The following is a 72,089-nucleotide window of genomic DNA, read 5'->3' as shown; positions in this document are numbered from 1 at the left end:
AGCCAGAATTAGAACTGCTCAAAATGATATTAACTCAAGATCATCATGAAGACACGATCTAAGGATAATAGATATAGGTGGCCCTCGATCGGGGTGAGAAGGAGAAAAGGTAAGGTTAGCAGGACAGCTCATGAGAGCGACAGGTCAGAGAGACCACCTTTTGCCCGTAGCACTGCCCAAAATACCACAGTAGAGTACTGCATGTCAGCACGAGTTTTGAGAAAATGGAGTGGAACGAGTGGGATGAGAGAGAAGTGTAGAATTGGCAGCGGTAGTGGGATGGGAAGTGGGACAGGTGGGCTGTATTATTTGAGGGTGGTGAAGTGGAGAAGGAAAATTAAACCGCGTCGAGAGGAAGAGGAGTAAGACGCAGCGCAAACGGTGGGAGCCTTGATGGGAAACAACAATTTCGGTTATGTCTTCTCTGGCCTTCCTTTTGATTTTCTCTCTGTTTTGCATGGCATGATGGAAGCAAGAGGGTTTTTGGCTACCTCGAGGGAGGAAGGGAGTATGACCAGGGTAGCCTTTTACTCTACCATGCACAGTATAGAAGAAGTGGGGGTTAAGCAGGGTGCTGCACAGGAAGCGTGGAGGATGCGTGGTCCAGAAGACAGTCTGGGGAGAAATACTAAGGAGCAGACTGCTTATCCTGTGACGAATGGTAAGAGGGGGGTAGAGAGTCAAGATATGAAAACTATGCACCTAGCTTAGGCGTTGGTTAGTATGATAGAGAATTTACTTACCTTCCTACATTCGAGAGAAGAAAATCAATGGAAATCTCAGACAAATGAAGTTGACTAGAGTAGGGGAGGTGGGATTAAAGATAAGGAAGTAAAGGAGGATGGCAAGGCTGTAAATCCTCAAAAACTAACTTCTATTGATGAAAATTGCAAACAGGCGACAATAAAAGGGAAGATGGCACGCCTGGGCAGAGGAAGGGCACATGGAGGCATAGGAAGACCAAGCCAGTAAAACATAGCTGACCCGTCAATCGCAACACCTGCTAGCCAACGGGGGGGGAGGAGATTCATGATGACTGCAGTCCCGGAAGCCGCGAGAGCCTACAGAGAGGGTACGGATGAAGACATCTGCCAACTAATACAGGAAATGGAGGAGAATGTGATGGAAGAGCAGTTAGACCCTGGGATTGAGGAATGGATAGACATAATCCAAGACCCTGGCAACACCTGAGGACGGATGATGCTCTATAGATAAGCACTTCATGTATACTAGGTTTTAAGACAGCTTCTTGCGAAGGCGTTGGAGCAGGTGGCAGGAAAAGTGGCCGAAATTGCCCAAGGAATGCCAAACCTCAAAAAGGAAATGAAGAATTTGCAGGTGATCGTGATAATGCAAGATAACAAGTTGGATGAGATCCAATAGAGACTAGCTCAGATGACCCAAGCTCCCAAAGAACCCATGGCAGCTCCTGCCAACGCTGCTCTAATTGCTGATGATTGGAAGGAATAATCCTTCACTGTTTCTTCTGTGTTTTTGCGGATACCTCTTTTTTTCAGATTTTTATGTGGTAGCTCTTGGTTTGTTAAGTGTTTTTAATTGCTTAGTGCATATACCCTAGATGGAGAGACTGGTTAAATTTTATTTTTGCACTACTTATAGCAAACTCAGGTGGTCAAGAGACTTGTTTTCCCTTCTGGGCAGGTTGAGGCCACCAAAAAGCTGTATTTGGTTACATGAGATATTATAAATAGAAAAGTAAGGTACTACCCATGCTTACAAAAAAAAAATAGTGGAAGTCGATTTAGACCAATTAAAAACGCTTCCACACTCAAAATCTTTAAACTTAATAGCTATAACTATACTTTAGAAAATTCCTTATGAAAATTCCTTATCAAAATTGTGACAGAATTTCCATAAATTTTAAAGCAAATTTAAACCCTCGTTTGAGATCCAACATTCTTACGTTTGTTTTTCTAATCTCTACAATATATTAGAGGTGCATGGCGAGAGTAACATTCCGAATAAAGTATAATCGGGCAGACATCCAATCTATTTAAGCGACTCAAATTTGGATCGTACGACTAGAAGAGAATGTTTCCATTAATGATCGTAGTGTCGGATCTTTTAATTACTTCCCATCATGGTTTGTTAAATGAAATTTCGACTTTCTATTTTCTACATAATGTCTAATTCTATCGATCTAACTAGTGTTTACATTTACTTTTCGCTGCAGACGTTGAATCATGTTCATGATCAGCGTTTGAGTTTTCTGGTCACGAATAAGTTTTGAACAATGTCATCAATCGTTATTGCTGTGCCCTACTCCCCCACTCGGACCTGATGGAAGTTTGTTGAAAGGCATCATAGTAATTAACTTCTGCGATGGTACTACTGATGGCTTCGTGAACACTTCGGCATTGATGTATTTGTGACCTACTCCTCCACTTGGACCAGAAGGAAGTTTGTTAATCTTCAATGTATTGGCCGCATCACTTGTCTTCATCTTCGCAGGGCCAAAGTTATTGGCGTATTTGTGACCTACTCCTCCACTTGGACCAGAAGGAAGTTTGTTAATCTTCAATGTATTGGCCGCATCACTTGTCTTCATCTTCGCAGGGCCAAAGTTATTGGCGTATTTGTGACCTACTCCTCCACTTGGACCAGAAGAAAGTTTATTCATCAATATATCTCTCACATCATAATCTCCATTAGGAACAATGTGATAATCACATGGGATTTTATCAGCTTGGGCTGCTACAACACTCCTCCTTTTCAGGACTCTACCTGCGTCTACAGGAAGTTCATTCAATAGTACTGCTGCGACCGAAACCAAAAAGAAGAAGAGAACCCAGCTGCCTGTTTTCATGGCCCGTCTTCTATAATAAAACTTCAAGTATTGATGATGTTACTCCTGGTTTCTCTCACCACATCAATCAATCAAAACGTAATGTAATGAAAAGAGTAGTATATTGATCTTCTATTCAAGACAAAACAAGAAACCTCTAGATCCCACCAAGAATACAACTGCTCTTAGAAGTGGCTATTATTGATCAGAACTAATCCTAACCGTTATCACCTGAAGTTGAGAGAAATCAGGAGGAAGATATATTACAACGGGAAGGACAACGTAGTTATATAGAGAATGGCAAGGCCAAGGACAGGGAAAAGAGAGGTATAAAATGGTGAATTAACATATTCAAGTTGAATAGCGGACCAGACAAAGAGCTGTTGAGAAATCAAAGCGCGTAAAAGCCTAGAAACTTTCATCCCAAGTTTCGCTAGGCCTGACCGATTCCTTAAATCCATCACTTACTCAGTCTAAACCCTTAAATTCAGCACATAATCGACGATTTGTTTGAGGTTGAGGAGGATTACTGTTACTTGTCAACTTTGAGTAATCTCGTGCGAATGACATCTTGTGCTTTGAATTGTTCCAATGTGTCATTCGTCATCCGATTTTAGGTTCGGGTCATCACAGGGACCCGAAGTAAATTTATAGGATGACCCGAAGCTGCAACAAACTTATTCAAACACGACGACACGAATCTACAATACGATAAACATGACACTCAAACAGAATGACAGTACTTTTAAATATTGACTTTCAAACGGAGCAACAATGTCTAGGCAACGTAATTGGCTCACCAACTTTGAATCGCAGTAGCAATATTTTGACACTCGCAATGGTTGCAATGGCTTGAGTTGCACGAAACGTCCATATGACCATGAGTGGAAGCGTGGAGCGTATTCTTCAGTTGGGTTGGACATTTTCTTCCGCATATGATAACGTGATATGGATTTTCTCTTTTCTGCAATATTTAAATTGGCATGATCAATTTAAAGGTAATTAAAACAAAAATATATTAGTAAATATGTTTGATATAATTATGATTATTTATATTATAATTATTATTATTTTTAACCTTAATTAAATTTAATAGTATTATTATTAATAATTAATTATTTTTTTTTAACTTATTGTTATTATTATTATCATTTATTATTTATTAATATTATAAATCATGAGACATTGGAATATGGTTGATTTTCATATTGACACAATCTTTGTCACAATGTGATATATGTTGGATTTTATATTGAGAGATTTTTTGTCACAATGTGATGTGGGATCATGCCTCACCATGATTATTAATCTAATGGATTTATATTAAACCCAAATATTAATATTAATATTATTATTATCCAATTGTAAGCTTACAACCAAGTAAGTTACTACATTGGTATATGAGATCCCCTTGTTTGTGGGACTATGGACCCACCTCCGTGTGGTGACTTGATTGCTAAGTCTATTACGACATACATACTCTAACCCCCTCTTATTTTGAACCTGTGACCTCTTAGGAGGAAACACAAGCTTTTAACCGTTAAGCTCACTCAAGTTGTATTATAAGCACTATGAAAAATATTATACCCTAGGAATATGAACCTTAAGATTAATAAACCCAAGGGATTAATGATAAAAACCCAAGGAACTATAAACCAAAGAAAATTAAATTAAACCCAAGGGATACATATTATGAACCTAAGGTATAAAAACCTTAAGATAAATATTATAAACCCTAAAATAAACATTGTTAACCCTGGTTTACCATCTTTGAATGCAATGTTGGACCATGGATCATTAAATGGAATGTTGGACCATGGTTGACCATGATTGATTTTCAAACTGAGATAATATTTGGCACAATATAACATTGGACCATCATTGACTTTTACAAGACTTTTATATATAAATAGAGTATCACATTGTGTGCTTATCGATTTTTTAGTAAATGCTGTAGAAAAGATAAGTAGTTCTAACATTTGCTATAATATCTTAGTTTAATTTTCAAGAAAAAGTTTGAGGAGTGGTTGTTTATATCCAACTTTATTACGATTGGAGAGGCTCAAAAACATCACAAATTACAATATCACACTATAATTGTGAGTATAATGCATCTTAGCATGTACTAAAGGGGAGTTTGATCAGAGAACTCAATATGTGCCTTGGGGGAGCATGATTAGTGTTAATATTCAGTATTTCAGATATGCAAGTCCTCATTTAACATTGGTCAGCTCTTTCCCCTTGATGTCAAAGGAGGAGAGTAGCCTGGTGTTTGGAGACTAGCTTGGTGTTTGGAGAGTAGCTTGATGCTTAGAACATTTTGGTGCGTCCTGATGTTATTTATAGGTTGTGGTGACCAAACACCAAAGTGGTAGCCATCAAGTCCAAAGGCAGGGATTTTTGGCATTATCATGCATGTGTTGTGCTTTATGGAAACTCACTTGTAGCAAAAAAAATATATGGTAACTGGATGAATCTACAGGACAAATCAGAGGTGACAGAATGATGGAACATAGAAATATCATATGTGACAGAATGATGTTTGATACAAGAAGATTGTGTTAGTGTTGTCCTTGATAAAAAAACCTATTTGATGAATGGACTACTTGATAAAGATATAAACAGGATGTGAAAAAATGCATGGAAGTTGTGTTTACAGATGTGACAAAATGCAGGGTTGTTCAGAGGAATCAGTTCATAAATGATAAAGTAATGACAACTCACTTTGTAACAAGTATATTCAAAGGTAACAGTGTGATGTCATAGAAGAACATGATGATGGGGTAAAGGATATCAGATCAGAATCAAGCAATTGAAGAAAAAGAATGTTTTAAGTGTTATTAAGTTGTATACGATGTTTCATCTAGTCAAAGTAGTGTATACAAGTGCGTACACAAAACAAAAGGAGCATATATGTATGCACACAATTTCACAAGAGGAAAAGAACGTATGGGACGGAAAATTAAGGTTAAAGAAAACCAAGGGTCCATACCATGTTATTAGCCCACAATATTGAGCAGAATAATGGTTACTTGATCCCGTATAAGAATACCATAGGTTCTAAGTGTTGTTTTGGTCTGAGGTATTGAAAAAGGCTATAAGTGTATAAGGAGGAGAAGATGAAAGGGCTAAGAGTGCCAGTAATGAGAATCTTATGAAGAGTTAGATCAAAATAAAATATGCATGTTATGGGTTATTGATGCTTTGCTTTATCTCCACTAAGTATGCACCTGGGTGTTTGATGATGGATGATATCTAATGACAGATACAGATCTTAAGACCTGAAATGACTTATCATTATGTGATCTGCCAATGGGTAAGATAGATCTAAGTGCTAACAAATGTTTTGTCCTTTAAATGATATGCTATGCGTATATGAGAAGTCTAGAATGGTTGTGAAGTTATAAGTTATTATTTGCAGATCTATACATTGGTTCACCTTGGTGTAGGCACATATACACATTGTTTAGGCAGTTCCAAGTAGCATATGCAGGAAAAAATATTTTAGTCCAGAGATGACTGATCTATCTAGACAATGATGTTTTTTTTTTTTTCACTTACTGGTTCACGGATACCCGGGTCAGTGGGTAGCCGCTATGTCCAGGGTTTTTTAACACTGAGTGGACGCCACCCGAAGGGCATCAACACCCCTCGGCCTATTTACTGACCTAACCCCAAGAGCTTTCGGGATTCGACCCTGTGACCTCCCATTGGTGAGGCACTTGATTTGACCGATTGAGCTAACTCTTGGGGCTAGACAATGATGTTGTTTTACTATTGTTTGTCAATGATTTCTTCATTAGATTTGAAGGTAAAACTGATTGTATAAGGAGATTGAGTCTGGTTGATTGATTGATTGAGTAAGAAGGGTGATATCTGCTACTATTTGTTTAGAACTCTGTAATATGACAGTAGATCTTCATAATGTCATTGGTTGGTACATTTTTTGGTTCAAAGATTTTATGATTCAATATCTTTAAAGGTATACACAAGTTTGGTTATAGAAAGTAACATATACATGCAGGTTGGCTTCATTGAAGTAGCGTATACATTCTGAAATATGATTTTTGTGGTTGCAGTTGGTTCTAGTTATTGATGTAGTGTTTTGGGTTCAGATATGTGTACTGGTCACAGTAATCTATCTGCTCTAGTTGACTGGTTGAATTTTTATTAAGTGTCAGTTGATTGAGTTTTTAATAAATTGATTGATTCAGTTCTGGTTGATTCAAAAACTGAGTGAATTGTTGATTCAGTTGTATCAGAAATTGATGATTAGGTGATTCAATTGTGTCAAAGGTTTTAGTGATTGTTTGATTAAGTTGCGTCAGAAGTTTCAATGATTGGTTGATTCCAAAAGTAATGATTGGGTTTTAGTTATATCAGAGATTGATGATTGGGTTTCAGTGATTGCTTGATGCAATAGTATTTGATGGATGTATTGCAGTGATGATTGAATTTGAGCTTCAATGTTACTAATGGGTCCAGTATGAAAATGTGATGAAACATGGCCTACATATTGTGTTGTTGTGTACCAGGAGTATCCAGTCTGAAAATTTATGAAACGTGGTACCTGGAGAAAGAGCGAAGGTGGTAGCCTTCTCTAGGTCAGTGCCTACGTACTGGTAAACATATCAGCGAGTACAAGATCCAGGGGGTTGGAGCTCCCTTCCAGTAGAAGATGGAGAATGGGAGAAGGTTGTAGCCTTCTACAGGTAGATGCCTGCGTACTGGTATGAGTATGCACCAGTACAAGATTGTAAAGAACTTACTATTTATATTAAAAGGAAGACAGAGAGAAGAACAACAGGTGATTTTCTCCCGCATTGGTTTTCCACCTTAAATCTTCGTGTTCATGTGTGTTTCTTATGTGTGATTGTTTATTTATTATAGCACATGGTTAAATTTTATCTAATGCTTAATAAATTACTAATGCACTAGCTGAAGACAAATGTATGATGGATTAACTGAATTGTAAGTTCACTAGATATACGCTCATTCTCTTAAGAACAATCACGTGCATGACTAGGTTCGATTCAGTAAAGTCGCGTATACAAATCTGAATATGAAATGTAAATTTTTTTGACTTGTAAGTACTGATTCACCCCCCACTCCCAATATTTTTCACAAAAATTACAAGCCAATTTCAAAGGAATGGATGAAACAAGTGGACCATCCCATCCTCTTAGAAGACTTCAGGATATTAAAGACACACCCATCTACACTAAGATTATTAGGGATCTTTGTATAAATAAACCAGTAAGGAAGGAAAAAAATAACCAAAGCACTAAGGTAGTCAACCAAGCTTCAACAATGACATTAAGATTGCCGCCAAAATATGTATATCTAGGGAATCTAGTAGTAACTATAGGATTTAATGTTACTTTCCTGCCTAACACTCTAGTGGATTTATGGGCAGCAATTAATGCAATGATCATTTATACTATGACCCTAGTGCAACTAAATCAGGTAAGACACACACCTGTTGTGCTATAACTGACATACAAACCTATTATTAAACCTATTGGAGTCCTTAAAATTGTGATAGTAGTTGTGGTTTCCTAGGAATACCCAATAGATTTTGTAGTAATTTTTCCTAAGAAAACTAAACGAGGACACCCAATAGTTTTAGGAAGACCATGGCTAGCTACTGTTGATGCCTTTATTTCCTTTAGGAGTGGAGAAATGACAATTTCGAATGGAGTTCAGCTTCAAAAGTTGGTTATTTTTCCACCTGCTCAATTTGAAAATGAAATTACTTCTTGGATACAAATACCGTATGGAGAAGAAGAATGCATGCTACCTTTATTAACTTTAGAATAGTCAAGAGGACTTCAAGAGAAGAAAAAAAGAACATGTCCTTCAACAATTCTTATCAAAAGAACGATGTATTGAGTACCTTGATTCTTTTAGTGGCTATTAATGGGCCGCTAAATTAGACATAGATTAAGGCCTATCTGACCATCCTTCAACACATAAAACCTCTCTTTTTTCATAAGATAATGTATTTTTTACTTTAATATGTTCATTAGGAAGTTTTATGGATAATTCAATATTTGTGCCTAATATTATTTATTTTTGTGGAATCTTGGGTAGATTATGAATATTTGGAGGAAGAGATAATTTAGGGACTTTCTCCCTACTATAGGAGGATCAATATTAAATAATAAATCAAGAATATATTCTGAAATAATTGTACAGATTCTGGAGGTCCAATGATTGAGAAAATCTAGGAATGTGTTCCTTCTCTTTTAATGCAGATTCCTAGTATTGGGAACCAGATCCACTAATTAAGGGATTTTGGTGGAGAAAGCTTCCTCCTTTCATGGGGAATGATTCTTAATCATATTTGATAAGTACCGAGTCGAATTAGCCTCTAGGGGTGGACTTTTGTTAGTCTTCTTGTGGAGAAAACTTGTATTTTTGCAGCTCCACTTTCATTTCTTACAGTGATGTAATTGTATTGATGGAAATAATGAAGATTAGTGCACTGTTCAGCTTCTAAATATTTGTCTCCTTCATAGGACTTTGAGTTTCCTTGGGCTTGGCCATCCCAGCAGCCTCAAAGCCCTTTTGTATCATTTACTTTTCTTCCTTTCACTTCTTATTTACATGCATCTCGTGTTCTTGTTTTTTCTATTTCTGCATTTAGTATTAATGATTTCTTGTTGTAGGATTGCGTTAAATGATTCAAGTAAGTTATTTTGCAGGATCAAAAGGGTCATGTCATCACTGGAACAACTTTGGAAGTTCATAAATCATTGATCTACTTGGATTACTTTCCTTATTTCCAAATCTAGATTTCTGGAAGTCCCTTGTGGCAAATAAAAGTAAATTTCTGCTATTTTTTTTAACATGCTAACGAGATACAATCAAGTTGATCCCACTTGCACTAGATCAAAAAAACATTATATTTAATAAAAAAAATTACGTCTTTGCATTTTCACTTGATTAGGTTATGCATTTGACAAATTTACTAGCTCACTAGTTCTCGAATTTCTAGATTTTAGACTAGTAATTTTCTACTATTTTTTAGCATGGGTTAACAAAGGTATTTTTGAGTGATTCCACTTGGAATGGAGACCTAATACATCCTATTCAATAATAAAACATGTCCCATTGAATTTGGATTTTATTTTCTTGGACATTTGATGAATTATGTCTTCCTTTAGTAAATTTGTAACATTTTGTAGTTTCCTATAGTACTCTTCCAACATGTATATACTTGCCCATATTTGCTCCAAAAGATTGGTTTTGGTCCCTTAGGTTTGAATGATTACCCCTAGGCTCTAAATCAATGGTTGAGTTAGAATAAAAACCAATTAGGACATGCCTTTTTACAATGTAGATTAGGCCTATTTAGTTCAACTCGTGTTCTTAGGATTTCAATTGCAGCTTCTTGTTGTTTCTTAGCATTAATTTCTTTTCCAAAGTACAATTTCCATTTATGAAATCAGTTTAGGATTTTATTTCCTTACATTCACTCCAATATATCATGACATCAAAGGAAGGACACATTGTATGATGCACATATAGTTTTGATGCCTCTTAAGTTTGTACGAACCCCCGATTGATAATTAGAGTTGGTAGCCTTGGGAGTTGCAACATTCTTATTGCAATAGTGAGGCTCATAACTTTTTGGTTCCATTTCTAGGGAGGTGTCAAAGTATGCATTGTCTTCTTCCCTATTTTATTCATTTCTTTTACTTTCTGCATAAACAAAAAATTTTCATTAGGCATATTTCATTTCAAAAATGGGAAATTGCATTGCGTTAGTATTCTTATAAAAAAAAAAAATACCTCTCCAGCACCACCCCCCCAACCTTCGCCCAACCCCCCCCCCCTAACAATTTGATCCCTTGGTGCAGTAAGAGCCACATCACCATCACCTTTTGCAGGTAGAAGAAGTAGATATGGCAAAGAATGTAGAAGAAATGGATGGAGATGATGGCAATGAGGAAGATCCTCTTGGATTTCACATTCAAGATACTGATGGTAATGTGCACATGAAGAATATTCCTTCATCCTTTTTCCAAAATTTCATGGTCTAAGCTCAGAGGATCTGGAAACCTTTCTCTTTGAATTTGAAATCCTTTATAGAACTTATGGTTACTCACTAAGCACTCAAAAATTGAGATTGTTTCTGACAACAATGAAGGATAGAGTTGTTAAATGGTTCATAAGTTTAGGTACTATTTCAATAGGATCATGGAGTGAGATGCAAAATATATTTCTAGAAAAAGTTAAAGATCATGATATTAAAGAATAAATATTTAGAATGAATCAAAAAGAAGATGAGAGTCTATAGGATCTAATAGAGAGGTTCATGTATAACGTTAAGAGGGAAAACTACATCATTTAGGATCTCATGCACTAAAAACCCTGTTACTTAGAACAATTAGGGATGAGTGGATTGATCTCCTTGATGTCATGAATAGAGGTGATGTATACCAGTTATCATTTGAATAAATTTGTGAAACATGAAAACACATATCAAGAGGAAGGACAAGAGTAATTCAATCAACATTAAGATCAATAAGTCAAGCTAAACTTGGAAATTTGATTGATAACTTTAAAGTAGAAATCCTTAGCAATCTAAGTGAAGAAGTAGAAATGTGTTAATAGTGCTGGACCTGCCAACATGTCAAGGGGATCTCCTTGGTAACAAATCCCAATTAGACATCAGACTATTTGGTGTAGGAGTCCCAGCAGTTGGGCGTAAGGTAATGCCTTGACCGTGGTGTCGCACCAAGGAAAGTAGAACAACTCTGTCAGTAGCAAGGGTGTGACTAATGCAGTGAGTCAAGGAAGGTGTATGAGAGGTTCCAACACTTCGAAGGGGGAAGGAGGTTAATGTGAGTTCCAAGTTGAAAGGGATCAGTCCCAAGTCTGTTAGGAACACACAACACAAAGGACATGCATAGCTTCCGGTGGAATAGTCCACCAGGATGCAACACTCACATCATACAATGTAAGATAATACGTACAACACTCAAGGATCAGTCCTAGATAAGTGTGGCGATTTTTTAAGCAAGGTTCAAGTGAAATATCTGTCTGATGTTCGGCAGAGCAGTCAACATGGATGGTAACAACATTAACAATGTATGCCACATTAACAAAAATATTAATATAATTGCATGTGAATCTGTTCATACACAAGTACGCATGTTAAGAAACACATATCATTAAAGAAACCAGAGTAGTCCAACTATAATAACAACATATGCATGAAAATGTTTTGGCTCTTATTATATGAAGAAGTGTAAGTTACAATCATACAGTACATCCAAGTAAACTTGTTATCCCCAATATTGGAACGTTACAACCACATTCGCCTGCCCCTCCAAAGAGATGTACTAGCTCCGTGCAGTGAAGAAGCCAAGGCACGTTACAATATTGTCCAAGCATTCTTCAAAATAGTCTTAGTAAAAGCTTGGCTAACCGAAAGCCTATACAATGAGTTATGATGGACTATTTAAAGCAAAGGTTGGGGTGACCCTTGACATTCCCCCTTGCGACGGTTCAACTACCCTCATGACTCTCCACCTACTCTATGACTGTTACATCCAACGTTGACACTTGACTTACACTTGACATGACTCAACATTACAATGCACATGTACTCATGTGAGACAACATGGCTTGAGCAAGCCTTGCAAGACATCACTGACACTCGGTCCACTATGGTGAGACCAACTCTTTGACATGCTTATGATGGTGAAGCTGGTGAGCTTATTCCAAGCTTGCTCGTCCATGATGGTGTGCATGCACCTCATGGTGACATCTTGCTCATGTGAAGTCTTTCTTTCGTTGCAATCGGTGCATTGGTCCAGCCCCTTTATCCAACTCATCTGCTAACATTTTCATGGTCTTCCTGGGTGTGGCTGAACTGGCAACACACTGATGCATACTGTGCATGTTGATCTTCAAGTGTGTGTTGGTGGTCATGCACATCAACTTGCCGAAGTACCCATTCAGCTCTAATTGGACTTGCTTCTCCTTTTTGGCTTGGTGAGTGTGTTGAATGAGTTGGATTGCATGTGTGCACATAATGACATGCATGTTGTTGCATCACTTGCATGTGATCAAACAAACTTCTCACCATGTCTACTACGTGTTAGGTATTGGGATGGATATCTAACTTGTCTGGGCACAGTTTCATCCATCAGCGCACGTGCGCCTACTACTGTTCATGATCCTATTGCAACTCATTCGTCTGTCGTTGCAGCTTCATGTTCTTCTCGAGTTGCTACTTGAGCACATGAAACTCCTTCTTTGTTACCTCTTCTGCCTTCGTGCAATCTTCATGTCACACTATGAATCCATAGCTGGAGTCTCCAAAGTTGCTTTCATCATCAATGGACCTGCTTGAGCTTGCAACCTTGTTCTACCTTTGTGTTGTCAACAACCCTCCTCTTGCATTTATTGCATTCGGTATGTTGTCTTTAGCTATTGTTCATGATGTTGTTTGTTGTGATGCTTCCGCTTGATGTCCTTGTCTATGAACATCTTGATGTCTTCATGAGTAGGCAAGCTCATAGACACTTGACCAACTGCATACCCAAGCATGCTCTGAGCATTGTCCTCTTCTTTTCTCTCCTGGAAACCATTGTACCTATACTATTGAGAGGCATATGAACACCTGCGATACTTAGAGACATGGCAACACTCATAGCAAACAATCTCTTAGGCGATAACCAAATTGAACATGAGAACTGACTTGCAACATACTTGGGTGAATGATCATGAAGGTTGCGCAATGTCGACCGGGAGGTCGGGAGACTGACTGGCAAGACTACTCAAGGCACAGTCTGGGATGCTGGGAGACTAGATGACTACTAGAATTGTGCAATGCACAGTCCATTCTGGCTGCTGACTGTTGGGATTGTGCAATGTGAAATTCCAGCTGGGAAGGACTACTGGCCTAGGGAGGGATCTACACAATTTCTTGGGCCAAGCAACCACTGTCCTCTAGAAATTTGCAAAACAGTCCTAGATGCTAGTGCCAGGCAGGGACATTAAGTAATACCATAAGTGATTAACAGTGCATGCAAAACATGAATGAAAGATTCAACAAATAGATCAATATGCATGTGGGTGAGGCAGTTCGCTGGTTGGGTGAACGTCCATGCAAAATAGTTTCATGCATGCGAAAATAGTGAGAAAGCAATGAAAACCGAAACAAATCTAGGAAAAGTTAGTATATATGTAAACTACATCAAGCGTTCAAAGAAATCAAGAAAACAATACTCCTACAAGCGAAAGCAAAAAAAGTGACATAAATGCAACACAAGGCATGAGAAGCAGGCTTACCCCAAAACAATTGAGTTGAATGTCCTGACTGCTCCTAGATGTGATGTGGGATGTCAGAGCAGCAAGGTTGATGTGAGGAATGAGCTTTGTAGTGTCTAGTTGACGAGTTTTGATAACATCGAGGTTGTGACGTGCATGCCATGAATCTAGGGGGAGTGACACTTGGTGGGGGATTTCAGAATTGATCCTTGTATATAACCTCCAATTGCTAAACATAGATCCATAAAACAAGGGATGCCTTTGCATGCTGCCTTGGGAGAAGTAGCCCATGCAAGCAAGTCTATTTTTTTCAGTCCCAGAGGGAACTGATCAACTCAGCTGCACATGCAAGAGACTGCTCAACTACTGGAGAAAAATGTGCATTTCAATGTGACATTTCATTAGTCCCTCGACCTTATAATATTAATAATCCCCTCGTTTTATTAATCCCAAGTGTTTTTAATTAATCCCAAGGGTTTTTAATATTATTGCCTTGGGTTTATAATATTAATACCTTAGGATTATGATATTGATATTTCTTTGGGTTTATAATATTAATCCCAAGGATTTTTAACATTAATCCTAAGGGTTTATAATATTGATATTAGGGATAATAATCCTAGGGTTTACTATACTAAACATAGAGTTTAATATATAAGCTGCGGGTAAGATTCTCAGGGTCTAATCTGACCGGAAATACCCTCTCCTTAGCAGTCGAGCCCCTGCCGGTCCTCACCCATCGGAATGAGTGAGTGACCCCTATAAAGGAGTTAATCTTATGGTTTCTAATATTAGGTTTTATGATGTTAGGGATTATAATATTCAGTTTAATATTAGGTTCTAATATCGTGGTACTGGAATGGTACATAAATGTAACCAACTTTGCATTATGACAAGCATTGTCTCAATGTGAAAATCAATTTGACAATGATTGTTGCAATGTTACATTACATTGCAATTTATTCAACGTCGTAATGAGACATTACAAAATTGCAGTTTAATATTAGGGTTTGTAGTATTAGGTTTTTAATATTGGGTTTCTAGTATTATGTTTATTATTGATTTTATACTATTATGGTTTCATATTTGGAATTATAATCTTATAATTTGTAATATTTATGCAAGGTTTTATAATATTAACCTTAGCATTTATAATATTAATCTTATGACTTTTCATATTTGTTGTAGGGTTTATAATATATTACCTAGGGATTACAATACTAATATTAGGGTTTGTAATGTTGGGTTTTATAATGTTAGGGTTTATAATATTTTGTTTAATATTGGGTTTTAATATTGTGACGTTTGAATGGTATGGAAATCAATCCAGCATTGTAGTGTGCTAAGCGTCGTCCCAATATGACAAGCATGTGACAATCATTGTCACAATGATACATTACACTCCAATGTATTCAATGTCTCATATACACTTTGAATAAATTAGGGTTCAATATTTTACTTTATAATACTAAGTTTAGCATTTATAATCTTAAATTTTATAATATTAAACCTAGTGTTTAATATTATTCCCTTGGGTTGATAATATCAATAATCCCTTGGATTTATAATATTAATCCCTAATATTTAAAATAATATATTAGGGTTTATAATATTAATTTTTCTAATATCAATCCCTTGGGTTTATAATATTAACAATCCCCTTAGTTTATTAATCCATTGGGATTTTAATATTAACCACTTAACCCTTTACTTATGCTTCCATAACATTTCCTCCTGTTGTTACATTTGTTCTAGATGATTAAGAGTGAGTCCTTGTTCCACAAAAAATTCCGTCATCCATCCCTCTATGATCATTCGTTGTTGTAGATACTGCATTTTTTGTTCCAACCTTTTCTTTTCTTCAAAATTATTGTCGAAATATGGTTTATTCCAAATTTTAATATTCCTTTTTAATGCCTATAGATTAAGTTGGAAGGAATATATCTTATCACTAGCTTGAAAATGAGTTTCCTACCACCAAACTTGGACTTGTTTAATGAAATGGGGGTTAGATAACCAAACTTTTTCCAATATAAAAGACCCATTTTTTGTGTCGCTTTGAGATCTAATTCCAAATAAAGGGGTTAGTGGTCCGATCCCAAGAAAGATAGGATAGTTGCCTCAATATAAATATCCATTTGTAGAACCTCCTTTATTACCATGAACCTATCTAATCTTATAGTTATTTGATGTTGTTCTCTCGTTCTGGTGTTCCATGTGAAAGTACCATTGACTCTAGGAATATCCACTAGTCATATATCCTCAATGAGACTATTAAATGCTGCTGAGGCTGGTTCAAGGCTGTCTGAACTAACATTGTTTTATCCTATTCACCTTATTACGTTGAAATCACTGCCTACAATCTAGAATCCTTATGGTAGCCACCTTTTGTGATACAAAAGGTGGACTACAAATTTTGGCTTATCAACTGGTAAGGGAGGTCCATTAACATAATTAATTCACTTGTACTTAAGTATTTGAATAATCCTGTAAAAATTTGAGGGCTTGCAACCCATTCTTGGAAGATAATCTCTTCTGAGTTCCATACTGTAGCCAACCCTCTCATAGTCCCTTTTGCATCTAATGACATATAATGACTTCCTTTCAAACAAAATTCTAGTAAATTTTTTTACTCTTTCCCATACCAATTTAGTTTCTTGCAAAATTAAAATCTTCAGCTTCTCTTTTTGGATTTGTTCTCTACATCTCTTTCCTAATCCTTACTTTTAAGTACTCAAATATTCCAAGTAAGGATCTTCATTGGGATGTTTTTTGGAGGGTTGGATAATAATCTTCGAGTGTCATTACTTGGCCCAAGTTTACTAAATCTTCTCATGTCTCTTGTAACACTTCCTTTCTATTTTTCCTTTCCTTTTTTTTTCTTCTTTAACAATATCCTTGATTTTCTCCCTGAATTATTCTATAGAGTGTATACTTGGGATTTTAAAGCTTGTTTTGACTGCTGAGTTTTCCAGGCAAACAGAGCCTTCACATAGGAATCACGTTGAACAACTGGCAAAATTCCCAAATCCTTCTTCGCCCACTCGTGAAGTAGGTCAACTAAGTTTCTTTCTTCTTTTGACAAGGATTTGTAAGGTTTCCTATCCAGCTAGGTGATCTCCTCAATTTTTGGTAGGTCAGTGACATGAATCTCTTCACAAGCCTCCTCAGTGCTCTGCATAGTGTTCCTCTTAATAGGTGGTTTGGTTTCTTGCTCCTTCCCATTGGGATATTTTCCCTTAATCTATATATTTGTTGGTATTTCCTTAATGGGATCTTCCTCCATCACTACTAGGGTTTCAAATCTATTTTTTACTCCCTGTATTAGAGAATTAGTGCTAGGACGCGGTTTGGCATTCCTCTAGCAAATGGTGACTTTGGTAAAACATTGACTTTTATCTAGAGCCATAGTAGTTGGTTCTTTCTTGTGGTCAGTTTGTCTCAAAAGATGTGACCATGTTCATGAAATAACCGAAAGTGGAAGGGAACATGTTCGTAATAAATTGGTTGACTCCACAGTTCCCCTTGATACTTCAGATTTATGGACTCCAGAAGGGGCTGGGAAATATTCATGTATATGAAAAGATGAGCATATGACATGTTTGACCCTATTTTGGTTACCTCTGAAACTTTCACAAAAGGACATAAAACATTTCAAATTCATTCCAATATATTTGGGATCTATAAGTCCACTTGGAGTGAGTATAGCTGTATCCAAATTGGTGCAGAGATAAATTCCTCTTTATCAGGGTTAAAGCACTCCTCCTAGTGTTGGAGATAGAGATCTGCATTGTTGTAAAAGTATGGCCCTCCTTCGAATACTATTTATTTATCTTCCAAATTCAAACAAATGATAGTAAAGAAATCTTTAGGGTCCAAACAAAGATCAATTTATCACTTTAGTTTCCTTTTTTATGAGATCCACCGCTCCAACTCTCTCTCTGAGGACCATCCTCTGATAAATTTTCAAATGATGGTGTGTTCCTTCAGGCAATTCTGGTGATCTTCCAAGGATGTTCGCGGAATTTCATAAGTAGGGTTTTGTGGTGCTTTTCAAATGCATTTACCTTGAAGACTAGCTTGCCGTTTTGCCCCTGAAATTAGAATTTGTAGAGAATTTACTCCACTCCTCTCACCCTTTTCCATTCATGTCGTAGATCCAAATACAATATTTCTGAAGCACAAGGAGGAGGGGGAACTAGTTCCCCCTTTCAAAACACTCATACGTTGGTGAAAAGTAATCACCTCAAGGAGTAGGCTTATAGGGTTTTTGGTAATAGAATACAAAATCAAATCTCTCTAACAAAAGAAAAGCATAAGTTTTTATTCAACAAGAAAATAAAACTCTTTTTCATAAAATATTTCAATGTCAACTAAGTATGTATTATATAAAAGAGGTTTTTTAACAAACATAATGCTCTTTGATATTGTTTCTAGTTCTTTCTAATCACCATTTGACTCTCTTAGATTCCCTTGGGGCAAGGACTAGTGATCAAGTCTCTCTTTTCCCTTGGGGTGAGGACTAGTAATCAAGTCCAATGATAAACCTGGTCTACTATCCAATAGATGTGGAAAGGTAGTAATTGTTTTTTGTTCTTTGTTCCAACAAGAAAAGGAAGAAAGTATTATATAAACGAAGTGACAATAATTTTTTTTTTATAGTTAAATCATTGTATTCACGTTTTTCTCAAACGAACATAGATCCATCCTAATTCTAGATCTACGAAAGAGCTGAGCATAATCAAATATTTGATAGTTTTTTGGAATTAAGATGGATCTATACTGGTGTTAATAAATAAAAATCTACAATATAATAAATTGAATTTATTTTTTTATTTTTTTCATTACATTTTATTTTATATCACCTTTCAAATTAAACCAACATAATATCTTACTATTATAATTTTTTAATATAACACCTGTGTTGCAATAATTAGAATATATCTATCTATCTATCTATCTATCTATCTATCTATCTATATATATATATATATATATATATAGATATATATATATATATATATATATATATATATATATATATATATATATATATAAATGTTTTTCCCTGTCAACAAGATATAATAGATTTATAGATAAGATAAATTTATCGTTAGTATAACCAATATAAATCCATATTAAGTATGGATCTAACATGTCCCAAGAGGGTTCCAATCTAATTAGGTGCAAACCTCTCTTAAAGTGCAAGATTTGAAAAAGAAAAATTGTGCCTCTCTCTCTCTCTATATATATGTGTGTGTGTGTGTGTGTGTGTGTGTGTGTGTGTGTGTGGGCATGCTTAAATTTTCATTGCTCAAGTTGTATTTGTGGATGCTATATAGAGCTCATGTCTTAAACTTGTAATTCTCTGTTCCTCTCATCTCTACAGATCCCAATGACTCTATAGTGGCTCTATCTATCTATCTATCTATCTATCATTGTATTCACATTTTTCTCAAACGAACATAGATCCATCCTAATTCTAGATCTACAAAAGAGCTGAGCATAATCAAATATTTGATAGTTTTTTGGAATTAAGATGGATCTATACTGGTGTTAATAAATAAAAATCTACAATATAATAAATTGAATTTATTTTTTTATTTTTTTCATTACATTTTATTTTATATCACCTTTCAAATTAAACCAACATAATATCTTACTATTATAATTTTTTAATATAACACCTCTGTTGCAATAATTAGAATATATATATCTATCTATCTATCTATCATTGTATTCATGTTTTTCTCAAACGAACATAGAACCATCCTAATTCTAGATCTACGAAAGAGCTGAGCATAATCAAATATTTAATAGTTTTTTGTGTGTGTGTGTGTGGGCATGCTTAAATTTTCATTGCTCAAGTTGTATTTGTGGATGCTATATAGAGCTCATGTCTTAAACTTGTAATTCTATGTTCCTCTCATCTCTACAGATCCCAATGACTCTATAGTGGCTCTATCTATCTATCTATCTATCTATCTATCTATCTATATATATATATGGGCACGGATATCTTTTCTTGCTTAAATTGTATTTGTGAATGCTATATAGAGCTCATGTTTTAAACTTGTAATTCTATAAAATCTTCGTTGGATTTCACGAAAAATTGTAAAAAATATAATACATCTAAAAAATGACCAAAAATGCTTAATAGTAAGACTACTTTAACCATAAAAATACAATTTTCAATTACTTTATATGAGATATAAATAAAATTTAGTTTTTTTTAATAATATATAATATATGCATAGTTGATATTAAATTATTAAGAATTAAATGAGATGTGCATCTCCCTCTTATTATTGTTATTAGGGAGTACATTATACTTTTTTTTTTATTGTTTAACTTTCAATTACATTTTTGGTTATACATTGACTATTTTACAGTGTACAACATCTTGATAAGTATAAGGTTTAAACATTTTACTCACATTTTTTTTTCTAACTTGTAATTATTTTATCTCTTTTTAAAATTTATATAAAATTATATTAGATCATTGTGGAAATTGAGATACTTTATTTGTGATTGCAAGTAAGTGAAATATTTTTACCACATTGAATTGTAATATCAAAAGGAAATCGAGTGCCCATAACAAGGTTTGGATTATTGTTGTTTTATAAGTCTTTCACTTAAAACTAACTAAATATGCATATACTGGGTTGCTTTTCTATTTGAAAAATATTTTATTTTTATTTTAAATAGGACACATATCAATTTCAGATTGAGCACAAAAAAATTCGACGTAGCCTTTATGAATTTTAGAAAAATCTACATAGTGATCAAATATAAAATAACTAATTATCCACTTGCCACGACACATGGGTGGGTTGTAACGAGGGTTTTTCCCTCTCTCCATGAATCATCGATCACTTGAAAGCAAGAGGGGTATATAATTTGAGTTAGATAGTGAAAGTTGGACACTCAATAATCTGCCATCAAGCAAGGTTATTTGGAAGGGAGTTAAGCCTTGAACCCTAATGGGAGGAGGAATGGCAACATTTTACTATGGAACTTCAGATGTCAAATGTACGCCTTAGAAACAAAGCAGAAACCCTACAATGGGTTCATGCTTCCACACTCAGTTACTCCCTAGTATGGTTATAACTATCTTATGTCTAAGAAGCGATGGGCAAATCGACAGTGTTGGCAAAACGTATATGGAAACTAAAATGTCCAACTAAAGCAAGAATGTTTTCTATTGTATACTAAGGAATAAGGTTCCAACATGGGACAATCTCCAAAAGAGATCTAAAATGGGACTAGGATGGTGTTCTTTGTGAAGAAACGAAGAAGAATCAATCCAACATTTTTTCCTAAAGTGTCCTTTCAACAAAGATGTGTGATTCAAGACTTTGATGCTAACAAAGAAAACTCAGAGATGTGAAGGAGAAATAATTAGGGAGGTGTGGAAAAATTGGTGGATGGACACCAAGGAGGAAAACATGTGAAATTTACCTCTAATAATAGCATGGGGTACATGGTTGGCCCAGAACAGGAGAATTTTCAAGGATCATAACCCATCTTATGAACACATTGCGATTGAATGTGTAACTATCCATGAAAGCATACCAGTATCAATCCCTAAATAAAATGTGAGGGGGAAAGGGAGGAAGAGATTAGAGGCAATATTCCTTACGCCTCCTTTGATCGGGCCTCTGATTAGAGGAACATCTGTGGGGCAAGAATTGTAATCCACTTAAATTCACATAAATGATTAAGAGCCTTGATGGGGCTAGGAGCAGGAACAAACAATTATGCAGAACCACAAACCTTAAAACTACTTCTTTGCTGGCTTATACACCTGGGATTAAGATCGGTTCAGTTTTTCGGTGAGTCTCAGAATGTCATCAAGTGGTTTAATGGAGAGTACAAATGTCAAAACTATATGTTAAATCCTTTGTTAGAAGAAGTCTTAAATCTTAAACAACATTTTAATTCTATTACTATGTGCCATATTTACGGCGAACGAAACACGACAGCAAACCTCCTATCTAAGGAGGGTTTACAACATGTTATGAACAACTAGTGCATAAGAGAAATAGAACATGACGTGATTCGTGTGTCGGATCATCCTCCTTTTGTGCCTTGAAGTACATATCGTTTCTAGCCTTGGTCTTTCGGGCTTTTTTTCTGTGTTGCTTTTTGACCACATTTTTTTCGTTTTACTCGAAAAATGTCAACAGGGATAATGCAGAAAATCATTCCTGTGTGCTTACTTTTTACTTCTTGTTTTTAAAACAGTGGAGAACATTATAATTAAATGGTTGTTGATTTTGTTTGGGCTGTTTTCCTCATATGAGGAGGCCTAGGAATTCGAATCAGTGCTTATTTTTGCATGCATTTGGATGAGAAAGTGCTTATTTTTTCATACATTGGAATGGGAAAGTATTTTTGTTCCTTACCAGTTTAACTTAATACTCTATGTTTAAATAATAAACATACAATTTACAGAATGCTTTAGTCCATATGCTATGCAAATGCAACTTTTTATTAGCTTAATAGAAAGTTCCTATTTTTTCTTGGGGAAAAATAAACTAATTAATTATTTACATAAAATTCTATTTTAACCTTAAACTTAATTGAAAACATTTATATTTACTTTTCAATTTTTTTAATCTTCATAATATTTTCTAAATCATTAAGCTAGAACGGCAAACTAGAAATATGAATGCGGCTTTTGCAGATTGATATTGCCAACCACGTATCTTCTTTCAAAACTTTGTCATGCGTTGTCTACAGACGGTCAAATTTGCTTTGCAAAAGTCGTTGGAATCTAGCAATTTTTTTTTAATGTTTGAATAGTGTTTTTTAATAGTGGATTTCTGTTTTAAACGTTCGAATAGTGTTTTTTATAGGGGAAGTCCATTCAGACCAATTAAAAACGCTTCCACACCCAAAATCTTTAAACTTAATAGCTATAACTAAATCTTTAAACTTAATAATCTTTAAACTTAATAGTAGAATATAGAAAATTCCTTATCAAAATTGTGACAGAATTTCCATAAAATTTTCAGCAAATTTAAACCCTCGTTTGAGACCGAACATTCTTATGTTTGTTTTTCTAATCTCTACAATATATTAGAGGTGTATGGCGAGAGTAACATTCCGAATAAAATATAATCGGGAAGACATCCATTCCATTTAAGCGACTCAAATTTGGATCGTACGACTAGAAGAGAATGTTTCGATTAATGATCGTCGTGTCAGATCTTTTTCTACATAATGCCTAATTCAATCGATCTAACTAGTGTTTACATTTACTTTTCGCTGCAGACGCCGAATCATGTTCATCAACAGTAACACATGTAAGACATTTTTCAAATTCATTTTGTTCATGATCAGCGTTTGAGTTTTCTGGTCACGAATAAGTTTTGAACAATGTCATCAATCGTTATTGCTGTGCCCTACTCCCCCACTTGGACCTGATGGAAGTTTGTTGAAAGGCATCATAGTAATTAACTTCTGCGATGGTATTACTGATGGCTTCGTGAACGCTTCGGCATTGATGTATTTGTGACCTACTCCTCCACTTGGACCAGAAGGAAGTTTGTTAATCTTCAATGTATTGGCCGCATCACTTGTCTTCATCTTCGCAGGGCCAAAGTTATTAGCGTATTTGTGACCTACTCCTACACTTGGACCAGAAGAAAGTTTATTCATCAATATATCTCTCACATCATAATCTCCATTAGGAACAATGTGATAATCACATGGGATTTTATCAGCTTGGGCTGCTACAACACTCCTCCTTTTCAGGACTCTACCTGCGTCTACAGGACGTTCATTCAATACTATTGCTGCGACCGAAACCAAAAAGAAGAGAAACCAGCTGCCTGTTTTCATGGCCCGTCTTCTATAATAAAACTTCAAGTATTGATGATGTTACTCCTGGTTTCTCTCACCACATCAATCAATCAAAACGTAATGTAATGAAAAGAGTAGTATATTGATCTTCTATTCAAGACAAAACAAGAAACCTCTAGATCCCACCAAGAATACAACTGCTCTTAGAAGTGGCTATTATTGATCAGAACTAATCCTAACCGTTATCACCTGAAGTTGAGAGAAATCAGGAGGAAGATATATTACAACGGGAAGGACAACGTAGTTATATAGAGAATGGCAAGGCCAAGGACAGGGAAAAGAGAGGTATAAAATGGTGAATTAACATATTCAAGTTGAATAGCGGACCAGACAGAGTTGTTGAGAAATCAAAGCGCGTAAAAGCCTAGAAACTTTCATCCCAAGTTTCGCTAGGCCTGACCGATTCCTTAAATCCATCACTTACTCAGTCTAAACCCTTAAATTCAGCACATAATCGACGATTTGTTTGAGGTTGAGGAGGATTACTGTTACTTGTCAACTTTGAGTAATCTCGTGCGAATGACATCTTGTGCTTTGAATTGTTCCAATGTGTCATTCTTCATCCGATTGTAGGTTCGGGTCATCACAGGGACCCGAAGTAAATTTATAGGATGACCCGAAGCTGCAACAAACTTATTCAAACACGACGACACGAATCTACAATACGATAAACATGACACTCAAACAGAATGACAGTACTTTCAAATATTGACTTTCAAACGGAGCAACAATGTCTAGGAAACGTAATTGGCTCACCAACTTTGAATCGCAGTAGCAATATTTTGACACTCGCAATGGTTGCAATGGCTTGAGTTGCACGAAACGTCCATATGACCATGAGTGGAAGCGTGGAGCGTATTCTTCAGTTGGGTTGGACATTTTCTTCCGTATATGATAACGTGATATGGATTTTCTCTTTTCTGCAATATTTAAATTGGCATGATCAATTTAAAGGTGATTAAAACAAAAATATATTAGTAAATATGTGTGATATAATTATGATTATTTATATTATAATTATTATTATTTTTAATCTTAATTAAATTTAATAGTATTATTAATAATGATTAATTATTTTATTTTAACTTAGTGTTATTATTATTATCATTTATTATTTATTAATATTATAAATTATGAGACATTGGAATATGGTTGATTTTCATATTGACACAATCTTTGTCACAATGTGATATATGTTGGATTTCATATTGAGAGATTTTTTGTCACAATGTGATGTTGGATCATGGCTCACCATGATTATTAATCTAATGGATTTATATTAAACCCAAATATTAATATTAATATTATTATTATCCAATTGTAAGCTCACAACCAAGTCAATTACTACATTGGTATATGAGACCCCCTTGTTTGTGGGACTATGGACCCACCTCAGTGTGGTGACTTGATTGCTAAGTCTATTACGACATACATACTCTAACCCCCTCTTATTTTGAACCTGTGACCTCTTAGGAGGAAACACAAGCTTTTAACCGTTAAGCTCACTCAAGCTGTATTATAAACACTATGAAAAATATTATACCCTAGGAATATGAACCTTAAGATTAATAAACCCATGGGATTAATGATAAAAACCCAAGGAATTATAAACCAAAGAAAATGAAATTAAACCCAAGGGATACATATTATGAACCTAAGGTATAAAAACCTTAAGATAAATATTATAAACCCTAAAATAAACATCGTTAACCCTGGTTTACCATCTTTGAATGCAATGTTGGACCATGGATCATTAAATGGAATGTTGGACCATGGTTGACCATGTTGATTTTCAAACTGAGATAATATTTGGCACATTATAACATTGGACCATCATTGACTTTTACAAGAATTTTATATATAAATAGAGTATCACATTGTGTGCTTATCGATTTTTTAGTAAATGTTGTAGAAAATATAAGTAGTTCGAACATTTGCTATAACATCTTAGTTTAATTTTCAAGAAAAAGTTTGAGGAGTGGTTGTTTATATCCAACTTTATTACGATTGGAGAGGCTCAAAAACATCACAAATTACAATATCACACTATAATTGTGAGTATAATGCATCTTAGCATGTACTAAAGGGGAGTTTGATCAGAGAACTCAATATGTGCCTTGGGGGAGCATGATTAGTGTTAATATTCAGTATTTCAGATATGCAAGTCCTCATTTAACATTGGTCAGCTCTTTCCCCTTGATGTCAAAGGAGGAGAGTAGCCTGGTGTTTGGAGACTAGCTTGGTGTTTGGAGAGTAGCTTGATGTTTAGAACATTTTGGTGCGTGTCCTGATGTTATTTATAGGTTGTGGTGACCAAACACCAAAGTGGTAGCCATCAAGTCCAAAGGCAGGGATTTTTGACATTCTCATGCATGTGTTGTGCTTTATGGAAACTCACTTGTAGCAAAAAAAATATATGGTAACTGGATGAATCTACAGGACAAATCAGAGGTGACAGAATGATGGAACATAGAAATATCATATGTGACAGAATGATGTTTGATACAAGAAGATTGTGTTAGTGTTGTCCTTGATAGAAAACCTATTTGATGAATGGACTACTTGATAAAGATATAAACAGGATGTCAAAAAATGCATGGAAGTTATGTTTATAGATGTGACAAAATGCAGGGCTGTTCAGAGGAATCAGTTCATAAATGATAAATTAATGACAACTCACTTTGTAACAAGTATATTCAAAGGTAACAGTGTGATGGCATAGAAGAACATGATGATGGGGTAAAGGATACCAGATCAGAATCAAGAAATTGAAGAAAAAGAATGTTTTAAGTGTTATTAAGTTGTATACGATGTTTCATCTAGTCCAAGTAGTGTATACAAGTGCGTACACAAAACAAAAGGAGCGTATACGTATGCACACAATTTCACAAGAGGAAAAGAACGTATGGGACGGAAAATTAAGGTTAAAGAACACCAAGGGTCCATACCATGTTATTAGCCCACAATATTGAGCAGAATAATGGTTACTTGATCCCGCATAAGAATACCATAGGTTCTAAGTGTTGTTTTGGTCTGAGGTATTGAAAAAGGCTATAAGTGTATAAGGAGGAGAAGATGAAAGGGCTAAGAGTGCCAGTAATGAAAATATTATGAAGAGTTAGATCAAAATAAAATATGCATGTTATGGGTTATTGATGCTTTGCTTTATCTCAACTGAGTATGCACCTGGGTGTTTGATGATGGATGAGATCTAATGACATATACAGATCTTAAGACCTGAAATGACTTATCATTATGTGATCTGGCAATGGGTAAGGTAGATCTAAGTGCTAACAAATGTTTTGTCCTTTAAATGCTATGATATGCATATATGAGAAGTCTAGAATAGTTGTGAAGTTATAAGTTATTATTTGCAGAACTATACATTGGTTCACCTTGGTGTAGGCACATATACACATTGTTTAGGCAGTTCCAAGTAGCATATGCAGGAAAAAATATTTTAGTCCAGAGATGACTGATCTATCTAGACAATGATGTTGTTTTTTTTTTCACTTACTGGTTCACGGATACCCGGGTCAGTGGGTAGCCGCTACATCCACGGTTTTTTAACACTGAGTGGACGCCACCCGAAGGGCATCAACACCCCTCGGCCTATTTACTGACCTAACCCCAAGAGCTTTCGGGATTCGACCCTGTGACCTCCCATTGGTGAGGCACTTGATTTGACCGATTGAGCTAACTCTTGGGGCTAGACAATGATGTTGTTTTACTATTGTTTGTCAATGATTTCTTCATTAGATTTGAAGGTAAAATTGATTGTATAAGGAGATTGAGTCTGGTTGATTGATTGATTGAGTAAGAAGGGTGATATCTGCTACTATTTGTTTAGAACTCTGTAATATGACAGTAGATCTTCATAATGTCATTAGTTGGTACATTTTTTGGTTCAAATATTTTATGATTCAGTATCTTTAAAGGTATACACAAGTTGGGTTATAGAAAGTAACATATACATGCAGGTTGGCTTCATTGAAGTAGCGTATACATTCTGAAATATGATTTTTGTGGTTGCAGTTGGTTCTAGTTATTGATGTAGTGTTTTGGGTTCAGATATGTGTACTCGTCACAGTAATCTATTTGCTCTAGTTGACTGGTTGAATTTTTATTAAGTGTTAGTTGATTGAGTTTTCAATAAATTGATTGATTCAATTGTGGTTGATTCAGAAACTCAGTGAATTGTTGATTCAGTTGTATCAGAAATTGATGATTATGTGATTCAATTGTGTCAAAGGTTTTAGTGATTGTTTGATTAAGTTGCGTCAGAAGTTTCAATGATTGGTTGATTCCAAAAGTGATGATTGGGTTTTAGTTATATCAAAGATTGATGATTAGGCTTCAGTGATTGCTTGATGCAATAGTATTTGATGGATGTATTGTAGTGGTGATTGAATTTGAGCTTCAATGTTACTAATGGGTCCAGTATGAAAATGTGATGAAACATGGCCTACATATTGTGTTGTTGTGTACCAAGAGTATCCAGTATGAAAATTTATGAAATGTGGTCCCTGGAGAAAGAGCGAAGGTGGTAGCCTTCTCTAGGTCAGTGCCCACGTACTGGTAAAGATATCAGTGAGTACAAGATCCAGGGGGTTGGAGCTCCCTTCCAGTAGAAGATGGAGAATGAGAGAAGGTTGTAGCCTTCTACAGGTAGATGCCTACGTACTGGTATGAGTATGCACCAGTACAAGATTGTAAAGAACTTACTATTTATATTAAAAGGAAGACAGAGAGAAGAACAACAGGTGATTTTCTCCCGCATTGGTTTTCCACCTTAAATCTTCGTGTTCATGTGTGTTTCTTATGTGTGATTGTCTATTTATTATAACACATGGTTAAATTTTATCTAATGCTTAATAAATTACTAATGCACTAGCTGAAGACAAATGTATGATGGATTAACTGAATTGTAAGTTCACTAGATATACGCTCATTCTCTTAAGAACAATCACGTGCATGACTAGGTTCGATTCAGTAAAGTCGTGTATACAAATCTGAATATGAAATGTAAATTTTTTTGACTTGTAAATACTGATTCACCCCCCACTCCCAATATTTTTCACAACAATTACAAGCCAATTTCAAAGGAATGGATGAAACAAGTGGACCATCCCATCCTCTTAGAAGACTTCAGGATATTAAAGACACACCCATCTACACTAAGATTATTAAGGATCTTTGTATAAATAAACCAGTAAGGAAGGAAAAAAATAACCAAAGCACTAAGGTAGTCAACCAAGCTTCAACAATGCCATTAGGATTGCCGCCAAAATATGTATATCTAGTGAATCTAGTAGTAACTATAGGATTTAATGTAACTTTCCTGCCTAACACTCTAGTGGATTTATGGGCAGCAATTAATGCAATGATCATTTATACTATGACCCTAGTGCAACTAAATCAGGTAAGACACACACCTGTTGTGCTATAACTGACATACAAACCTATTATTAAACCTATTGGAGTCCTTAAAGTTGTGATAGTAGTTGTGGTTTCCTAGGAATACCCAGTAGATTTTGTAGTAATTTCTCCTAAAAAAACTAAACCAGGACACCCAATAGTTTTAGGAAGACCATGGCTAGCTACTGTTGATGCCTTTATTTCCTTTAGGAGTGGAGAAATGACAATTTCGAATGGAGTTTAGCTTCAAAAGTTGGTTATTTTTCCACCTGCTCAATTTGAAAATGAAATTACTTCTTGGATACAAATACCGTATGGAGAAGAAGAATGCATGCTACCTTTATTAACTTTAGAATAGTATAGAGGACTTCAAGAGAAGAAAAAAAGAACATGTCCTTCAACAATTCTTATCAAAAGAACGATGTATTGAGTACCTTGATTCTTTTAGTGGCTATTAATGGGCCTCTAAATTAGACATAGATTAAGGCCTATCTGACCATCCTTCAACACATAAAACCTCTCTTTTTTCATAAGATAATGTATTTTTTACTTTAATATTTTCATTAGGAAGGTTTATGGATAATTCAATATTTGTGCCTAATATTATTTATTTTTGTGGAATCTTGGGTAGATTATGAATATTTGGAGGTAGAGATTATTTATGGACTTTCTTCATACTATAGGAGGATCAATATTAAATAATAAATCAAGAATATATTCTGAAATAATTGTACAGATTGTGGAGGTCCAATGATTGAGAAAATCTAGGAATGTGTTCCTATTCTTTTAATGCAGATTCTTAGTATTGGGAACCAGATCCACTAATTAAGGGATTTTGGTGGAGAAAGCTTCCTCTTTTCATGGGGAATGCTTCTTAATCATATTTGATAAGTACTGAGTCGAATTAGCCTCTAGGGGTGGATTTTTGTTAGTCTTCTTGTGGAGAAAACTTGTATTTTTGCAGCTCCACTTTCATTTCTTACAGTGATGTAATTGTATCGATGGAAATGATGAAGATTGGTGCACTATTCAGCTTCTAAATATTTATCTCCTTCATACGACTTTGAGTTTCCTTGGGCTTGGCCATCCCAGCAGCCTCAAAGCCCTTTCGTATCATTTACTTTTCTTCCTTTCACTTCTTATTTACATGCATCTCGTGTTCTTGTTTTTTCTATTTCTGCATTTAGTATTAATGATTTCTTGTTGTAGGATTCCGTTAAATGATTCAAGTTATTTTGCAGGATCAAAAGGGTCATGTCATCACTAGAACAACTTTGGAAGTTCATAGTAATCATTGATCTACTTGGATTACTTTCCTTATTTCCAAATCTAGATTTCTGGAAGTCCCTTGTGGCAAATAAAAGTAAATTTCTGCTATTTTTTTAACATGCTAACGAGATCCAATCAAGTTGATTCCACTTGCACTAGATCAAAAAAACATTATATTTAATAAAAAAAATTACCTCTTTGCATTTTCACTTGATTAGGTTATGCATTTGACAAATTTACTAGCTCACTAGTTCTCGAATTTCTAGATTTTAGACTAGTAATTTTCTACTATTTTTAGCATGGGTTAACAAAGGTATTTTTGAGTGATTCCACTTGGAATGGATACCTAATACATCCTATTCAATAATAAAACATGTCCCATTGAATTTGGATTTTATTTTCTTGGTCATTCGATGAATTATGTCTTCCTTTAGTAAATTTGTAACATCTTGTAGTTTCCTATAGTACTCTTCCAACATGTATATACTTGCCCATATTTTCTCCAAAAGATTGGTTTTGGTCCCTTAGGTTTGAATGATGACCCCTAGGCTCTAAATCAATGGTTGAGTTTGAATAAAAACCAATTAGGACATGCCTTTTTACAATGTATATTAGGCCTATTTATTTGAACTCATGTTCTTAGGATTTCAATTGCAACTTCTTGTTCTTTCTTAGCATTAATTTCTTTTCCAAAGTACAATTTCCATTTATGAAATCAGTTTAGGATTTTATTTCCTTACATTCACTCCAATATATCATGACATCAAAGGAAGGACACATTGTATGATTCACATATAGTTCTGATGCCTCTTAAGTTTGTACGAACCCCCGATTGATAATTAGAATTGGTAGCCTTGAGAGTTGCAACATTCTTATTGCAATAGTGAGGCTCATAACTTTTTGGTTCCATTTCCAGGGAGGTGTCAAAGTATGCATTGTCTTCTTCCCTATTTGATTCATTTCTTTTACTTTCTGCATAAACAAAAAATTTTCAATAGGCATATTTCATTTCAAAAATGGGAAATTGCATTGCGTTAGTATTCTTACAAAAAAAAAAAATACCTCTCCAGCACCACCCACCCACCCCCCCCCCCCCCCCCCCCCCCACAATTTCATCCCTTGGTGCAGTAAGAGCCACATCACCATCACCTTTTGCAGGTAGAAGAAGTAGATATGGCAAAGAATGTAGAAGAAATGGATGGAGATGATGGCAACGAGGAAGATCCTCTTGGATTTCACATTCAAGATACTGATGGTAATGTGCACATGAAGAATATTCCTTCATCCTTTTTCCAAAATTTCATGGTCTAAGCTCAGAGGATCTGGAAACCTTTCTCTTTGAATTTGAAATCCTTTATAGGCCTTATGGTTACTTACTAAGCACTCAAAAATTGAGATTGTTTCTGACAACAATGAAGGATAGAGTTGCTAAATGGTTCATAAGTTTAGGTACTGTTTCAATAGGATCATGGAGTGAGATGCAAAATATATTTCTAGAAAAAGTTAAAGATCATGATATTAAATAATAAATATTCAGAATGAATCAAAAAGAAGATGAGAGTCTATAGGATCTAATAGAGAGGTTCATGTATAACGTTAAGAGGGAAAACTACATCATTTAGGATCTCATTCACTAAAAACCTTGTTACTTAGAACAATTAGGGATGAGTGGATTGATCTCCTTGATATCATGAATAGAGGTGATGTATACCAGTTATCATTTGAATAAATTTGTGAAACATGAAAACACATATCAAGAGGAAGGACAAGAGTAATTCAATCAGCATTAAGATCAATAAGTCAAGCTAAACTCGGAAATTTGATTGATAACTTTAAAGTAGAAATCCTTAGCAATCTAAGTGAAGAAGTAGAAATGTGTTAATAGTGCTAGACCTGCCAACATGTCAAGGGGATCTCCTTGGTAACAAATCCCAATTAGACATCAGACTATTTGGTGTAGGAGTCCCAGCAGTTGGCCGTAAGGTAATGCCTTGACCATGGTGTCGCACCAAGGAAAGTAGAACAACTCTGTCAGTAGCAAGGGTGTGACTAATGCAGTGAGTCAAGGAAGGTGTATGAGAGGTTCCAACATTTCGAAGGGGGGAGGAGGTTAATGTGAGTTCCAATTTGAAAGGGATCAGTCCCAAGTCTGCTAGGAACACACAACACAAAGGACATGCATAGCTTCGAGTGGAATAGTCCACCAGGATGCAACAGTCACATCATACAATGTAAGATAATACGTACAACACTCAAGGATTAGTCCTAGATAAGTGTGACGGTTTTTTAAGCAAGGTTCAAGTGAAATATTTGTCTGATGTTCGGCAGAGCAGTCAACACGGATGGTAACAACATTAACAATGTATGCCACATTAACAAAAATATTAATATAATTGCATGTGAATCTGTTCATACACAAGCACGCATGTTAAGAAACACATATCATTAAAGAAACCATAGTAGTCCAACTATAATAACAACATATGCATGAAAATATTTTGGCTCTTATTATATAAAGAAGTGTAAGTCACAATCATACAGTACATCCAAGTAAACCTGCTATCCCCAATATTGGAACGTTACAACCACATTCGCCTGCCCCTCCAAAGAGATGTACTAGCTCCGTGCAGTGGAGAAGCCAAGGCACGTTACAATATTGTCCAAGCATTCTTCAAAATATTCTTAGTAAAAGCTTGGCTGACCAAAAGCCTATACAATGAGTTATGATGGACTATTTAAAGCAAAGGGTGGGGTGACCCTTGACATTCCCCCTTGCGACGGTTCAACTACCCTCATGACTCTTCACCTACTCTATGACTGTTACATCCAACGTTGACACTTGACTTACACTTGACATGACTCAACATTACAATGCACATGTACTCATGTGAGACAACATGGCTTGAGCAAGCCTTGCAAGACATCACTGACACTCGGTCCACTATGGTGAGACCAACTCTTTGACATGCTTGTGATGGTGAAGCTGGTGAGCTTATGCCAAGCTTGCTCGTCCATGATGGTGTGCATGCACCTCATGGTGACATCTTGCTCACGTGAACTCTTGCTTTCTTTGCAACCGGTGCATTGGTCCAGCCCCTTTATCCAACTCATCTGCTAACATTTTCATGGTCTTCCTAGGTGTGGCTGAACTGGCAACACACTGATGCATATTGTGCATTTTGATCTTCAAGTGTGTGTTGGTGCTCATGCACATCAACTTTCCGAAGTACCCATTCGGCTCTAATTGGACTTGCTTCTCCTTTTTGGCTTGGTGAGTGTGTTGAATGAGTTGGATTGCATGTGTGCACATAATGACATGCATGTTGTTGCATCACTTGCATGCGATCAAACAAACTTCTCACCATGTCTACTCCGTGTTAGGTATTGGGATGGATATCTAACTTGTCTGGGCACAGTTTCATCCATCAGCGCACGTGCGCCTACTACTGTTCCTGATCCTGCTGCAACTCATTCGTCTGTCTGCGCAGCTTCATGTTCTTCTCGAGTTGCTGCTTGAGCACATGAAACTCCTTCTTTTTTACCTCTTCTGCCTTCGTGCAATCTTCATGTCATGCTATGAATCCATAGCCGGAGTCTCCAAAGTTGCTTTCATCATCAATGGACCTGCTTGAGCTTGCAACCTTGTTCTGCCTTCGTGTTGTCAACAACCCTCCTCTTGCATTTATTGCATTTGGTATGTTGTCTTTAGCTATTGTTCATGATGTTGTTTGCTGTGATGCTTCCGCTTGATGTCCTTGTCTATGAACATCTTGATGTCTTCATGAGTAGGCAAGCTCATAGACACTTGACCAACTGCATCCCCAAGCATGCTTTGAGCATTGTCCTCTTCTTTTCTCTCCTGGAAACCATTGTACCTATACTATTGAGAGGTATATGAACACCTGCGATACTTAGAGACATGGCAACACTCATAGCAAACAATCTCTTAGGCGATAGCCAAATTGAACATGAGAACTGACTTGCAACATACTTGGGTGAATGATCATGAAGGTTGGGCAATGTCGATCGGGAGGTCGGGAGACTGTCTGGCAAGACTGCTCAAGGCACAGTCTGGGATGTTGGGAGACTAGATGACTACTAGAATTGTGCAATGCACAGTCCATTCTGGCTGCTGACTGTTGGGATTGTGCAATGTGAAATTCCAGCTGGGAAGGACTACTGGCCTAGGGAGGGATCTACACAATTTCTTGGGCCAAGCAACCACTGTCCTCTAGAAATTTGCAAAACAGTCCTAGATGCTAGTGCCAGGCAGGGATCCGCAAATCTGGAGAGGAAGGTGAGCCTTCCTTTCCCAGATTATGTAATGCAGCCTTGGTGAAGGCAGATCCTGGGCCAAGGTTGGCCTGACTCGCTGATGGGCAACTGAAAGCATGTAAGTCAGTGAATGCATGGTGACATTAAGTAATACCATAAGTGATTAACATTGCATGCAAAACATGAATGAAAGATTCAACAAATATATCAATATGCATGTGGGTGAGGTAGTTCGCTGGTTGGGTGAACGTCCATGCAAAATAGTTTCATGCATGCAAAAATAGTGAGAAAGCAATGAAAACCGAAACAAATCTAGGAAAAGTTAGTATATATGTAAACTACATCAAGCATTCAAAGAAATCAAGAAAACAATACTCCTACAAGAGAAAACAAAAAAAGCGACAGAAATGCAACACAAAGCATGAGAAGCGGGCTTACCCCAAAACAATTGAGCTGAATGTCCTGACTGCTCCTAGATGTGATGTGGGATGTCAGAGCAGCAAGGTTGATGTGAGGAATGAGCTTTGTAGTGTCTAGTTGACGAGTTTTGATAACATCGAGGTTGTGACGCGCATGCCATGAATCTAGGGGAAGCGACACTTGGTGGGGGATTTCAGAATTGATCCTTGTATATAACCTCCAACTGCTAAACATAGATCCATAAAACAAGGGATGCCTTTGCATGTTGCCTTGGGAGAAGCAGCCCATGCAAGCAAGTCTATTTTTTTCAGTCCGAGAGGGAACTGATCAACTCAGCTGCACATGCAAGAGACTGCTCAACTACTGGAGAAAAATGCGCATTTCATTGTGACAATTCATTAGTCCCTCGACCTTATAATATTAATGATCCCCTCGCTTTATTAATCCCAAGTGTTTTTAATTAATCCCAAGGGTTTTTAATATTATTTCCTTGGGTTTATAATATTAATACCTTAGGATTATGATATTGATATTTCTTTGGGTTTATAATATTAATCCCAAGGATTTTTAACATTAATCCTAAGGGTTTATAATATTGATCTTAGGGATTATAATCCTAGGGTTTACTATACTAAACATAGAGTTTAATATATAAGCTACGGGTAAGATTCTCAGGGTCTAATCTGACCGGAAATACCCTCTCCTTAGCAGTCGAGCCCCTGTCGGTCCTCACCCATCGGAATGAGTGAGTGACCCCTATAAAGGAGTTAATCTTATGGTTTCTAATATTAGGTTTTATGATGTTAGGGATTATAATATTCAGTTTAATATTAGGTTCTAATATTGTGGTACTGGAATGGTACATAAATGTAACCAACTTTGCATTATGACAAGCATTGTCTCAATGTGAAAATCAATTTGACAATGATTGTTGCAATGTTACATTACATTGCAATTTATTCAACGTCGTAATGAGACATTACAAAATTGCAGTTTAATATTAGGGTTTGTAGTATTAGGTTTTTAATATTGGGTTTCTAGTATTATGTTTATTATTGATTTTATACTATTATGGTTTCATATTTGGAATTATAATCTTATAATTTGTAATATTTATGCAAGGTTTTATAATATTAACCTTAGCATTTATAATATTAATCTTATGACTTTTCATATTTGTTGTAGGGTTTATAATATATTACCTAGGGATTACAATACTAATATTAGGGTTTGTAATGTTGGGTTTTATAATGTTAGGGTTTATAATATTTTGTTTAATATTAGGTTTTAATATTGTGACGTTTGAATGGTATGGAAATCAATCCAGCATTGTAGTGTGCTAAGCGTCGTCCCAATATGACAAGCATGTGACAATCATTGTCACAATGATACATTACACTCCAATGTATTCAATGTCCCATATACACTTTGAATAAATTAGGGTTCAATATTTTACTTTATAATACTAAGTTTAGCATTTATAATCTTAAATTTTATAATATTAAACCTAGTGTTTAATATTATTCCCTTGGGTTGATAATATCAATAATCCCTTGGATTTATAATATTAATCCCTAATATTTAAAATAATATATTAGGGTTTATAATATTAATATTTTTTTAATATCAATCCCTTGGGTTTATAATATTAACAATCCCCTTACTTTATTAATCCATTGGGATTTTAATATTAACCACTTAACCCTTTACTTATGCTTCCATAACATTTCCTCCTGTTGTTACCTTTGTTCTAGATGATTAAGAGTGAGTCCTTGTTCCACAAAAAATTCCATCATCCATCCCTCTAGGATCATTCGTTGTTGTAGATACTGCATTTTTTGTTCCAACCTTTTATTTTCTTCAAAATTATTGTCGAAATATGGTTTATTCCAAATTTTAATATTCCTTTTTAATGCCTATAGATTAAGTTGGAAGGAATATATCTTATCACTAGCTTGAAAATGAGTTTCCTACCACCAAACTTGGACTTGTTTAATGAAATGGGGGTTAGATAACCAAACTTTTTCCAATATAAAAGACCCGTTTTTTGTGTCGCTTTGAGATCTAATTCCAAATAAAGGGGTTAGTGGTCCGATCCCAAGAAAGATAGGATAGGTGCCTCAATATAAATATCCATTTGTAGAACCTCCTTTATTACCATGAACCTATCTAATCTTATAGTTATTTGATGTTGTTCTCCCGTTCTGGTGTTCCATGTGAAAGTACCATTGACTCTAGGAATATCCACTAGTCCTATATCCTCAATGAGACTATTAAATGCTGTTGAGGTTGGTTCAAGGTTGTCTGAACTAACATTGTTTTATCCTATTCACCTTATTACGTTGAAATCACTGCCTACAATCTAGAATCCTTGTGGTAGCCACCTTTTTTGATACAAAATGTGGACTACAAATTTTGGCTTGTCGACTGGTAAGGGAGGTCCATTAACATAATTGATTCACTTGTACCTAAGTATCTGAATAATCGTGTAAAAATTTGAGGGCTTGCAACCCATTCTTGGAAGATAATCTCTTCTGAGTTCCATACTGTAGCCAACCCTCTCATAGTCCCTTTTGCATCTAATGACATATAATGACTTCCTTTCAAACAAAATTCTAGTAATTTTTTTTACTCTTTCCCATACCAATTTAGTTTCTTGCAAAATTAAAATCTTCAGCTTCTCTTTTTGGATTTGTTCTTTACATCTCTTTCCTAATCCTTACTTTTAAGTACTCAAATATTCCAAGTAAGGATCTTCATTGGGATGTTTTTTGGACGGTTGGATAATAATCTTCGTGTGTCATTACTTGGCCCAAGTTTACTAAATCTTCTCATGTCTCTTGTAACACTTCCTTTCTATTTTTCCTTTCCTTTTTTTTTCTTCTTTAACAATATCCTTGATTTTCTCCCTGAATTATTCTATAGAGTGTATACTTGGGATTTTAAAGCTTGTTTTGACTGTTGAGTTTTCCAGGCAAACAGAGCCTTCACATAGGAATCACGTTGAACAACTGGCAAAATTCCCAAATCCTTCTTCGCCCACTCGTGAAGTAGGTCAACTAAGTTTCTTTCTTCTTTTGACAAGGATTTGTAAGGTTTCCTATCTAGCTAGGCGATCTCCTCAATTTTTGGTAGTTCAGTGACATGAATCTCTTCAAAAGCCTCCTCAGTGCTCTGCATAGTGTTCCTCTTGATAGGTGGTTTGGTTTCTTGCTCCTTCCCATTGGGATATTTTCCCTTCATCTATATATTTGTTGGTATTTCCTTAATGGGATCTTCCTCCATCACTACTAGGGTTTCAAAGTTTTTTTTTACTCCCTGTATTAGAGAATTAGTGCTAGGACGCGGTTTGGCATTCCTCCAACAAATGGTGACTTTGGTAAAACATTGACTTTTATCTAGAGCCATAGTAGTTGGTTCTTTCTTGTGGTCAGTTTGTCTCAAAAGATGTGACCATGTTCATGAAATAACCGAAAGTGGAAGGGAACATGTTCGTAATAAATTGGTTGACTCCACAGTTCCCCTTGATACTTCAGATTTATGGACTCCAGAAAGGGCTGGGAAATATTCATGTATATGAAAAGATGAGCATATGACATGTTTGAACCTATTTTGGTTACCTCTGAAACTTTCACAAAAGGACATAAAACATTTCAAATTCATTCCAATATGTTTGGGATCTATAAGTCCACTTGGAGTGAGTATAGATGTATCCAAATTGGTGCAGAGATAAATTCCTCTTTATCAGGGTTAAAGCACTCCTCCTAGTGTTGGAGATAGAGATCTGCATTGTTGTAAAAGTATGGCCCTCCTTCGAATACTATTTATTTATCTTCCAAATTCAAACAAATGATAGTAAAGAAATCTTTAGGGTCCAAACAAAGATCAATTTATCACTTTAGTTTCCTTTTTTATGAGATCCACCGCTCCAACTCTCTCTCTGAGGACCATCCTCTGATAAATTTTCAAATGATGGTGTGTTCCTTCAGGCAATTCTGGTGATCTTCCAAGGATGTTCGCGCAATTTCATAAGTAGGGTTCTGTGGTGCTTTTCAAATTCATTTACCTTGAAGACTAGCTTGCCATTTTGCGCCTGAAGTTAGAATTTGTAGAGAATTTACTCCACTCCTCTCATTCTTTTCCATTCATGTCGTAGATCCAAATACAATATTTATGAAGCACAAGGAGGAGGGGGAACTAGTTCCCCCTTTCAAAACACTCATACGTTGGTGAAAAGTAATCACCTCAAGGAGTAGGCTTATAGGGTTTTTGGTAATAAAATACAAAATCAAATCTCTCTAACAAAAGAAAAGCATAAGTTTTTATTCAACAAGAAAATAAAACTCTTTTTCATAAAATATTTCAATGTCAACTAAGTATGTATTATATAAAAGAGGTTTTTTGACAAACATAATGCTCTTTGATATTGTTTCTAGTTCTTTCTAATCACCGTTTGACTCTCTTAGATTCCCTTGGGGCAAGGACTAGTGATCAAGTCTCTCTTTTCCCTTGGGGTGAGGACTAGTAATCAAGTCCAATGATAAACCTAGTCTACTATCCAATAGATGTGGAAAGGTAGTAATTGTTTTTTGTTCTTTGTTCCAACAAGAAAAGGAAGAAAGTATTATATAAAAGAAGTGACGATATTTTTTTTTTTTTTTTATAGTTAAATCATTGTATTCACGTTTTTCTCAAACGAACATAGATCCATCCTAATTCTAGATCTACGAAAGAGCTGAGCATAATCAAATATTTGATAGTTTTTTGGAATTAAGATGGATCTATACTGGTGTTAATAAACAAAAATCTACAATATAATAAATTGAATTTATTTTTTTTATTTTTTTCATTACATTTTATTTTATATCACCTTTCAAATTAAACCAACATAATATCTTACTATTATAATTTTTTAATATAACACCTATGTTGCAATAATTAGAATATTTTCTCATTCTAAATAAATCTAAATCCATGCCACCATCTTTTATATATATATATATATATATATATATATATATATATATATATATATATATATATATATATATATATATATATTTATTTAAATGATTTTCCATGTCAACAAGATATAATAGATTTATAGATAAGATAAATTTATCGTTAAGTATAGCCAATATAAATCCATATTAAGTATGGATCTAACATGTCCCAAGAGGGTTCCAATCTAATTAGGTGCAAACCTCTCTTAAAGTGCAAGATTTGAAAAAGAAAAATTGTGCCTCTCTCTCTCTATGTGTGTGTGTGTGTGTGTGTGTGCGTGTGTGTGGGCATGCTTAAATTTTCATTGCTCAAGTTGTATTTTTGGATGCTATATAGAGCTCATGTCTTAAACTTGTAATTCTATGTTCCTCTCATCTCTACAGATCCCAATGACTCTATAGTGGCTCTATATATATATATATATATTATATATATATATATATATATATATATATATATATATATATATATGGGCACGGATATCTTTTCTTGCTTAAATTGTATTTGTGAATGCTATATAGAGCTCATGTTTTAAACTTGTAATTCTATAAAATCCTTGTTGGATTTCACGAAAAATTGTAAAAAATATAATACATCTAAAAAATGACCAAAAATGCTTAATAGTAAGACTACTTTAAAGGTTTTAACCATAAAAAATACAGTTTTCAATTACTTTATATGATATATAAATAAAATTTAGTTTTTTTTAATAATGTATATATATATATATATATATATATATATATATATATATATATTATATATATATATATATATATATATATATATATATATATATATATATATATATATGTATGGGCACGGATATCTTTTCTTGCTTAAATTGTGTTTGTGAATACTATATAGAGCTCATGTTTTAAACTTGTAATTCTATAAAATCCTTGTTGGATTTCACGAAAAATTGTAAAAAATATAATACATCTAAAAAATGACCAAAAATGTTTAATAGTAAGACTACTTTAAAGGTTTTAACCATAAAAAATACAATTTTCAATTACTTTATATGAGATATAAATAAAATTTAGTTTTTTTTAATAATATATAATATATGCATAGTTGATATTAAATTATTAAGAATTAAATGAGCTGTGCATCTCCCTCTTATTATTGTTATTAGGGAGTATATTATACTTTTTGTTTTATTGTTTAACTTTCAATTACATTTTTGGTTATACATTGACTATTTTACAGTGTACAACATCTTGATAAGTATAAGGTTTAAACATTTTACTCACATTTTTTTTTCTAACTTGTAATTATTTTATCTCTTTTTAAAATTTATATAAAATTATATTAGATCATTGTGGAAATTGAGATACTTTATTTGTGATTGCAAGTAAGTGAAATATTTTTACCACATTGAATTGTAATATCAAAAGAAAATCGAGTGCCCATAACAAGGTTTGGATTATTGTTGTTTTATAAGTCTTTCACTTAAAACTAACTAAATGTGCATATACTGGGTTGCTTTTCTATTTGAAAATTATTTTATTTTTATTTTAAATAGGACACATATCAATTTCAGATTGAGCACAAAAAAATTATACGTAGCCTTTATGAATTTTAGAAAAATCTACATAGTGATCAAATATAAAATAACTAATTATCCACCTGCCACGACACATGGGTGGGCTGTAACGAGGGTTTTTCCCTCTCTCCATGAATCATTGATCACTTGAAAGCAAGAGGGGTATATAATTTGAGTTAGATAGTGAAAGTTGGACACTCAATAATCTGCCATCAAGCAAGGTTATTTGGAAGGGAGTTAAACCTTGAACCCTAATGGGAGGAGGAATGGCAACATTTTACTATGGAACTTCAGATGTCAAATGTACGCCTTAGAAACAAAGCAGAAACCCTACAATGGGTTCATGCTTCCACACTCAGTTACTCCCTAAAGTATGGTTATAACTATCTTATGTCTAAGAAGCGATGGACAAATCGACAGTGTTGGCAAAACGTATATGGAAACTAAAATGTCCAACTAAAGCAAGAATGTTTTTCTATTGTATACTAAGGAATAAGGTTCCAACATGGGACAATCTCCAAAAGAGATCTAAAATGGGACTAGGATGGTGTTCTTTGTGAAGAAACGAAGAAGAATCAATCCAACAATTTTTCCTAAAGTGTCCTTTCAACAAAGATGTGTGATTCAAGACTTTGATGCTAACAAAGAAAACTCAGAGATGTGAAGGAGAAATAATTAGGGAGGTGTGGAAAAATTGGTGGATGGACACCAAGGAGGAAAACATGTCAAATTTACCTCTAATAATAGCATGGGGTACATGGTTGGCCCAGAACAGGAGAATTTTCAAGGATCATAACCCATCTTATTAACACATTGCGATTGAATGTGCAGCTATCCATGAAAGCATACCAGTATCAATCCCTAAATAAAATGTGAGGGGGAAAGGGAGGAACAGATTAGAGGCAATATTCCTTACGCCTCCTTTGATGGGGCCTCTGATCAGAGGAACATTTGTGGGGCAAGAATTGTAATCCACTTAAATTCACATAAATGATTAAGAGCCTTGATGGGGCTAGGAGCAGGAACAAACAATTATGCAGAACCACAAACCTTAAAACTACTTCTTTGCTGGCTTATACACCTGGGATTAAGATCGGTTCAGTTTTTCGGTGAGTCTCAGAATGTCATCAAATGGTTTAATGGAGAGTACAAATTTCAAAACTATATGTTAAATCCTTTGTTAGAAGAATTCTTAAATCTTAAACAACATTTTAATTCTATTACTATGTGCCATATTTACGGCGAACGAAACACGACAACAAACCTCCTATCTAAGGAGGGTTTACAACATGTTATGAACAACTAGTGCATAAGAGAAATAGAACATGACGTGATTCGTGTGTCGGATCATCCTCCTTTTGTGCCTTGAAGTGCATATCGTTTCTAGCCTTGGTCTTTCGGGCTTTTTTTCTGTGTTGCTTTTTGACCACATTTTTTTCGTTTTACTCGAAAAATGTCAACAGGGATAATGCAGAAAATCATTCCTGTGTGCTTACTTTTTACTTCTTGTTTTTAAAACAGTGGAGAACATTATAATTGAATGGTTGTTGATTTTGTTTGGGCTGTTTTCCTCATATGAGGAGGCCTAGGAATTCGAATCAGTGCTTATTTTTGCATGCATTTGGATGAGAAAGTGCTTATTTTTTCATACATTGGAATGGGAAAGTATTTTTGTTCCTTGCGAGTTTAACTTAATACTCTATGTTTAAATGATAAACATACAATTTACAGAATGCTTTAGTCCATATGCTATGCAACTTTTTATTACCTTAATAGAAAGTTCCTATTTTTTCTTGGGGAAAAATAAAATAATTAATTATTTATATAAAATTCTATTTTAACCTTAAACTTAATTGAAAACATTTATATTTACTTTTCAGTTTTTTTAATCTTCATAATATTTTCTAAATCATTAAGCTAGAACGGCAAACTAGAAATATGAATGCGGCTTTTGCAGATTGATATTGCCGCTTTTATGATGGAAACAACAACCACGTATCTTCTTTCAAAACTTTGTCATGCGTTGTCTACAGAGGGTCAAATTTGCTTTGCAAAAGTCGTTGGAATCTAGCAATTTTTTTTTAATGTTTGAATAGTGTTTTTTAACAGTGGATTTCTGTTTTAAATGTTCGAATAGTGTTTTTTTTTTAACAGTGGAAGTCCATTCAGACCAATTAAAAACGCTTCCACACCCAAAATCTTTAAACTTAATAGCTATAACTAAATCTTTAAACTTAATAGCTATAATTAGAATATAGAAAATTCCTTATCAAAATTGTGACAGAATTTCCATAAAATTTTCAGCAAATTTAAACCCTCTTTTGAGACCGAACATTCTTATGTTTGTTTTTCTAATCTCTACAATATATTAGTGGTGTATGGCGAGAGTAACATTCCGAATAAAGTATAATCGGGCAGACATCCATTCCATTTAAGCGACTCAAATTTGGATCATGTTTGTTTTTCTAATCTCTACAATATATTAGAGGTGTATGGCGAGAGTAACATTCCGAATAAAATATAATCGGGCAGACATTCATTCCGTTTAAGCGACTCAAATTTGGATCGTACGACTAGAAGAGAATGTTTCCATTAATGATCGTCGTGTCAGATCTTTTAATTACTTCTGATCATGCTTTGTTAAATGAAATTTCGACTTTCTATTTTCTACATAATTCCTAATTCTATCGATCTAACTAGTGTTTACATTTACTTTTCGCTGCAGACGCTGAATCATGTTCATCAACAGTAACACATGTAAGACATTTTTCAAATTCATTTTGTTCATGATCAGCGTTTGAGTTTTCTGGTCACGAATAAGTTTTGAACAATGTCATCAATCGTTATTGCTGTGCCCTACTCCCCCACTTGGACCTGATGGAAATTTGTTGAAAGGCATCATAGTAATTAACTTCTGCGATGGTACTACTGATGGCTTCGTGAACGCTTCGGCATTGATGTATTTGTGACCTACTCCTCCACTTGGACCAGATGGAAGTTTGTTAATCTTCAATGTGTTGGCCGCATCACTTGTCTTCATCTTCGCAGGGCCAAAGTTATTGGCGTATTTGTGACCTACTCCTCCACTTGGACCAGAAGAAAGTTTATTCATCAATATATCTCTCACATCATAATCTCCATTAGGAAAAATGTGATAATCACATGGGATTTTATCAGCTTGGGCTGCTACAACACTCCTTTTCAGGACTCTACCTGCGTCTACAGGACGTTCATTCAATACTATTGCTGAAACCAAAAAGAAGTAGAGAAACCAGCTGCCTGTCTTCATGGCCCGTCTTCTATGATAAAACTTCAAGTATTGATGATGTTAGTGCTGGTTTCTCTCACCACATCAATCAATCAAAACGTAATGTAATGAAAAGAGTAGTATATTGATCTTCTATTCAAGACAAAACAAGAAACCTCTAGATCCCACCAAGAATACAACTGCTCTTAGAAGTGGCTATTATTGATCAGAACTAATCCTAACCGTTATCACCTGAAGTTGAGAGAAATCAGGAGGAAGATATATTACAACGGGAAGGACAATGTAGTTATATATAGAATGGCAAGGCCAAGGACAGGGAAAAGAGAGGTATAAAATGGTGAATTAACATATTCAGGTTGAATAGCTGACCAGACAAAGAGCTGTTGAGAAATCAAAGCGCGTAAAAGCCTAGAAACTTTCATCTCAAGTTTCGCTAGGCCTGACCGATTCCTTCAATCCATCACTTACTCACTCTAGAGTCTAAACCCTTAAATTCAGCACATAATCGATGATTTGTGTTCTTTCGAAAATTCATTTGATTGTTTGAGGTTGAGGAGGATTACTGTTACTTGTCAACTTTGAGTAATCTCGTGCGAATGACATCTTGTGCGTTGAATTGTTGCAAAGTGTCATTCTTCATCGGATTCTAGGTTCGGGTCATCACAGGGACCCGAAGCCGAAGTAAACTTATACGATGACCCGAAGCTGCAACAAACTTGACATTCAAACACGACGACACGAATCTACAATACGATAAATATGACACTCAGCTTCCAAATATTGACTTTCAAACGGAGCAACAATGTCTGAGCAACGTAATTGGCTCACCAACTTTGAATCGCAGTAGCAATACTTTGACACTGGCAATGGTTGCAATGACTTAGTTGCACGAAAAGTACATATGACTATGAGTGGAAGCGTGGAGCGTATTCTTCAGTTGGGTTGTACAATTTCTTCTTGATATGATAACGTGATATGGATTTTCTCTTTTTTGCAATATTTAAATTTGCATGATAATTTTAAAGGTAATTAGAACAAAAATATATTAGTAAAGTTGTTTCATATAATTATGATTATTTATATTATAATTATTGTTATTCTTAATTAATATTATTATTTTTAATCTTAATTAAATTTAATAGTATTAATAATAATAATTAATTATTTTATTCTAACTCATTGTTATTATTATTATCATTTATTATTTATTGATATTAGAAATCATGAGAGGTTGGAATATGGTTGATTTTCATATTGAGACAATCTTTGTCACAATGTGATATAAGTTGGATTTCATATTGAGAGATTTTTTGTCACAATGTGATGTTGGATCATGGCTCACCATGATTATTAATCTAATGGATTTATACTAAACCCAAATATTAATATTAATATTATTATTATCCAATTGTAAGCTCACAACCAAGTGACACACCACATTGGTATATGAGACCCCCTTGTTTGTGAGACTATGGACCCACCTTCGTGCAGTGACTTGACTGCTAAGTCTATTAAGACATACATACTCTACCCCCCTTTTATTTTGAACCTGTGACCTCTCAGGAGGAAACACATGCTCTTAACCATTAGGCTCACTCAAGCTGTATTATAAACACTATGAATAATATTATACCCTAGGAATATGAACCTTAAGGTTAATAAACCCAAGGGATTAATGATAAAAACCCAAGGAATTATAAACCAAAAAGAATGAAATTAAACCCAAGGTATAAAAACCTTAAGATAAATATTATAAACCCTAAAATAAACATTGTTAACCATGGTTTACCATCTTTGAATGCAATGTTGGACCATGGATCATTGAATGCAATGTTGGACCATGGTTGACCATGATTGATTTTCAAAATGAGATAATATTTGGCACAATATAACATTGGACCATCATTGACTTTTACAGGACTTTTATATATAAATAGAGTAACACATTGTGTGCTTATCGATTTTTTAGTAAACGTTGTAGAAAAGGTAAGTGGTTCGAACATTTGCTATATATTCTTAGTTTAATTTTCAAGAAAACGTTTGAGGAGTGGTTGTTTATATCCAAGTTTATTACGATTGGAGAGGCTCATAAACATCACAAATTAATATCACACTATAATTGTGAGTATAATGCATCTAAGCATGTACTAAAGGGGAGTTTGATCAGAGAATTAAACATGTGCCTTGGGGGAGCATGATGAGTGTTAATATTCAGTAGTTCAGATATGGAAGTCCTCATTAACATTGGTCAGCTCATTCCCCTTGATGTCAAAGGGGGAGAGTAGCCTAGTGTTTGGAGAGTAGCCGGGTGTTTGGAGAGTAGTTTGATGTTTAGAACACCTTGGTGCATGTTCTGATGTTATTTATAGGTTGTGGTGACAAAACACCAAAGTGGTTGCCATCAAGTCCAAAGGGGGGGATTTTTGGCATTATCATGCATGTGTTGTCCCTTATGGAAACTCACTTGTAGCAAAACAAATATATGGTAACTCGATGAATCTACAAGACAAATCAGAGGTGACAGAATGATGGAACATAGAAATATCAGATGTGACAGAATGATGTTTGATACAAGAAGATTGTGTTAGTGTTGTCCTTGATAGAAAACCTATTTGATGAATGGACTACTTGATAAAGATATAAACAGGATGTGACAAAATGCATGGAAGTTGTGTTTACAGATGTGACAAAATGTAGGGTCGTTCAGAGGAATCAGTTCATAAATGATAAAGTAATGACAACTCACATTGTAATGTCATAGAAGAACAGGATGATGGGGCAAAGGATATCAGATCAGAATCAAGCAATTGAAGAAAAAGAATGTTTAAGTGTTATTAAGTTGTATACGATGTTTCATCTAGTACAAGTAGTGTATACAAGCGGGTACACAAAAAAAGGAGCGTATATGTATGCACGCAATTTCACAAGAGGAAAAGTGCGTGTGGGATGAAAAATTAAGGTTAAAGAATACCAAGGGTCCATACCATGTTATTAGCCCACAATATTGAGTAGAATAATGGTTACTTGTTCCCGTATAAGAATACCATAGGTTCTAAGTGTTGTTTTGGTCTGAGGTATTGAAAAGGGCTATAAGTATATAAGGAGGAGAAGGTGAAAGGGCTAAGAGTGCAAGTAATGAAAATCTTATGAAGAGTTAGATCAAAATAAAATATGCATGTTATGAGTTATTGATGCTTTGCTTTATCTAAACTAAGTATGCACCTGAGTGTTTGATGATAGATGAGATCTAATGACAAATACAGATCTTAAGGCCTAAAATGACTTATCATTACGTGATCTGGCAATGAATAGGATAGATCTAAGTGCTAACAAATGTTTTGTCCTTTAATTGCTATGATATGGGTATATGTGAAGTCTAGAATAGTTGTGAAGTTATAAGTTATTATTTGCAGATCTATACATTGGTTTGCCTTGGTGTAGGCACGTATACACGTTGTGTAGGCAGTTCCAAGTAGCATATGCAGAAGAAAGTATTTTTTTCGAGAGATGATTGATCTATCTGATTAATGCTGTTGTTTTACTATTGTTTGCCAATGATTTCTTCATTAGATCTGAAGCTAAAACCGATTGTATAAGGAGATTGAGTCCGGTTGATTGCTTGATTGAGTAAGAAGGGTGATATCTGATGCTATTTGTTTAGAACTCTGTAATATGACAATAGATATTCATAATGTCATTGGTTGGTACATTTTTTGGTTCAAAGATTTTATGATTCAGTATCTTTAGAGGTATACACAAGTTGGGTTACAGAAAGTAGTGTATACATGCAGGTTGGCTTCATTGAAGTAGCGCATACATTCTGAAATATAATTTTTGTGGTTGTAGTTGGTTTTATTTGTTGATGTAGTGTTTTGGGTTTAGATATGTGTACTGGTCACAGTGATCTATTTGCTCTAGTTGACAGGTTGAATTTTGATTAAGTGTCAGTTGATTGAGTTTGCAGTAAATTGATTGATTCAGTTTTGGTTGATTTAGAAATTGAGTGAATTGTTGACTCAGTTGTATCAGAAATTGATGATTATGTGATTTAGTTGTGTCAAAGGTTTTAGTGATTATTTGATTAAGTTGTGTCAGAAGTTTCAATGATTCCAAAAGTGATGATTGGGTTTTAGTTATATCAATGATTGATGATTGGGTTTCAGTGATTGCTTGATGCAATAGTATTTGATGGATGTATTGTAGTGGTGACTGAATTTGAGCTTCAATGTTACTGATGGGTCCAGTATGAAAATGTGATGAAACGTGGCCTACATATTGTGTTGTTGTGTACCAGGAGTATCCAGTCTGAAAATTTATGAAACATGGTCCCAAGAGAAAGAGCGAAGGTGGTAGGCTTCTATAGGTCGGTGCCTACGTACTGGTAAACATATTGGTGAGTACAAGATCTAGAGGGTTGGATCTCCCTTCAAGTAGAAGATGGAGAATGAGAGGAGGTTTTAGCCTTCTGCAGGTAGATACCTTCGTACTGGTATGAGTATGCGCCAATACAAGATTGTAAAGAACTTATTATTTATATTAAAAGGAAGATAGAGAGAACAACAACAGGTGATTTTCTGCCGCAATGGGTTTCCACCTTACATCTTCGTGTTCATGTGTGTTTCTTATGTGTGATTGTTTATTTATTACAACACATGGTTAACTTTTATCTAATGCTTAATAAAGTACTAATGCACTAGCTGAAGACAAACGTATGATGGATTAACTAAATTGTAAGTTCATTGGATATATGCTCATTCTCTTAAGAACAGTCGCATGCATGACTAGGTTCAATTAACTAAAGTCACGTATAGAAATCTGAATATGAAATTTAAAAATTTATTGAATTGTAAATACTAATTCACCCCTCACTCCCAATATTTTTCCCAACAATTAGAAGCTAATTTCAAAGGAATGGATGAAACAATTGGACCTTCCCATCCTCCTAGAAGACTTTAGGATATTAAAGACATACCCATCTACAGTAAGATTATTAGGGATCTTTGTATAAATAAACCAATAAGGAAGGAAAAGAATAACCAAACCATTAAGGTAGTCAACCAAGTTTCAAAAATGACATCACGATTGCCACCAAAATATGTAGATCTAGGGAATCTAGTAGTAACTATAGGAATTAATGTAACTTTCTTTCCTAAAACTCTAGTGGATTTATGGGCAGAAATTAATGCAATGATCATTTAAACTATGACCCTAGTGCAACTGAATCAGGTAAGACCCACACCTATTGTGCTATAACTGACATACAAATCTATTGTTAAACCTATTGGAGTCCTTAAAGATGTGATAGTAGTTGTGGTTTCCTAGGAATACCCGGTAGATTTTGTAGTAATTTCTCCTAAAAAACCTAAACTAGGACACCCAATAGTTTTAGGAAGACCATGGCTAGCTACTGTCGATGCCTTTAATTCCTTTGGGAGTGGAGAAATGACAATTTTGAATGGAGTTCAGCTTCAAAAGTTGGTTATTTTTCCACCTGCTCAATTTGAAAATGAAATTACTTCTTGGATACAAATACCCTATGGAGAAGAAGAATGTATGCTACCTTTATTAACTTTAGAATAGTCAAGAGGACTTCAAGAGAAAACAAAAGAACATGTCCTTCAACAATTCTTATCAAAATAATGATGTATTGAGTACCTTGATTCTTTTAGTGGCTATTAATGGGCCTCTAAATTAGACATAGATTAAAGCCTATATGACCATCCTTCAGCACATCAAACCTCTCTTTTTTCACAAGATAATTTATTTTTTACTTTAATATGTTCATTAGGAAGGTTTATGGATAATTGCATATTTGTGCCTAATATTATTTATTTTTGTGGAATCTTGGGCAGATTATGAATATTTGAAGGAAGAGATAATTTAGGGACTTTCTCCCTACTATAGGAGGATCAATATTAAATAATAAATCAAGAATATATTCTAAAATAATTGTAGAGATTATGGAGCTCCAATGATTGAGAAAATCTAGGAATGTGTTCCCTCTCATTTAATGCAGATTCCTAGTATTGGGAACCAGATCCACTAATTAAGGGATTTTGGTGGAGAAAGCATCCTCCTTTCATGGGGAATGCTTCCTAATCATATTTGATAAGTACCAAGTAGAATTCACCTCTAGGGGTGGATTTTTATTAGTCTTCTTGTGGAGAAAACTCGTATTTTTGCAGCTCCACTTTCATTTCTTACAGTGATGTAATTGTATTGATGGAAATTATGATGATGGGTGCACTGTTTAGCTTCTAAATATTGGTCTCCTTCATAGAACTGTGAGTGTCCTTGGGCTTGGCCATCCCAGAAGCCCTGAATCCCTTTTGTATCATTTACTTTTCTTCCTTTTACTTCTTATTTACATGCATCTCTTGTTCTTGTTTTTCTATTTCTGCATTTAGTATTAGTGATTTGTTGTTGTAGGATTGGGTTAAATGATTCAAGTAAGTTATTTTGCAGGATCACAAGAGTCATGTCATCATTGGAACAACTTTGGAAGTTCATATTAATCATTGATCTACTTGAATTACTTTTTTTATTTCCAAATCTAGATTTTTGGAAGTCCCTTATGGAAAATAACAGTAAATTTCTGCTATTTTTTTAACATGCTAACGAGATTCAATCGAGTTGATTCCACTTTCACTAGATCAAAAAAGAATTATATTTAATAAAAAATTTACCTAATTGCATTTTCACTTGATTAGGTTATGCATTTAACAAATTTACTAGCTCACTAGTTCTCGAATTTCTAGGTTTTAGACTAGTAATTTTTTGCTATTTTTTAGCATGGGTTAAAAAAAATATTTTTGTGGTATTCCACTTGGAATGGAGACCTATTACATCCTATTCAATAATAAACAAATGTCCCATTGAATTTGGATTTTATTTTCTTGTTCATTCGATGAATTATAACTTTCTGTAGTAAATATGTAACATCTTGTAGTTTCTTGTAGTACTCTTCCAACGTGTATATACTTGCCCATATTTGCTCAAAAAGATTGGTTTTGGTCCCTTAGGTTTGAATGATGACCCCTAGGCTCTAAATCAATGGTTGAGTAAGAATAAAAACCAATTAGGACATGCCTTTTTACAACGTAGATTAGGCCTATTTATTTGAACTCTTGCTCTTAGGATTTCAATTACAATTTGTTGTTCTTTCTTAGCATTAATTTATTTTCCAAAGTACAATTTCCATTTATGAAATTAGTTTAGGATTTTATTTCCTTACATTCACTCCAATATATCATGACATCAAAGGAAGGACACATTGTATGATGCACATATAGTTCTAATGCCTCTTAAGTTTGTACGAACCCCCGATTGATAATTAGAGTTGGTAGCCTTGGGAGTTGCAACATTCTTATTGCAATACTGAGGCTCATCACTTTTTGGTTCCATTTCCGGGGACGTGTCAAAGTATTCATTGTCTTCTTCCAAATTTGATTCATTTCTTTTACTTTATGCATAAACAAAAAAATTGCATTAGGCATATTTCATTTCAAAAAATGGGAAATTGCATTGCGTTAGTATTCTTATAAAAAAAACTTACTTCCCCAACACAACGCGCCCCCCCCCAGCACCCCCCCGCTAATTTGATCACTTGGTGCAGTAAGAGCCGCACCACCATCCACTTTTGCAGGTAGAAGAAGAAGATATGACAAATAATGTAGAAGAAATTGATGGAGATGATGACAATTAGGAAGATCCTCTTGGATTTCACATTCGAGATACTGATGGTAGTGTGCACATGAAGAATATCCCTTCATCCTTTTCCCAAAATTTCATGGTCTAAACTCAGAGGATCTGGAAACCTTTCTCTTTGAATTTGAAATCCTTTATAGGTCTTATGGTTACTTACTAAGCACTAAAAAATTGAGATTTTTTCTGACATCAATGAAGGATAGAGTTGTTAAATGGTTCATGAGTTTAGGTACTACTTCAATAAGATCATGGAATGAGATGCAAAAGATATTTCTAGAAAAATGTAAAGATCATGATCTTAAAGAAGAAATATTTAGAATGAATAAAAAATAAGATGAGAGTCTATAGGATCTAATAGAGAGGTTCGTGTATAATGTTAAGAGGGAAAAACTACATCATTTAGGATCTCACAGACTAAAAACCCTGTTACTTAGAACAGTTAGGGATGAGTGGATTGATCTCCTTGATGTCATGAGTAGAGGTGATGTATACCAATTATCATTTGAATAAATTTGTGAAACATGAAAACACATATCAAGAGGAAGGGCAAGAGTAATTCAATCAAAATTAAGATCAATAAGTTAAGCTAGACTTGGAAATTTGATTGATAACCTTAAAATAGAAATTCTTAGCAATCTAAGTGAACAAGTAGAAATGTGTTAACAATGCTAGATCAGCCAACATGTCAAGGGGATCTCGCCGGTAACAAATCCCAATTAGACATTAGACCGTTTGGTGTAGGAGTCCCAGCAGCTGATTGTAAGGTAATGCCTTCACCGTGGTGTTGCACCGAGGCAAGTAAAATAACTATGTCAGCAGCAAGGGTGTGACTAATGCAGTGAGTCAAGGAAGTTGTATGAGAGGTTCCAACACTTCAAAGGCAGAAAGAGGTGAATGTGAGTTCCAGGTTGAAAGGGATCAATCCCAAGTCCGCTAGGAACACACAACACAAAGGACATGCACAGCTTCCAGTGGAATAGTCCACTCAGATGCGACAGTCACATCATACAAGGTAAGATAACATGTACAACACTCAAGGATCAGTCCCACACAAGTGTGACGTTTTTTAAAGCAAGGATCAAGTGCAATATCTGTCTGATGTCCGACAGAGTAGTCGACACGGATGGTAACAACATTAACAATGTATGACACATTAACAACAATATTTATATAATTGCATGTGAATTAGTTCATACACAAGTACGTAAGTTAAACAACATGTATCATTAAAGCAACTGGAGCAGTCCAACTATAATAAAAAAATATGTATGAAAATGTTTTGGCTCTTATTATATAAAGAAGTGTAAGTCACAATCATACAATACATCCATGTAAACCTACTAACCCCAATATTGGAACGTTACAGCCACATCCGTCTGCCCCTCCAAAGAGATGTACTAGCTCTGTGCAGTGGAGAAGCCAAGGCGCCTTACAATATTGTCCAAGCGTTCTTCAAAATAGTCTTAGTAGAAGCTTGGCTGACCAAAAGCCTATACAATGAGTTATGAGGGACTGTTTAGAGAAATGGGCAAGGTGACCCTTGACATTCCCCCTTGTGACAGTTCAACTACCCTCATGACTCTTCACCTACTCTATGACTGTTACGTCCAACTTTTGACACTTGAATTACACTTGACATGACTCAACATTACAATGCACATGTACTCATGTGAGACAACATGGCTTGAGCAAGCCTTGCAAGACATCACAGACACTCGGTTCGCTATGGTGAGACCAACTGTTTGACATTCTTGTGATGGTGAAGCTGGTGAGCTTATGACAAGCTTGCTTGTCCATGATGGTGTGCATGCACCTCATGTTGACATCTTACTGATGCGAACTCTTGCTTTCGTTGCAACCGGTGCATTGATTCAACCCCTTTATCCAACTTGTCTGCTAACATGTGCATGGTCTTCTTGGGTGTGGCTAAACTAGAAACACACTGATGCATAGTGTGCGTATTGATCTTCAAGTGTGTGTTGGTGGTCATGCAAATCAACTTGTCGAAGTACCCATTCGACTCTAGTTGGACTTGCTTCTCGTTTTCGCCTTGGTGAGTGTGTTGAATGAGTTGGACTGCATGTGTGTGCATAATGACACATGCATGTTGTTGAATCCCTTGCATGCGATCAAGAAAACCACTCACGATTTCTACTCCATGTCAGATACTGGGATGGATCTCTAACTTGTCTGGGCACGTTTTCATCATTGAGAGCAAATGCGCCCACTGTTGTGTTCCTGATTCTGCTACAACTCATTCCTCTGTCTGCGCAGCTTCATGTTCTTCCTGAGTTGCTGCTTGAGCACATGAAACTCCTTCTTTGTTACGTCTTCTACCTTTGTGCAATCTTCATGTCATGCCATGACTCCATAGCCAAAGTCTCCAAAGTTTCTTTCATCATCAATGGACCTACTTGAGCTTGCAACCTTGTTCCACCTCCATGTTGTCAACAACCCTCCTCTTACATTTGTTGCATTTGGTATGTTGCCTTCAGCAATTGTTCATGATGTTGCTTGCTGTGACACTGTTGCTTGATGTAATCGTCTATGAACATCTTGATGTCTTCGTGAGTAGGCAAGCTCATAGAAACTTGACCGACTGCATCCCCAAGCATGCTCTAAATGTTGTCCTCTTCTTTGCTCTCCTGGAAACCATTGTACCTATACTGTTGAGAGGCATATGAACACTTGTGATACTTAGAGACATGGCAACACTCATAGCAAGCAATCTGTTAGTCGATAACCAAATTGAACTTGAGAATTGACTTACAACATACCTAGGTGAATGATCATGAAGGTTGCACAATGTTGACCGGGAGTTCGGGAGACCGACTGGAAAGACTACTCAAGGCACAGTGTGGGATGTTGGGAGACTAGATGACTACTAGAACTGCACAATTCACAGTCCATTCTAGCTGCTGATTGTTGGGATTGCGCAATGTGCAATTCCAGCTAGGAAGGACTGCTGGCCTAGGGAGAGATCTATGCAATTTCTTGGGCCAAGCAACCACTGTCCTCCAGAAATGTGCAAAACAGTCCTCGAGACCAGTGCCGAGCACGAATGCGCAAATATGGAGAGGAAGGTGAGCCTTCCTTTCCCAGATTACGCAATGCAGCCTTGGTGAAGGCAGATCCCGGGCCAAGGTTGGCCTGACTCACCAACGGGAAACTGGAGGCAAGTAAGTCAGTGAATGCATGGTGACATTAAGTGATACCATAAGTGATTGATAGTGCATGCAAAACATGAATGAAAGATTTAGCAAACAGATCAATATGCATGTGGGTGAGGCAGTTCACAAGTTGGGGGAACGTCCATGAAAAAAAGTTTCATGCATGCGTCAGCATTGAGAAATTAATGAAAATCGAAATAGAGCTAGGAAAAGCTAATATATATGTAAACTACATCAAGCGTTCAAGGAAATCAAGCAAACAATACTCCTACAAGAGAAAACACAAAATGCAACATAAATGTAGCACAAGGAATGGGAAGCGGGCTTACCCCAAAACAATTGAGCTGAATGTGCCGACTGCTCCTAGATGTGATGTTGGATGTCAGAGCTGCAAGGTTGATGTGAGAAATGAGCTCTGTAGTGTCTAGTTGATGAGTTTTGATAACATCGAGGTTGTGACACGCATGCCACGAATCTAGGGGAAGCGACACTTGGTGGGAGATTTAAGAATTGCTCCTTGCATATAACCTGCAACTGCTAAACATAGATCCCTAAAACAAGGGATGCCTTTGCATGATGCTTTGGGAGAAGTAACCCATCCATGCAAGTCTATTTTGCTTAATCCCATAGGGAACCGATCACCTCAGCTGCACATGCAAGAGACTACTCAACTGCTGGAGAAAAATGCGCATTTCTGACTGGGAGATTTGCTGGCTGCCCAGGAGATTTGTGCAATTTCTGGGTAGAGCAGATGACCGTTTCCCAGATTTGCGCAAATCCTGGGCTGAATAAACTGGTGGTGGAAAAATTTGTGCAAATCCTGCTGGGAAGGTTGGTTAGCAGGATTGTACAATCCTGGATTCTAGAAGGCTGTGAGAGAGGATTGCACAATTCCTGGAGGGAAGCATGGTTTCCCTCTAGAAATGCGCAATTTTGAAGGGGAAGATGCTCAGCTTGCAACTAGACCAAGTCCGGATGAGAATCTTGTGAGGGGAATGGATCAACTGTGATCAATAGGCTGCCTTTGTGCAAGGAAAACACTTGAAGCTTGAGTACTTGATGAAGCAAGACAAATTGCTGTGTAAGGTTGGTAGGGTGATTTCAAAACAGGATAAGGAAAAATTTTGGTGGGTGTTTGTAGCCGCTACAACACTTGGCGACACACTAGTAGAACTCCAGCTCTATGAAGGGATCTTATTCATGAAAATCAAGTCTAACACCTTAGGAAGTATTGTTCATCTCTCAGCTCATCTTGGCTTCACACTAGTTTGATTGTTAGGTGTATCATCTGTCAAAATATTGGTCTATTCACACACATTCCAAGCCAAGGCAACACATTTGTTTTGATTGTGGTTGAGGGGTATATAGGTGCACAAGCAGTATAGTCGTCAGAGTCTTAGTTCCATCTTTGGTGTTGCTCCATTGGGAGCAAGCCTGGACAGTACCCTAGTGGAGTCACATAGGAACACAAGCATGGCTCCGCTGCCAGCGGGCCTGGTCAGTGCCTCGGTGGAGTTACCTGCATCACCTCCTTGTGCAGGAAGCCTTTCTCTTCTTTCACCTTATTCATTTTTCATTTTGAATTTTTTTTTTACTTTTCATTATTTTTCACTCTCACTATGCATAGCACTTATTCATTTCAGAGGTGGAAGAGGGATCCCAACATATTGAGAGCAGAAGAGGTTGTTCCAATAGAGAATTAGTTTATTATATCTCTGACATGCATGTTAAGGTTTTCCCCCTCACCTTACTCTTCTTGAATAAACTGACAAGGGTTAACCCAAAAACAATCGACTAGAGAAGGTTATACTAGTTAGCGCGCAAGCGTTGTGTTTACACCAAGGTTCACTTCGAACAATACGTATTTTCCTTTGACATATCATGGACTAAAAGTAACAAGCTCATCGTATGGAGGCAAGATGACAGAGAACCAAGTAGTGATATTTGTACAAGCCCTCTTGTACCTTACACATCTCGCTTCAAGAGTCATACATGGTTTCATTCAAAACTAACCAATGAATGAAACAAGAGAACGAACTAAAAATCAACAAAGAAAAGGAAGAGAAGAAGAAAAAATGAAAGCGAAGCAAGTAAACAAACAAGAAAAAAAGCACGTAAGAAAACAAGAATGCAAGAAAACAACTGAAAGAAAACACTACTCCTACTCCTACACTAACAGTACATGGGCCTGATCACGTGAGGTGATACTTCCAATGCATTCACCGACACATTGGTAGACCCATGTTGGTGAAGGCTTGGTCTACGAGCAACCCAATTGTGCGAACCAGCAATAAAAAAAGATATAACAATGAAGACAACCACGCTTCGTGATTCAATCTGTCCACAGGACATAAGTGAGTGCATGTACATGACGGGCAGTCTGTGGACTTATCATGGTGCTTTGTGACACTACGTGCAACTTTGAAGCATAAGCACGCTCTTGACTATGACATGCAAGCAAACGAAAGAAACAAAGATAACTTGCATCACGCACGAGTGATTTCAATGTAAGAATCCTCCAATGCATGAGGAATGGGATCGTGTAGTTTGAGTGGAGGAAGTAAAATATGAGTGTTGGATTGATCTTGAATTCATATAGATGAGCTATGAGGAGCCTGGAGTGTTTGAACAATTTCCTGATCAGAAGCAAAACCAACCTCAAGACAGCAAGGAGCTAACATAACCATCAACTCGGGTTAAAGTGCCTCAATGGTCTGTGGGGTTCCGACTTCGTTGATATATGGATCTTCGTAGACCAGTGGCTTGGAAATATTAACAATGAGTGAATCAACATCGTGATCAGATGATGAGGTGAAGAGATCATGACAACCAAGATTAGAAAATTCAAGATGTTGGTCAACATCCTCATGGTTGGATGAATCACATAGAGGGTTAGATGAAAAGTGAACAAACTCATCCTCTATGTTTCTTGAAAAGACAGATGAAGGATCAAGTGGATTTTAATGATTAACTTATACTCTCCATTGTCAAATGATGGACTAACATCTAGTGAGTCCTGTGAGTGATCAACAATGGGTGCATCTGTGGATGGAGATACACATGAAAAATCATGGATGGCAAGGTCACCAAAGAGGTTAGGAAAGAACGGAGGGGACTCGAACAGAAGGGAGTCATCCTTCCCCGAGTGTTGATGTTCAAGCTCCCACTGATTCTCTTCATGAATGACAACGCATGTTGGTTGTGCAACATCGACTCCGTTAGTGGGTTGTTCCTCATTCAAAATAAGTGGAGAGTCTGGAATGGATGAACACAAGACAACATGATTTGGTAGAACACCTGAGTGCAAAGACGGAGGTTGAAGAAAAGAATGCATATGAGAACTTGAAGGACTCACAACCAAATCTACGTTAAAATCGAGTGGAGTGACGTTGGGAGAGTGTGAAGGATGAACCGGTGTGTGAGCATGATCCCCAACATCACTGAGCAGTGGTGGAGCTACTGAATGAGAGGGAGGCAGACAATTAGTTGAGACAATGCCCGCTCCCACATGAGATTGCACAGTTCCATCAATGAAGAATGTTGAGCGAGGCTTTATATCAAGATTCCTCTTGGGATGGGAAGATTTCTTAAGGAAATACTCAAACCGGTCCCAAAGATAAGAAAATTTCATCTGGCTCTTCGAAGCTTGAAATTGCAAGTCATGGAAGCGCTGCCAAAAATCAATAATGAATTCATGCGGAACCCTCTGTTGCTATAATAGTTTCTGGTCAAGATAGTCTGGATCAAAATGATAGAACGTGTCTTCAATGAGATCACAAAAGTGCTCAAATGAGTGGATGGTGTTATCTGGTACGTTGAGCACCCAACTAAATGGAGATTCGCGAAGTGTGTATGCAATCTGCAAACCTACTTGTTCGTCAGAAAACTCATCTTTCTTATAAATCATGAAAAGAAAGTTATATAAGAGCTCAGGCTAGGCCACTTCGCCTTCACTGTCATACGTGTGAGTAGACAAGAGATCGAAAAGCTTCCCCTAGATGGAGAAATCTTCACGATTTGAAAAACACCTTGAGGGAGGAAGAGTGCAAGACTCCATGAAAGATAGACAAAGGTTCAAAACTAGATGAGAGGAAACAACTTGTCATTAGGCCCTTCTTCTAGCACTAGGAATATTGACGTTGCTGGACTTGCCAACATGTCAAGAGGATCTCCCTAGTAAGAAGTCCAAATTAGACCTCAGATCGTTTGGTGTAGGAGTCCCAGCAGTGGGTCTTAAGATAATTCCTTGACCGCGGTGTCACACATAGGCAAGTAGAATAACTCTATCAGTAGCAAGGGTGTGACTGATGCAGTGAGTCAAGGAAGGTGTATGAGAGATTCCAACACTTCGAAGGGGGAAGGAGGTGAAGGTGAGTTCAAGGTTGAAAGGGATCAGTCCCAACTCAGCTAGGAACACACAACACAAAGGAAATGCACATATTTCGGTGGAACAGTCCACTTGGATGCGGTAGTCACAATCATACAAGGTAAGATAACACGTACAACACTCACGGATTAGCCTGAGACGAATTTGATGGTTGTTATAGAATGGTTCAAGTGAAAGGTCTATCTGATGTTCGGCAAAGCAGTCAACACGGACGATGACAACATTAACAATGTATGCAACACATTACCAACAAGATTCATATAATTTCATGTGAATCAGTTCATACAAAAGTACGTAAGTTAAACAACACATCATTAAAGCAACCATAGTCATGCAACTACAATAACAACATACGCATGAAAATGTGTTGGCTCTTATTATATAAAGAAGTGTAAGTCACAATCATACAATACATCCATGTAAACCTACTAGCCCCAACAGTGGAACGTTATAGCCACATCCACCCGCCCCTCCAAAGAGATGTACTAGCTTTGTACAGTGGAGAAACCAAGGCACTTTACAATACTGTTCAAGCCTTCTTAAAAATACTCTTAGTAGAAGCTTGGCTGACCAAAAGCCTATACAATGAGTTATGAGGGACTATTTATAGCAAAGGGTTGGGTGACCCTTGACATTCCCCTTTGTGACAGTTCAACTACCCTAATGACTCTTCACCTACTCTATGACTGTTACATCCAACTGTTGACACTTTAATTACACTTGACATGACTCAACATTACAATGCACATGTGCTCATGTGAGACAAGATGGCTTGAGAAAGCCTTGCAAGACATCACTGGCACTTAGTTCGCTATGGTGAGACCACTCTTTGAAATGCTTGTTATGGTGAAGTTGGTGAGCTATTGCCAAGCTTGGTCATCTGTGATGGTGTGCATGCACCTCATGCTGACATCTTGCTGAAGCGAACTCTTGCTTTCATTGCAACCGATGCATTGGTTTAGCCCCTTCATCCAACTCGTCTGCTAACATGTGCATGGTCGCCTTAGGGTTGTACCAGAAGCACATTGATGAATAGTGTCTGTGCTGATCTTCAAGTGTGTGTTGGTGGACATGCACATCAACTTGCTGAAGTACCCATTCAGCTCCAGTTGGACTTGCTTCTCATTTTCACCTTGGTGAGTGTGTTGAATGGGTTGGATTGCATGTGTGCGCATAATGACATGCATGCTGCTGAATCCCTTACATGTGATCAACCACACTTCTCACCATGTCTGGTCCATGTTAGCTGCTGGGATGGATCTTTAACTTTTTTAGGTGCAGTTTCGTCCATGAGCACACGTTGCTCCCACTATTGTTCCTGATCGTGCTACAACTCATTCATATATCTACACAGCTTCATGTTATTCCTGAGTTGCTACTTCAACAAAAGCAACTCCTTCTTTGTTACATCTTCTGCCTTCACATGATCTTCATGCCGTGCCATCACTCCATAGCCGGAGTCTCCAATGTTGCTTTCATCATCAATGGACCTGCTTGAGCTTGCAACCTTATTCGACCTCCATGTTGTCAACAACCCTCCTCTTGCATTAGTTGCATTTGGTATGTTTTCTTTAGTTTTTGTGCATGATGATGCCCACTATGATGCTTCCGCTTGAGCTCATAGACACTTGATCGACTGCAGCCCCAAGCATGCTCTGAATGATTTCCTTGTCTTTGCTCTTCTAGAAACCATTGTACCTATACTACTGAGAGGAAAATGAACACATGTGATACCTGGATAAACGGAAACACTCATAGCAAGAAAACTTTCAGTTGAAAACCAAAATGAACATGATAACTGACTTGCAACATACCTGGGTGAATTATCATGAAGGTTGCACAATTTCAGCCTGGAGGTCAGGAGACTGACTGCCAAGACTACTCAAGGCACAGTCTAGGATGCTAGGAGACTGGCTGAATGTTGGAACTGTGCATTGTACAGTCCAGTCTAGCTGCTAACTATTGGGATTGCGCAATGCGCAATTCCAGCTGGGAAGGACTGCTGACCTAGGGACATATCTGTGTAATTTCTTTGGCCAAGCGGGCACTGTCCTCTAGAAATGCCAAAAACGGTCTTGGAGGCCAATGCCGAGCAGGAATGTGCAAATTTGGAGAGGAATGTGAGCCTTCCCTTCCTAGATTGTGCAATGTAGCCTTTGTGAAAGCAGAACCCAAGCCAAGGTTGGCCCGACACGCCAACGGGCGCCTGAAAGCAAGTAAGTCAGTGAATGCATGGTGACACTAAGTGATATCAGAAGTGATTGACAATGCATGCAAAACATGAATGAAAGATTCAGCAAACAGATCAACATGCATGTGGGTGAGGCAGTTCACTGGTTGGGCGAACATCCATGCAAAATAGTTTCGTGCATGTGACAACAGTGAGATAGCAACGAAAACTGAAATAGAGCTAGGAAAAGCTAGTATATATGTAAATGACAACAAGCATTTGAAGAAATCAAGAAAATAGTACCGCTACAAGGGAAAACACAAAAAGAGACAAAAATGCAGCACAAGGGATCGGAAGCGGGTTTACCCCAAAACAACTGAGCTGAACGTGTCAACTACTCGTAGATGTGGTGTGGGATGTCAGAGTTGTAAGGTTGATGTGAGGAATGAGCTCTGCAACATCTGGTTGATGAGTTTTGATAACATCAAAATTGTGATGTGCATGCCACGAATCTAGGGGAAGCGACACTTGGTGGGAGGTTTCAGAATTTATCCTTCCATGTAACCTCCAACTACTAAACATAGATCCCTGAAACAAGGGATTCCTTTGCATGTTGCCGTGGCAGAAGTAGCCCATGCATGCAAGTTTGTTTTTCTCAATCCCAGAGGGAACTGGTCAACTCAGTTGAACATGCAAGAGACTTCTCGACTACTAGAGAAAAATGCGCATTTATGGCTGGGAGTTGGGCTGGTTGCCTAGGAGATTTGCATAATTTCTAGGCAGAGAAACTGACTACTGCCTAGATTTTCACAAATCTCGGGCTAAACATACTGATGATGGGAACATTTTTGCAAATCGTTTTGGGAGGCTTGGCTGGCAGGATTGTGCAATCTTGGAGCCCAGCAGGCTATTAGAGAGGATTGTGCAATTCCTAAAGGGAAGTTTGGTTTCCCTCCAAAAATGTGCAATTTTCAAGGTAGATCTTCTCATCATACAGTTGGACCAAGTTTGGGTGAGTATCCTGTGAGGGGAATGGATCAACTGTGATCGACATGCTACCTTTGTGCGAGGAAAACACTTGAAACTTGAGTACTTGACGAAGCAAGACAAAGTGCTATGTAAGGTTGGTAGGGAGGCTCCAAAACAGGCTAAGGAAAACTTTTGGAGGGTGGTTGTAGCCGCTACAACAAAATGTTAAGAATACAACATGAGAAAAAAGAAGATGTTGATATTTGTGTTGTCCATGCAGAATCACATGATGTTAAATATTTCCCTCATTACCAAGGTTGAAGGAATTTTATGAAGAGGACAATGGAGCAAGTTAACTACTGATGCAGATTTGTTATGTAGCTCCAGGAGGACCATGGAAGCATATTCAACTTGATATGATGCAAGAGCCTAATTCACAATTTCAAGATAATGCACATCCATCTCAAAGTAATTGTAACACGCCCTTTCCTTGGCAACCTTGGCAATCTCAACCCTAGAACCAATCTTGGCAACAAGGTTGGCAAGGAACTTATGGGAGCCATCCACAATATCCTCAATATTTTTCTCAATATCCTACATACTCAAATCCATGTTATCCCTACCATCCACCTAGACCACAACCACAACCCCAACCACATCCATCTCAAATATCCACTCCCATTCAACTACTTGTACCACCATTTTCGAACCCACAAAATGAAGTAGCTCAACTCACTTACAATGTTGAGGTACAACACTTCCAAACATATCCTCTTGATCTAAATGGTATTAATCTTAGCTCAGGAAAAGTATCACAAAAAATATATTCTCTTGATATCAATGAAGGACAACATGCAGAAAGAGAAGATTGAAATGAGAGGACCAAAGAATCATGGGTTGCACTTGACGAAGAGAAAACATCAGAATCATAGTTTGGGAAAGTAACCTCATGTTTACCATCAGATCAACTATATGTTCAAGAGAATAATAATAATAATAAAAAAAAAGATCCAAATTTCATGGAAGAAGAAGACATCCAAGATGATCCAAATTAGCAAGTCGACCAGAAGCATCACAACTATATTGAAATATGGTTCTATAAAAGTGTCAAGTTGCAACAACCCACTCTTCTTCAACAATTCTTGATCTCATCTCAATCAAAGAAGTCGGTCTCTCATATTTAAGTACCTGTCAAAGAATATATTTGAAGCATACACATCATTTTTTCTATCATCTCTATGTGCACTTGTCTTCATTGGAAATATTTCTACACTTGAAAATGATATTTTTTTTTTCCAAGTAGAGTAGGATAGGAAGATAAATAAAAAATTAAAAATAAGAGAAAAAATAAAATATTAGGTGAAAACCTCTTTTGACACACCTGAGATTGGCTCATTTATTGAAAACCTCTATGAGGTGGTCAATGGGTTAGAAAAAAAGAGAAAAAAAAAATCCTAGGTGAAAACCTCCTTTAAGGCACCTAGGTAGACCTACTAGTTAAAAACCTCATTGAGGTGGCTAGTAGGCCTAGAAGAAAAAAAGAAGAAGAAAGGAATAAAAATCTTTGCTCCACGTATCTCTCTCTCATGAATGCAGGTGCTCTCCAACCTCTGCAAGCAACAAAAGATAAGTTAGCTACCAAAAGAAAAGTTGATCGGAAGCCTAGTCAAAAGAAGTCAAACTTTGACTTTCTCCCCCTTTGCTCAAATGCTCCAACAATACCAAGGCCATGCCAATACATCACCCTCATATATTTCCACCATGCAGAAATCATTCCCAAACTTTTACCACTCATTTTCCTTGTTGTCCTAAAATACTATAGGAATATCCTATAGTTACTACAGGAAACAAAACTAAATAGAGCACAAAATTATTTTTCTCATATCTTGAAAACCATGCATCTGTTTTCCAATTTGTTTCAGGGGGCGATGCATATGGATGATAATAACATGTCCAAGCAATTTTAGAAAATTCCAGTGCATAGTTTTCGTGAAATCGACCTCCATCACCTTCAACCATTTTTGAATTTTCTCAATATTCATCCATCCATTTTCAAATTTGTTTCATAGGGAGATGCATATGGATGATGGTAACATGCCCAAGAAATTTCAACAAATTCCAGTGCACATTTTTTTAGAAATCGACCTCCATCACCTACAACCATTTTTAATTTCTCTCGAGATTGTGCATCCATTGGCCAAAATATTTTTATGGGGAGGTGCACAAGGATTATGGAAACATGCTTAGAAAATTTCAGGTCATTCCAGTATACCGTTTGGGAGATATGGGTTTAAACAGGTTGCTACAGGGTTTCCTGTAGTTACTACATGATGTCCTAGTTCACTACAAGATGTCCTAGTTTTCTATAGGAAACTAGCTGAAGGCTATAGGAAGGTAGGGAATGTGAAATGAAGTGTTGGTAAGGGGTATGACAGTTGTAAAAAGTGTGGGGAAGATGAACATCAACCATGGCCCAACCCAGCACTCCAAGAAGGCCAAATTTGACTATGATTGCTTGCTCATGGTAACTGGAAGAAAGAGGTTTAGAATCACCTAGCTATGAAGACTTGTGTAAAAGCAAAGAAATGAAATTATCACCTTAAGAGGACCATGAATCGATCATCAACTTAGCAACAACATGCATGCCTCTCCAACAACCACCAGGTAGGTACAAGTATGCAATATTCTTGACCTCTTATCTTGAGTATATTATAGTTAGAAATTTGTTTTCAATGCATGAGAGATGAGGTTTTACAAGCTAAGGATGGGTTACAAATCTCAACCACCTTCAACTAGTTAATACAACTAACTCCTTCACTCATGCAATGTGGCAAAACCAAATTAGGAAGGGTGATGATTTCGAGGAATGGGGACAACAGTTAAAAGATGAAATTTGTGCAAAGGCGAAGTCACCATAGCATTTGAAGCCCTCCATCCACTTCATACCCAATATCTATCCATCATTCATCCATCCCATTTCATAAGAAAAAAAAATATTTTTCAAGAAAAAAACCTACACTCTATCTCACCCTAAAAATTTATTGAAAAAAACACACAAAGCACATCCTCTCCATTTTAACAAACCTACACTACTCCCTATGAGCACTAGCATCATCCTCCAAACCCTCTACATCATTTCTCATCACTACCATATAGTTAGAATACCTTGAAAGAGAAGGAATGATAGGTACGTGAAGGTTGAATGTTGCTACAAGAAGGAAGAAAGGAATAGATTGTGCTAAAACCCAAAATGGTAGTGCCTAAGAGATACCTAATCAAAACAAAGAACTCCAAGGCCATTAGGAAATCATCTAGGCCACAAAAGAGAAGAATAATGAAATAAAAGGAAGAAGGAAGGCTAATGGTCTCAAGATACACTATGATTTTTCTATGCACAAACAATTTTGGAAAATGGGTGAAAATGGAATGAAGGTTTCAAGGGCCTATATGAATGAAATGGATCTACAAGCCAACAAAGTTCACTTGCAAAGAGGAAAGTCAATTTTTGTTTTGCATAAGAGATTGTTAAACAATCATGAAAAGAACAACTACATTTTTGTGCTTGTCCTTGCAGAACTTACAACCATGATTCTTAAGAGAAAGGACTGAGGAATGCACAAGAAAGAGGCCACCAGGGCCATGAATGAGGCACAATGAGGTCACTAAGTTTCTCAGAGGATGACCAACACTTTCAACAAGGGGGTATGATGAGCCTCTAAATTAAACATAAATTAAGACCCATCGGACCATCCTTCAACACATTAAACTTCTCTTTTTGCATTAGATAATGTGCTTTTAACTTTAATATGTTCATTATGAAAGTTTATGGATAATTGCATATTTGTGCCTAATATTATTTATTTGTGTGGAATATTGTGAGAATATTGGGAAGATTATGAAGATTTGGAGGAGGAGATAATTTAGGGGCTAACTCCCTACTATAGGAGAATCAATATTAAATAATAAATCAAGAAGATATTGTAAAATAATTGCACAGATTCTGGAGCTCCAATGATTGAGAAAATCTAGGAATGTGTTCCGTGTCATTTAATGCAGATTCCTAGTATTAGGAACCAGATTCAATAATTAAGGGATTTTGGTGGGGAAAGCTTCATCCTTTCATGGGGAATACTTCATAATCATTTTGTATAAGTACCAAGTCTAATTTTCCTCTAGGGGTGGATTTTTATTAGTCTTCTTGTGGAGAGAACTCGTATTTTTGCATCTGCACTTTCATTTCTTGTAGGAATGTAATTGTATTGATGGAAACAATGAAGAATGGTGCCATGTTCAGCGTCTAAATCTTGGTCTCCTTCATAGGACTCTGAGTTTCCTTGGGCTTGGCCATCCCAGCATCCTCAGATCCATTTTATATCATTTGCTTTTCTTCCTTTCACTTCTTATTTACATGAATATATTTTTCTTGATTTTTTCTATTTGTGCATTTAGTATTAATGACTCTTTTTGTAGGATTGGGTTAAATGGTTGAAGTAAGTTATTTTTCAGGATCAAAAGCATCGTTTCATCATTGGAACAACTTTGTAATGTCATAGTAATCATTTACATACTTGGATTAGTTGTCTTACTCCCAAATCTAGATTTCTAGAAGTACCTTGTGGCAAATAACAATAAATTTCTGCTATTTTTTAGAACATGCTAATGAGCCTCAATTGAATTGATTCCACTTGAATTAGATCACAAAAAAATTATATTTAATAAAAATATTTACCTCATTTCATTTTCACTTGAATAGGTTAGGCATTTTATAGATTTACTAGCACAATAGTTCTCAAATTTCTAGATTTTAGATTAGTAATTTTCCGCTATTTTTTAGCATGGGTTAACAGAGGAATTTTTGAGCGATTCCACTTGGAATGGAGAGCTAATGAACCCTAGTGAATAAAAAAATTTGTCCCATCCAATCTTGATTTTATTTTCTTGGTCATTCGATGAATTATAACTTTTTGTAGTAAATCTGTAACATCTTGTAGTTTCGTGTAGTACTCTTCCAGTGTGTATATACTTTCCCATATTTGCTCAAAAAGATTGGTTTTGGTCCCTTACGGTTGAATCATGACCCTTAGGCTCTAAATCAATGGTTGAGGAAGAATAAACACCAATTAGGACATGCCTTTTTATAATGTAGATTAAGCTTATTTATTTGAATTCATGCCCTTAAGATTTCAATTACAAATTGTTGTTCTTGCTTAGGATTAATTTCTTTTCCAAAGTAAAATTTCCATTTATGAAATTAGTTTAGGATTTGATTTCCTTACATTCAGCTCTAGTACATCATCACATCAAAGGAAGGACACATTATATTCTTCACATATAGTGCTGATACCTCTTAAGTTTGTACGAACGTCAGGTTGATAATTAAAGCCGGTACCCTTGGGAGTTGCAACATTCTTCTTACAATACCGAGGCTCAACAACTATAATCATGCTTCCAGTTTTGAATTTCAAGAAAACTTTTATACTATTGTTTTCGCATATTTTACTATTGAATCCATGGTGGAAAATAAAGAATTAGGTGTTTAACCTCTTGAAATTAGCTATGACAAAAAATTATATATTGGTATTGATCTAATTGCATAAAAGCGAGAGAAGGTAATAAAAATGATCCAAAAACAGTCTAAACCATTTCCTTGGGACTATTCAGACATGAAAGAAATTCATCTCGATACCTGTACCTGACACATTTGTACCAATGAAGAGAACAAACTAGTAAGGCAACCCCAAAGAAGAATGAACCTAGCCCTCAAGGAAATTGTTAAAGAAAAACTCCAAAAAATTGTTAAATGCCAATTTTATATATCCCATCTCTGTTAGTAAATGAATATATCCCTTATTATTCATTCTAAAAAAATTGGAAATTAGAGAATTTTTGTTGACTATAGGGAGTTGAATAAAGCTTTCTTGAGAGATTACTTGCCTTTACCCTTCATTGACCAAACATTGGATACCTTATCTGGGAAGAAGCATTTTTCCTTTTTAGATGGGTTTAGTGGTTATAATCATATCCAAATAGCTTTAGAAGACCAAGATAGAACCACCTTCACTTCTACTTGGGGAACATATTCCTACAGAGTTCTTCATTTTGGCTTGTGCAATGCTCCAACCACTTTTCAAAGAGCTATACTAGCCATTTTCGCTAATCTCATACATGATTGTGTTGATGTTTATATGTATGATTTTATAGTATATGGGAATGAATTTGAGGAGGCTTTAGATAATTTAGAAAAATTATTGATTTGTTGTTTGGAAACCCATCTAGCTCTTATTAATTAAAAGTGAAAATTGATGCAAACCGGAGGAATTATACTTGGTCACCATGTTTCACAAATTGGGATAAAATTGGATCCTACAAAACTAAAAGTAATATTACAAATCCCAATCCAATCATAACAAAAAGAAGTAAGAAATTTTTTAGGGCATGCATGATAATATAGAATATTCATTGAAAATTTCACTAAACTTATTGCTCCTATGTTTATGTTATTGACTAAAGATGTTGTTTTTTCAATGGATACTGACTGTCAAACTACTTTTTAGGTGTTGAAAGAAAGATTTTCAGCCACACCAATATTGAGGGGACCTAACTGGTCCCTTCCCTTTCAAATTTATACTGGTGCATCAGATGCAACCCTTGTAGTTGTGTTGGGTCAGAGAGAAAATCAAATTCCTTATGATATTTGTTTCAATATCAAAATTTTCTCACATGCATAATTAAAATACATTGTTATTTAAATGGAATTGTTAGTTGTAGTCCATGCCATTAAGAAATTTAGGAATTATATTACTGGCTATGAAACCGTTGTGCACATTAATCAATCTACTATTATATTTCTCATGAGTAAATCTATTACACATGGTAGAGTTATGATGGTTACTTTTACTTCAGGAATTTAACATTACTGTGATCGACATGCCTGGATGATATAACTCGGTTGAATACTTATTTTCCAAAACGAATTATCCACAAGATGTTGCTCCAGTCCAAGATGCTTTTCCTGATGAAAATTTATTTTCCATTTCTACTCATACTCCTTGGGTTTCTAATGTGGCTAATTACTTAGTTTGAGGCAAGTTGCCACAAAATTGATCCAATAGGGAGAATCACAAAATTGTTCATTTGAGTGCGAATTGTTTTTGGATTGAAGGTGATTTGTACCACACTGGACCTTACCTAATTATGATAATGTATGTGGGAAGATGAAATGTATGATGTTTCGAAATTTTTTTACAGCAAGCCATGTAGTGGACATTTTTCTAATAAAAGGTCAACTTACAAAGTTTTGCATGCGGGCTATTACTAGACCATCCTTTTTAAGGACGCTAAAATGTTTGTTACTAACAATTATGCTTTCCAGAGGATGGGAAAGCCAATCCTAGATGATGAGATGTCCCTTTAGACCCATGTATGAAAAGAACTATCTGAAAAGTGGGAATTGAATTTCATAGGACCTATTTCTCTTATGTCTAGGAAGAAGAGATACATTCTAGTCTACATCGATTATGTGACAAAATGGGTAAAGGCCAAAGCCTTATATATTGCTAGTGAAAAAATTGTTGTGGATTTTCTCTTTGAACACATATTCACCCAATTTGGTGTACTTAGAGAAAATTTCACGATCAAGGGACAAAATTTACCTTCCAGCTGGTAAAAGCTATCACTAAATAGTACCAAATTAAGCACGACAAATCTACACTATACCATCTCCAGGTAGAATCTACCAATAAAGTCTCACATTCTCTTACTAAAAAAATTTAGCTGTGTCATGGAGACTAGGTTGATATATTACCAGAAGAATTGTGGTCCTATAGAATAACTCGACAAATGTGACTGGATATACTCCCTATGAACTAGTTTATGGGAAGCGGGTATTTCTACCCATTGAGTTTGAGGTAAATACTTATAGTACAGTTGTTCGATTAGGGATGGATTTCAATGAAGCTTAGAAAGAGAGAATACTTTAGCTGAATGACCTTGATGAGATCATGTAGGATGCTCTCAAGAAGACTATGTTGGTATAGGATTAAAGGGCTCATTGGCATGATAAATATATAAAAAGGAATATATTTCAATTGGGGGACTTGGCATTATTGTATGACAATAAATTTAAACACTTCAATGGAAAATTTTCAACTATATGGCTAGGACCCTATGAAGTTGATTTTTTGTTTTTTGTTTTTGTTTTTGTTTTTTTTGTTTTTGTTTTTGTTTTTGTTTTTGTTTTGTTTTTTGTTTTGTTTTTTTTTTGTTTTGTTTTGTTTTGTTTTGTTTTGTTTTGTTTTGTTTTGTTTTTTGTTTTGTTTTGTTTTTTGTTTTGTTTTTGTTTTTTTGTTTTTGTTTGTTTGTTTGTTTGTTTGTTTTTTTTTTTTTTTTCTTTTTTTTCTTTTTTTTCTTTTTTTCTAACAATGGCTCAGTTAAAATTAAGAATATTGATGATGATCAGACTTCCTTTTTGGTAAATGGAAATAGACTGAAAGTTTATCATCAACTTCTTTCTAAGGAA

The sequence above is a fragment of the Pinus tabuliformis genome, chromosome 2_2 (genome assembly GCF_031772625.1).
Source record: "Pinus tabuliformis cultivar Carrire ecotype Pingquan chromosome 2_2, CPIR1, whole genome shotgun sequence".
Lineage (NCBI taxonomy): Eukaryota > Viridiplantae > Streptophyta > Pinopsida > Pinales > Pinaceae > Pinus > Pinus tabuliformis.
The sequence above is the reverse complement of the archived record's forward strand: the minus strand, read 5'-3'. Positions refer to the sequence as shown.